This window comes from Triturus cristatus, chromosome 1_1 (genome assembly GCF_964204655.1).
Source record: "Triturus cristatus chromosome 1_1, aTriCri1.1, whole genome shotgun sequence".
Taxonomy (NCBI): Eukaryota; Metazoa; Chordata; class Amphibia; order Caudata; family Salamandridae; genus Triturus; species Triturus cristatus.
The window spans coordinates 879,621,302-879,693,390 of NC_140579.1; positions in this window are offsets into that span (position 1 = coordinate 879,621,302).

The window sequence follows — 72,089 nt, forward strand, 5'->3', positions numbered from 1 at the left end:
TGCATCGCCGTGATCTGTGGGCCTGAGGCCCAACACCACATTGGCGACGAGGCAGGTCTGGCCCGCGTGCCTGCTGCTTGACGCAGCATCATCCCTCAAGAGGAAGGAATGAGCCGGTACGGCAATACCGCCGCCTCCTAGACCCTACAAATCAGAGTTACCGTTTGGGCGGCTTACATACCGCAGTCGCCGACATACTGCCGTCGCAGCAGCCCTGGCACCAGGCAGCCCAACTGTGAGTAGTCGGTGAGAGGAACAGGGAGGAAGCGCCACTGGCGCCGTGCCGGAGGCAGCCGAGCGCAGCACAGCACACAGCCCCGAGGCTGCCCCGCCCGCCAGTCCGGCACAAGAAAACAAAAGGAAGTGTCCCAGTGCCCCTCGAGGTGAGGCAGAGACCCCCTGCTCAGGCTCACCACAGCCGCGACTCTCCCTAAGAAATCCACCAGCAGCCGCCTCTATGCGTGTGCCCCCGCTCCAACACTAGTCAGAGTCGGACAAACGATACCGGCGCGAGCGAGGAGGCTACGGTCTCCACGAAGCGGGCAAAGCGCAAATAACTCGTGCCAGCACCAGCACTGAGCAGCCCACAAACCACCCCGATACTGCCTGGCGGGTCACCCCCATCGCGGTGAAGGGGAAATGAAAGTTCGCAGCAGAACACCGAGGCCGGCATTGAGCGCGCGATCACACTTTTGAAAGTGCAGCACTACGGGGATACTGGCTATTTGACCTGCCCAGCTCCTGAATTCTGGCGGTGACCATGGAGCCACACCGCACTGCCCACACGCTCAACTGACTCACCCTCATGGCAAAGGTCGCTCCTTGCATCCGGAGCGAGATGATCAAATGAGGACAGCGCGCCAGTCTACACCCACCTCTACACTCTCACAGGTGCAGTGATCCAGCGCAGCACGGTGCCGCAGCTTTGCAGGAGACGGGAAGCACTCTGGCTCGCGGCCCCCCCACTGCAGGCCGTCATAGCAGCACGCACGAAGTGGCTGCAGCGCCCCTACTGGCTGCCCATAATATCACAGCACAACAGCAAAATGCCCAGAAGAAATGAAAGGTTTTCTTCCAGCCGCTCTGGCAAGACCAGCTCCGGCCCCCACGCTCAGTCATGCGAGAGCTAGCCAGAGCACCTGCAGCGCCACCTGGCTGCCAGGGACAACAGCGCATCAGTTTTTGAAGGACACCGGCTAAGCTACCCCCCAATAGAGCACAGCGCCACCTAGTGGCTGAGTCAAGGCGCTGGCACAAGCACTTCCCCCATGAGGCAAGACAGCCCCCAGTACAAACCTGCGGAGAGTGCAGGAACAGCTGACGTGAAGCACTCACGTGCCCAAGAGAAACTGAGACCAAACATTGGGGGCAGCCAACTCTAACCCAGCACAAACTGGAACACCCAAGCACTTTTCAGCTCCCACACTGAAGCTAAAGACAGTCACTCATGGCAAGAGTGAGTCAACCAGAAACGCATGCGTGGAAGAGTGCATCACCCGCTCTAAATGCGGGAGCCAGTCTGGAGGAGCCAAACCAGCAGTGAAGATTCAAAGGTGTGTCGTCGCAAAGGCCGCTAGCCAACGGGCAAGCAACCGGACATACGCGGCAAGCAGGAAAATGCAGAAGGGCCCCACGCAGGACTCATGGAGTGTGGGGGGCTGATCTTCGGTGCAGATGGTGCTTGGGGTTGGGGCTTCTCAATCCCCGGTGCACAACTTCGAGGGTGCCTCAGAAGCTGCGCTTGAAGATACTAGCCACTTTTCCCAGGTAGCCGGTCCCACGTCTCTCGTCGCCTCCACGGATCTCAGCACGGCTGTGGATGTGGATCAGGGTCGGAGAAGTCTGGAAGTCAAGGCTCTGGTCGGGCTCTGCAGTCGGTCCCTCGTAGAACTTTAGCAAAGCAAAGGGTAGTCTCTTGATGGTGCCTGTTTGCACAGGGTAGCCACTCCTTGGCCACAAGGGAGATTCTTCAGTCTTCTTCTTTCGTCGAATGTCGAAGGTCCAGAGTTTCTGTTCAAGTTGCAGGTTCAGGATAATCTAAAGTCTTGAGGCCCAACTCCCACTCTTATACTAATCTGGGGGGCTGGGATACCTGCTAGGTCACGCCTTATGGGTGGGACCTGGGAGGGGGGTGGTTACACCCCCTTCCCTTTGTCCAGTTTCGCGCCAGGACTGGGGCTGGAGTGCCCCAGCACCGGTTTGAACTGGACTATGCATGGGACACCTTGTGTGCCCCAGGCATGTCTCATTCCTTTCAGCCCTCCCTGCCCCAATACACTAAAGTCTGTCTGGGGAGGTGCTAGCACCTCCCCAAGCAGGAAACCTATTGTCCAAGCCTCCCTTGCCAGGATCACTCCCAGCAGCAGGAGGTCAGACTTGTGTCTGTGGCAGCAGCATCCATTTTGTGATGCTGAGGCTTTGGTTAGAGTTAAACAGCAAAGTAGGATTTTAACATGTCTCTCCCTCTAGAAGGGGGGAATAATATCCTCATCACCAGAAATGGTATGGGGGTATTATTCCAAAGTGTTAGACACCTTACACGACATGTTTTGATAAAGCCAAACCATAGTTACCATAACCGTTTAAGATTATAAGGCATTTTAAGAGTATATGGTAGGCTATATCATAGAACAGCTATAAGGACATGGTTACGAAAGCTGCAGACAGGCTCAGCTCAGGCTAGAGCACCATCTCACATGTTACCAAGCACTCCGCCTCCAGGATTGTTAAGGCCTGCCATAGGAGCGGCTGATAGGTACACATGTGTCTATTTTAAGGGTAGATATAGGTATACTATATCTAAGCAAGGGGTGATTACACGACCTTGCCCCAGCTGAGTGATCAGCCAGTTGTGTCTGATTGGAAGGCCAGCCCAGGGGTGGCATAATACATGCTGCAGCCCCTGGGAGGCCTAGGGTACACCTATGCCCTGGGTACCTAGGGTACACTGTACAGGGTCCAATAAGGTGATCCTTACCAATTGGGAATGTACCTAGGGTACATGGAGTCCATTTTAAAGAGAGAGCAGACAGCCTGAGACCCTGAATGGCAGGATCTCAGGCCAACTAAGTCGAAAAACCAGCTAGACACTAGGCAAAAAGTTGGGGGGTAACCATAGTCAGATATCCACCTTCCTACATCTTAATTCTCCTCTCTTCTACCATGTCCAAAAAGGTATTTTCTTCCTTCTTCAGACTACAAGTAAGATTATTCTTAAACACTGCTTCTAATGTCAATTCTCTAGTTTCTAAGAAATATTCAACTAAAGTCTTACCAGGTTTTATCTTATTCAATTCAGGAACTACAGGTACTTGTGAGAAAATGTTATCTACGTCAGAGAAATAGTATTCTAATTTTCCTGTCTTATAAAACAAACTTGCCAGCACACTACATGTTATTTCATATGTCACAGGAAGGTGGTGATATGTAACACCTTCGGACACCGATGCAGGCAACTGCATGCAAACATAACAATCTCTAACATCCATAGTTTTCACATATTCATACAATAATTTTGAAAAAACATTATTAGAAAAGTCTGTTATAGATCTATCCTTATGCAGATCAGTTCTGTCTATCAATCTAGTTACGTGAGTATCATGAATCTTTCCTATATTAGTCTTGTTCTCCGTATGATCCTCTACCGTTTCGAACGTTACTTTAAATGAAATTATTAAAGCCAATTCACTCCACGGAAGCATTAGTAATCCTGAACAACAACAACACACCTTGCACCATCTTCGAAGGAACACACACGTAGATTTTCTACCTTCTGTGTTTGCCATTTCGGAAATTACCAGTGTCTTTTGACTTAGCCTCTTATTTACAACTAACATGGTCTAAACCCAAGGCTCTAAGTGCCTACTTAGTTCTTTTTGGTTATAGGTCTTATCCGGTAATTTAATCTCTCTGTATCTCCTTTTGCCACTTCAGTCTGGCATTTGATCGGCGTTGTTCTCGGTTTCACAATCTTGATTGAGAATTTCCTGAACATCCGTTTCTTCTCCGATATTAGACAAGACAACTTTCAGGATTTCTGACTCTTCTTCCTCTTCAACCACTTCCGGTACAGTCACACCTAGACTTTCTTGGCTGTCTGCTTCCGCTTGTACTTCAGGAAGTGCCACATACGTCCATTCTGGTGACTTATACTTCTGGTTGGGTCTCTTAATTAGTTTTTCTTTCTTCAATTGTGTTGGATCAAGGTCTTCTGACTTTTCTTGACTAGACACCTCATTTACTTGTTCTGCTTTGGCTGATTTCACTCTTGTTAATCGATACCTCAGTCTCTTTATTTTGCTGGACTTTTCAACTTATTTCCCTTCTCACCTCGCTCGGTTTTCGAAGCTCTCTTTCTCAAAACTCGTCCTTCTAGTGCTTCTCCTTCGCTTTCTTCAGATTCGGTCTCAGGGTGACCTTTACCTTCTGTCGAATTTTCTCCTACAACTTCCTGTTTCCTGTCTACAGTTGTCCCTCCTCGTGTTTATTCCATGCAATCTTCCTGCTGACTAACTGTCCCTTCTTCTACCTGGATGTGTGTCTTCCCTACGCCTCCTCGGGGGTCTTCCACAACAATCTTATCCTCACTCTCTGTATCTAATTCCTCACCTTCTACGACCTCAGGTGGAATCTCTCTTGTACTTGCATGTGGAGCTTCTTTATCCATAATTTCTTTGACAGTCTCTTCAATATTTTCTTTTACGTTTTCCCGTACTCTCACCTGTTCAGTATCCGACTCAGAGCTAGTATCAGAAATCTCCAATCGTCTTCTTAATGGCAAATTCTCTGGTTCTGTAACCTGGCTTGGTTCCAACTTTCCTCGGAGTTGGTCTGGTTCTGGTTTCTTCGGATTCTGACTCAGAACTGGTATCTGACTCTTCCAGGTATTCTTCTTCAGGTCTACCTGCAGGACTCGGGATTCGGAGACTATGACTCGCATGAATCCAATTCTTTAGCCTGGCACATTTCACAGCCGTCGTCGTGGTCAAAATCACTTGACGTGGTTTTCCCCAAACGTCGCATCAGACAATTCCTTCTTCTATGCACTTTGATATTCACCCAGTCTCCTGGACTTAAATCATGAGCTGACTTCTTTTCAAGGGTGGTTGCATCCGATCCAACCTGATGAAACACAGAATGAACGGAATCAGCCAACCCCTTGCAATCCCTGTGGGATTCGTCACCATGCCAAAGTACGTTCGCCGAACCGGAACGCAAAAATGTGTTGGCTGTCAGGGTGCAGTGGGATGGAAAAGAAAGCATGACACAGGTCAATGACTGTGTACCATTCTGCAGCATGAGGAATCTGATATAGGATCACTGAAGGGTTTGGTACAATGGGACAACATGGTACAACAATTTTATTAACTTTTCTCAGGTCTTGTACTATCCTGAAAGTTCCGTTAGGCTTTTTCAGACCCATGATTGGTGAATTACATGGACTACTCATTATCTCTTTCAAAATACCTTGTTCAATCATTTTGTCTACGATAGGAGTCACTCCTGCAATTATTTCGGGTGTCAATTTATACTGGGCAATATTTGGGTAACGTATTCCTTCTTTTACAGTTATTTTTACGGGATCTACGTTTCTCATCAATCCCATGTCTTCTCCTGTGAAATCCCATACCTTCAATTCCTGAGGAAATTCTTCTGGGTCAAATACAACAAATGTCTCAGTAACTTCGGGTTCCATATTGGCCATGGTCATTTTATACAGTACATCTTCATCAGGATTTTCAAAAGCTATGCCATCCGGAGTACAGAAAGTTGTGCAATTCATTTTGCACAACAAATCCCTCCCTAACAAATTTACAGGTCTAGTATCGCACACGACAAAGCGGTGCATGTCAGAAAATTTCCCTATTTTAACCTTAACTGGTTCAGTAAGATATGTTTTTATCTGTCTGTTTGAAACTCCAACTACTTGGATTGTCTCATCCGAGAGAGGAAGATTTTTGACATCAGCTGATCTAACAGTTGAACGAGTAGCACTAGTATGTACTAGGAAAGTAATATTTTTATCATTTATCTTTCCGTCCACAAAAGGGACTGTCTGGTCTACTTCTAGAGTTGCGCCAAGTACGCACTCTCCTTCCTCTCTTCGGCACCGTCAACAACTCTCTTCTGACTCACTCTCATCGCGTTGCAGCCAATCCTGCGAAACAGCACTAGCGCGCAGTAGCTTAGTTACCTGTTCCTCGGTGTAGAATCCTGTCTCATTACTGTATCTCTGAGGGTTTACGCTCTGTGGAAAAGGTGGCTTTGGGACCTGACACTGTTGGGCAATAACCTGCTGCTGTCTCTGGTTGACAACTCACCTCATTCTGCACCTGTGGATTCAATGATGCATTATCGCCATTAGCACTTGGGCGCAATTTACACTCTGGTTTCCAATGTCCTACCTTTCCGCAGTTATGACATGGCCACTTCTTTTTGGCTTCGTCTAAGCTAATCTGTCCCTTTCCTTTCCCAATATTAGTTTTTTTTCTCACATGGCCCATGCCATTTGCTTGTTCAATCAGTTGGGCTTCCTGCCTTTCCGCTACCTTAACCTGAGCCCACATGGCCTTCTCTTTTAACTTGCGTTGCTTTGCTTCAATTTCGTCACTAAAATATTTTGCATGTCTCAGTACTTCATCTATCTTTTTATTTTGCCAATCCACCGTATGCTGTTTAATCATTTCGCTTACCTCAGATCTCAACCCATACACGAACCGATATACAAAATGACTTAAATCCTTTTCACTCAATTTCTCATCACCACTGTATTGCTTAAAAGCCAAAAGCAATCTCTCATAATAGGCATGTACATATTCCTTTACTTCCTGGTGAGTTCTATCAATTTTCACCCAATCAGTTTCTTTCAGAGGTACTTTATTTTTCAAGAAAGTAATTACCTGTTCATACTTCCTCATTGCTTCTGGATCAGGGGCACCTGTTTTAGGATCCCTAGGATATTCTTGAGTGGGCCAACCCACTGTGATTTTACACTACGCCCATAGATCTTCTGGCACAATTATATCGAACAGACCATTCAAATCTATCCATAGTACCCTTGATAATTTGACAAACCTTTCTACCTATCGATACCACTCCACCGGCTTCTCCCGGAGCCTGGGGAAGTCGTTTGTAAATGACAAAATATCCTGTCTAGTCCAAGGAACATGCACATAACCTCCTCCTGGAATCTCCCTCATTGGGCATTCCGTGACTACAACCTCCTTTTCTCATACTGGAAAAGCAGAAAAAGTCTAATCTGTTGCATCGTCTCTTTTCCGAAACCACCTACTTTTCCATCTATCTACATCACCCCATTTCCTTAGCAATGCAATCAGTTCTTTAATTTGAGTTAATCTTCCTGCGGTATTCAAGTTCTCAATATCTTTTTCTGAGAAATCTACTCTATATGGTTTCTGTAATGATTTTATTCTTTCACAATCAATACCCATTTCACTCGCCACTTCTTCCAACTTCTCATGCAAACTTCTTGCTCTCCAAGTTATACTTTTACATAGGAACATTAGCTCTTCATCCTGATATGCTTTTAATTTTTCAGTTGGAATAGTCTCTACTATTAATTCCTCCAAAGTTATTTTTAATTTTGCCACATCTAAAGGTTGAGGTTCTGCATCTTTTAGCTGAAACTCCTTAACCAATCGCTTAGTTCATCAGAAGTGGGACCTACAGGAATTGTTTCATTCTTTGCTCGCTCTATACTTCTTTCTGGGGACTCTGGGGCAGATTCTTTTGTCATCAGCGTTTCATTTGCTGGACTTTGATTAATTGTCAGATTTTTAGGAGTACTGAAGTTCATACCAATTTTCTCCATGGATTCTCTCCTGAATCTATTTTTCCCATCTCAATTTGTTTATTACTATTGTAAGGAATCGTTAAACAATGCTCACTATCTTTCTGTTTATCAAAGACAGGCATCACTGGTCCTATCGTTACAGGAACAGTTACAGCTTCCATATTTTTGGTCATTTCCCTAATTTTCTCAGTTAATTCCAGAGTAGTTCTAGCCAACTCAGCTGAATTCTCATTAACTACCCTAGCAGGTTGTGTAATTTCAGATTCTCTAACTGGGTTATTTTTCCCTATATCGGTGGCATTTGCTCAAAAGTTTTATTTTGCGACGTTTCTTTTACTGACACACTCGGCGTCAGTAACGTGGAGTTTGGTTGATACGGGGGAGGATTCTTATAAAACATGTCCTCGAGCACATCATCCTCCGACTCATTCACACCATACTTGTAACCTTCTGATCCTGTATGGTTTCTCTTCTCTGTACACTTTCTACCACTAGTTTCTTCAGCGTTTCTCAAAGGGAACATCCCATCGGCCATGTTTGCACTCCGCCATCTCCTCATCCTGTCATCATGACTTTCCTGTCCACATGGTCTACCAAACATGTAATTATACCTTCCGCCACTCCGCTGTTGTTCTCTTTCATACATCTCATCTTCCCATTCCGTTAAAGCTTCCAACTGAGTAGGTCTAGGTGAGGAACTTCGATTTTCGATCACGAACGAATCGACCCGCCATTTTGTGGCTCGCCGCCATTTTGTGTTGCCATCACTCAGGCAGCACGGCGAACAAAGTCTATTCTGCTTTTTCTGTAGCCTGGTGTCGAAATACGCCTTCTGCCTCTATTTACAAAGCTGGTGTTAGAAGTAGCCGAGTAAACTAATCCCTGTCTGGCTTCCCTAATTCCCGTCTCAACTATCTGTTGGCTCACACTATTATTTCTTGATCTTATCTTATCGACTGGTCTCCTGCTAGCATTCTCTCGTTTCACGACTGTCCTCCAACACACACAAACGTATCTCGCCACCTGCAAGTTAGTTATGAGTCTGTTAATAAATTAGATTGAGGGTGGGGTGACAAACATAGGTGGAGGAGAGGTCTCTTCGAGTCATCTGACACTTTTGTTTTCCAACTCTTCCCATTGGTTTCATACTGTTTTCTAACTTTCCTTATTGGCTATTTCTTGTATGTTCTGGGAGGGCTTTGGGTCAATATGTCTGAACCTTGTATAGTATTTAACGCTGTGCGCCACAGAGTGAAGTGGCAGTCTCCTGAGAACCTACTTTGTGTACTTCTAGGATAACTGTACTAGCTGCAGCTAAATAAATCTGATCTTCTAACGCCGACAGAGTGTCCCGTGTCTCTGTGTAGCTAAGCAGGAGAACTCCGGAGACTTTGGGCGTACCCTGCGCCGCCAGGCCCAAAAGGTTCTGGTTCTTCAACTGGCGCCCAACGTGAGGCGGCTTCAGTGGTACCGGTTCTGCTCGAAGGTCGTAAGGAAGCCCGCAAGAAAATTCCGGAGGGTTCGCGAGCCACACTAAGCGACCCCTGTATGTCGAAAGTGGTCCGAAGGTCTTTTGCAGCGCGGTTACTCCTTCCTGACGGCTACTAACGACCGCTGCCCTGACTGCCGCCCTGCTTTGGCCCTTTCGTTTGATGATGTATGGTAAGGCGAGACGATAGACGGGCCTCTGTTGGTGGAAGAAGACGTCCTTAGTTAAGTATTTTCGTGGGTCGCGCCCGCAAGTTTGGTTCTTTGATTGATTTCTTTGGGTTCTTAGATTTATCCATTGCAATAGATAAAGCCGAGGGTAAGTGCATTTGTGCTGCATAAACTGAGTTTTACTCCCTTGAAGTTTGTGAACAGTCCGGAGACATCTCGAGATGCCTGGTCTGACTAAGTTTGGAAGAATTTGTTGTCTTGGTTGTAATAGGGATTCCCGACTTGAGGACTCTTGTCCGATTCCTTCGGTTGGAACTCCCACATATGAGCTCTATTCAAAACATGGTATCGGCCCCATTGCCTTTAACGAGACATGGACCCGATACACAAAGAAAGATGGTGTTCTAAAATGGCCAGAAAATTGTAGCTTTGATCCTGATGTGCTAGATAATTTGGAAGCAGTTTTATTCAAAAGAAAAGCCCGGCCGGCAATGTTTGACTCTTTCCGCCTTTGGCGTAAGGAAGCCAAACAGAAAGAAATTAAACAAGCAAAACGAGACAGGAAAGCACAGGGTATGACAATTATACAGGCTGCCCAACAGTTCAAAGACGATGAAATTGACAAAGCAACTGAAATTTCAGAAAGACCGCATCGTATGGTGATAGATAAATGCTATCCGGTGTTGCCTGTTTCTCCTTCTGATAATAAGTAAGATATAGAAGAAGATCCCCTAATGTCCCACTTATTAAGGTTGCCTCCGCCCTATGCGCAAAGTGCCAATGTACCTCAGAATTTACAGCCTGTGCAGCCGCCAGCGGTACTTCCGTCTGTTCCGGCTCTTCTGCATTTGCCTCCTCCAGTATTACCGCCCTTGCCGGTTTTACCGTTAGTCTCAACTTCTTTGCCCTCATCTCCTAATCTTAGAACTCCTTTGCCTTCTGCTCCTCCTGCAGTTATCGATTCTTCTCCTGTCAGTTACCCTAATACTCTATCTCCAATTCTTATGTCTAATTCTCCGTCTGTGCAGAAGCGTCTCACAGACACTGTCACTAGTATTCTATCTCCTTTCTTCGAAGCTTTAAATGTGTCTCCGGCTTTTGTTCGAAGACAATCTCGTAGTCAGTTCCCAGATTTTGAGGAACGAGAGAGGTTAGACTCTCTTGCACGAAAATGGATCAAGAAGGGTCCACAATACAGTGTGCTTGATATTATGCCTACCTTTTTGCAATGGAATGCGCCTACGCAAAGATATGTTTTTAATGTAATGTGCGACACTCTCATTAAAGAATGGGAAGATGTGAGTTTGAGTCCGATCCCACAGGATCTGTTAAATGTTCAGCCTGATTTTGAAAAAGGACTTATTGTGGGTTATAAGGTTGAGGAAGCTGTAAGGACGCTTATCTCTTATAGATCCTTATTGTTTTCTCAGATTTTCCTTGATTCCAATCCGTCGGTTAAACTGACATTGAAAAATTATCCTATGAGAGAGGTTCCTCCAGTATGGAAGGAAGAGGTTGCGGCAGTAGGTGCTAATGCAGCCATTCCAGCTCATTTTCAGCGTATATGGGTACATGTCCCTTGGAAGAGATCTGAAGTTTTGGCCCTTAAGCAGACTCTACCGGATCCTCGTAAAAACCCTGCGGGTTATTATAAAGAATTATCACAGACAGTTGATGCTTGCATCATGAACTTAGCTGATATTGACATGTTAATGGGAAATGTAGTCCCACAGACAATATAGGCTAAGATTCGTAGAGAGGATCACGCGCAGGAACTAGGTGCTACTTGGGATGTTATAACTAATACAGATAGAGACCAAGTGGGTGGCGAAAAGCCTGACGCTCTGATCTCGGAACTCCCTGGTAGAATCATTACGTTAATGAAAACTATGATGCCTGCATTGAGAGTTAATTGGGATAAACTAGCAGCATGCAAACAAAAGAAAGATGAAAGTGTCTCTGATTTCTTTACTCGTTTCGAGGAGACATTTATCGATCACAGTGGTCAATATATGGCTACAGAAGGTGGACAGCGATTATTTGTGGACAAATTTGTATTCAATTTGCTTCCTGAGCTGTCACACAAATTAAAAGATTCAGAAAGTTCATGGGCTGTTTCTTCTTCTGCCCAGATATTGGCTACTGCACAATATTACGAAAACAGAGATAAGGAAGAAAAAGAAAAGCAAGAGAAAAAGACGAAAGATTTAAAAACGAAGGTTCTCTTGCAACAAGCCTATCAGCCTCAAATTCAGCAGCCCCCGCAGTTTCAGAGGTTGTATCAAAAACCTGAGCCATACATTCCGCGACCTTTGTTAGGTCCTAATCAATGTGCCTATTGTAGAGAGGAAGGTCATTTTAAGAATAGTTGTCCGGTTTTATTGCAGCGAAACGGAGCATTATCTGCTCCACGAGGTCGTGCTGGCCTCCAGTCAGCAAACAGAGGTAGAGGTCGGGGTGTGTTGACTCAAGAACAGCGTGCCCTTCCTTCTCTCAATTCCATGAACTATTTTGATCAGCAAAATGTGAGGTCTGCACAGTATTACAATGAAGACCATTATGTTGAAGGCGAGAATGAAAGTCTTCATGCTAATTAGGACAGCCATGGACAAAGTAAGGGAGTTGTGCCAATCCCAGTAGATCAAAATGGACCTTATGTTAACGTCACTACAATGGGTGTTTCAGAGCCATTTCTTCTGGATACTGGAGCAATGAGAAGTTCTATCATTCATTCTAAACTCCCTGGGGCACCTTTGTCTGGCTTAACGAATGTTTCCGTAGGATTTTCTGGCGCCCCTGTTCGCAATCCAGTTTCTTGCCCTATGCCCATTTCAGTTGGTCCTTATGATTTAGAAGCTCCACTTCTGTTAACGAATGGTTGCGGTGAGAATCTGTTGGGTCTAGACCTATTGAAAAGAATGCATGCTACAATATATTGTTCTCCTTCTGGCGTACATCTTACTTTAGGACAGAAATTGGTCTCCCCAATGTATTTGTCCAAAAATCTGTTTCCACCTGAATTACTTTCTCTTCCAACAGCACTTTGGGCCACGGGTCCGAACGATGTGGGCTGTCTTGAGATTCCGCCTTATGTTGTCACTCTCAAGCCCAATGTTGAATTACCGCGCATCCCACAATATAGAATTTCTGCTGAAGGTGAGAAAGCGCTTTTGGGAATCATTCATGACTTGATTCAGAAGGGTGTGGTTGAAGAAACAAGAGGTAACACATGCAATAGTCCTATTCTTCCTGTTCTCAAACGCACTGATCCTTCTCAGCCTCCTGTGTATTGTTTCGTAATTGATCTGCGAGAAGTAAACAAAATTGTTGTCCCACAATTTCCTGTTGTCCCAGATATCACTGCTTTGTTGACAATGATACCTTCCACAGCAACTTGGTTCTCTGTTATTGATCTAAAGAATGCCTTCTTTAGTATTCCCATTGCAGTAGAGAGTAGGGACATTTTTGGTTTCTCTCTTGGAGGCCGAAGCTTCCGGTTTAAGCGCGCACCCCAAGGCTATTGTGAAAGTCCCTCTATTTACAGCCAAGCTTTAAAATGTCATCTTGATACTTTTCATTTGCCGTCTGGTGCTGCTCTTATCCAGTATATGGATGACTTGTTAGTCGCCGCTGATTCGGAAGATATCTGCAAAGATGTCACTGTTGCATTGTTACGCCACTTGTTTAAACTGAATCACAAGGTTTCACCTTCCAAACTACAATATGTTTGTCGAGAGGTTACCTATTTGGGTCATCTCCTATCAAAGGAGGGACGACGATTGACACCAGAACGAATTCAGGCGATTACGCGAATATCTGTACCATCCACACAAAGGGAAGTACGTGCCTTTCTGGGTATTACTTCTTATTGTAGACAGTGGATCCCTAACTTCTCTCTAATAGCCAAACCTTTGTTGGCACTCACTTTAAAAGATACGCTTCAGCCCCTTCCTTGGACTGATGAGTGCCAAAAGAGTTTCACTGACTTATGTACTGCTCTGTGTTCTGCTCCTGTACTAGGTACTCCAGATTACACTAAGCCTTTTATGCTCTATGTTCATGAGAGAGAAGGTTGTGCATTGTCAGTCTTGACAGAGCAATTTGGAGACAAACAGCGGCCATGTGCCTATTTTTCGGCTATGTTAGATCCTGTAGCTAAAGCATTGCCCAGTTGTCTCAAAGCGACAGCAGCAGCAGCAATTTCTATTCGACAGTCTGCTGGAGTGGTGTTGGATAACACTCTCATTGTCATGGTGTCACATGCAGTGGATACCTTACTAAACAGAACGAAAACGCAGCATCTTACGAGTGCTCGTTTAACTGGTTACGAGCTGACACTTTTGGCTAGTCACGTACACATCAAACGATGTAATACCCTGAATCCAGCTACTCTGTTGCCCCTTCCAAATGAGGAAAGTGTTGAGGATCAGCATGATTGTTTCTTCCGTACTGAGGAAGAGACAAAAGGAAGAATTGACCTGAAAGACACACCGCTAGAGAATCCGGATGGAACTCTATGGGTAGACGGTTCTTGATTTAAAATGCTTAATGGAGATACAGTTTCAGCCTATGCTGTAACTACTTTACATACGATTGTGGAAACTGCACACATTAGACATAATTCAGCGCAAGCAGCAGAATTGATAGCATTAACAAGAGCTTGTGTATTATCGAAAGGGAAAAGAGTGAACGTATACACTGACAGCCAATACGCTTTTGGTGTAGCGTTCAACTTTGGGCGTCTCTGGAAGGAAAGGGGTTTCCTCACTTCACATGGCACCAAAATACAACATGGTCAGTTAGTGACTGATCTCCTCGAATCACTTGCCTTACCCACCCAAATAGCGATTGTGAAATGTAGTGCACACAAAAAGATTACGGATGATGTTGGTCGAGGAAATGCATTCGCAGACGAAATAGCGAAAAAGACAGCAAGAGATTCAACAAGTCGAATGTATGTGGCAGGTCCTGCGAATTGGGTCAGAGAGAGAGGAATGTTTGAGAATACAGTGGAAAGTGTAAAAACGATTCATTCAGAAAGAGGCTTCAGAGAGGGAGATAAGCAAGTGGAAAGAAAGTACGGGAATGTTAGATGAGATGGGTTGTTGGGTGGAATTATCTGAACATCAACATTGGCTGTTACCAGATGCCTATGTTCTCCCAGTGGTTACTATGGCACATGGTCCAGCCCACTTAAGTGCAAAAGGCATTTGTAAACTTCTGGCTCCAGTGTGGCAGAATGAGGGTATCCCAAAATGTGCAGACAATGTAGTAAAGCACTGTCTTGTTTGTTTAATGTACAACCCGGGAAAGGGGACCCCAACTCCAGCGGGTCACTTTGCTCCTCCGACATATCCATTTGAGGTGTTGCAAATCGATTACATTCATATAGAGCGATGCAACAACCTCAAATATGTTCTGGTGGTAGTATGCTCCTTTTCAAGATGGATAGAAGCATACCCTTTAAAGGATAACACAGCCCTATCCACAGCAAAAATCCTTCTAAAAGAATTCTTCCCCAGGTTTGGTTTGCCGCGCATTGTCTGGAGTGATAATGGGAGCGAATTTGTTGGCCAAGTCATGCAAAAAGTTTGTGCAGGTCTTGTTATCAAGCAAAAGTTCCACGCGGCAAATCATCCACAATCAGCGGGTTTCGTAGAATGTTACAACGGAACCTTGAAGTTAAAGTTAGCAAAGGTTCAAGCAAGTACAGGACTCAATTGGCCCGATGCTTTGCCGTTAGCTCTGCTATCCACCAGAACTGCAGTACACTCTCATTTGGGACTTAGCCCATACGAAGTGGTGTTTGGGCGTCCGGCTAACGTATGGGGAATCCCTCGCCCTAAGAAATACTCAGACTTGCCATATCCAATGTGGATTGACTATCTGCATGATCTTACGACTAAATTGCGTGTTCTCCATCAACAGGTTCAGAGTGCTCTGCTGGAGGCTTCCACAGACCCAGGTCACTCCATCCGACCAGGTGACTGGGTATGTGTGAAGAATTTCCAGAAGACCAGCAATTTGGAACCCAGATGGCGGGAGCCTCGAATGGTCCTTCTCACCACGAGGACAGCAGTTAAAGTCGAAGGAAGGAAAAATTGGATTCACGGTGTGCATTGTAAGAAAGTGCCTTTGCCTTTGCCATACGATCAATGGGTACGCAGAGGTGTTGGTGACTGTGAAAGTGAAAGAGTTCCACGATTCGTACCCTTCAGCGATGCACACCTAAATGGGACACTGTCTGAGAAAGAGGACGATGACATTTTACAGGAAGCAATTCCATCACATCGTCGCTTGGATACGACTAAACCACTAACATTGTTCCAAGACCAGAGTGTTCCGGGAAAGGAACGATATAATTTAAGACCTAGAGCAAAGAACACTTAAGACTCTTCTCTCTTGTGTAGTATTCTGTCCCGGTTGCAGGGTCACGGTAGGAGTCTAAGTCACGACCTGAGTAGTGGCAATAGGCCTGCAGGATCTTCAGTGTCATAGGACGGTAGACCATCGTGACTTAGCGATTGAGGAAGATTGCCGTGAGCATCCATTAGAAAGATGGAAACTACACTAGGTAATAGAGAGGTAAAAGATGAAATGAAGAAAGCATCCTGTAAAATTATGTACAGTCGTTTCAGCATAACTTTATGTGTTATTATATCATTGTGTATTGTTTTGGCGTTTATTAGTTGGATAATTTATGCTTTGCAGCCAAAAGATGCCTCCCCTTCTTCTTTGTCTTCTTCTACTAACTCTCCACATCTCTTTCATACTCTTCCTCCACATGAACTCGTCAGGAGAACCGAATATTATAACAATTCCTTTATCCAGCTATTACATCAGCACCAATTAGTGGTTAATACAACTGATTGTTGGGTGTGTGGTCTTATGTCACATACCACAGAGAAAGGAATGCCATATCTAGTTCTTCCTTTTTCTTATGAGGGTTCTGCTTGGGCTTACTTTGTCATTTTCTCCAATGCTTATCAAAGCAAATTCAGACGATCTGTTAGTTCACATGTTAATTATCCGGATTTTAGTCATAGTTCTTTGATTAAGGGTATGGTAGCTATGACTAAAATCATGAAAAATAGTAAAATCTCCATTGACGAAAGAAAAGCGTACATTAACTGGAACATTACCCAATATATGTCTAGTCTTAGTGACAAAGTTAAGAAAGGAAAATCCTCATGGATGTGGACTATACCACATCAGGGCAACTTCTGCTTACAAATAAACGATCGCTCTTCTGACACCATACAAAAGGATAACTGCTCCCACACATACGTTTATTCCTCTCAGAACTTGCCTCCTCTAGTGCCATCTCAAGGCACCTATTTCATCTGCTATAATAGAGCTTATACTTGGTTACCAACGGGTTTCTCTGGTACTTGTTATATAGCCTTTCTCCTTCCCCCTACTTACACCGCTTCCGCAAATCATCACCGAACCCGATACGGCAGAGGAATGATTGATTCAAAGGACACAGCAGGACAAGAGGGAGGAGATTTCCTTAAAGGTTTTCTTCCCTTCTGGGGTCCCATGGCTAACAGCAGAAATATAAGGCAACTAGTCCGTGTCGTAGAGACTACAATAGACATCACTGTAGGAGCCTTAAGTAACATCACGGCAGAACTATAGGCGGATCGTCTTATGACATTACAAAATCGAGTTGCCTTAGACTTTGTTCTTGCCGATCGTGGTGGAGTGTGCAAATTGATCGGGTCAAGTTGCTGTATTTTCATACCTAATGACGCTCCGACAGTATACCAAGCTATCTCCAAGTTGCACATAATCTCTGAGTCTATTCATCAGGACGAAGGAGATTGGTCTTTTACGGAATGGTTTTGGGGACTACTGTCTAAATGGGGTTGGAAAGCATTGACGTTTCTTGGTATAATCTTGACCATTATTTTCTCCTGTTGCCTTTGTATGCACTGTGGTCCCGCTATCTGTGATCTTTGTGCTACTATGTGCATCCCAAAACCCAAACCACAAGTAACAGAAAACATAAGAATGATGTTACAGCAACAGCTCGATGACCTCATGGCTATTGACGTGAACTCAGATTAGCATGAGTCTATCTTGCCTGAGTTCTGGCAAAAGGAGGGTCTGAGGAACTTCGATTTTCGATCACGAACGAATCGACCTGCCATTTTGTGGCTCGCTGCCATTTTGTGTTGCCATCACTCAGGCAGCACGGCAAACAAAGTCTATGCTTTTTCTGTAGCCTGGTGTCGAAATACGCCTTCTGTCTCTATTTACAAAGCTGGTGTTATAACTAGCCGAGAACACTAATCCCTGTCTGGCTTCCCTAATTCCCGTCTCAATTATCTGTTGGCTCACACTATTCTTTCTTGATCTTATCTTATCGACTGGCCTTCACTGTCTCCTGCTAGCATTCTCTCGTTTCACGACTGTCCTCCAACACACACAAACGTATCTCGCCACCTGCAAGTTAGTTATGAGTCTGTTAATAAATTAGATTGAGGGTGGGGTGACAAACATAGGTGGAGGAGAGGTCTCTTCGAGTCATCTGACACTTTTGTTTTCCAACTCTTCCATTGGTTTCATACTGTTTTATAACTTTCCTTATTGGCTATTTCTTGTATGTTCTGGGAGGGCTTTGGGTCAATATGTCTGAACCTTGTATAGTATTTAACGCTGTGCGCCACAGAGTGAAGTGGCAGTCTCCTGAGAACCTACTTTGTGTACTTCTAGGATAACTGTACTAGCTGCAGCTAAATAAATCTGATCTTCTAACGCCGACAGAGTGTCCCGTGTCTCTGTGTAGCTAAGCAGGAGAACTCCGGAGACTTTGGGCGTACCCTGCGCCGCCAGGCCCAAAAGGTTCTGGTTCTTCATAGGTCTCGGTTCTAATCTCATCATCCTTTCTCTTAAGTTTCTTAATACAGCCAAACTAAAAGAACCACTTTCTGGAAATGCTAAAACTCCATCTTCTTTGGTATACCTTGCCCAATTATCTAGCCAAATGCATGTATGGTACCCATATTTCGCCACCATAAAGGATGCGGGCGATTTCGGTGGGGGAAGTAGCTGTCCTTCCCTAGTCACAATTTTTCTTATCCTTTTTAAATAGGTTCTTGATTTTCCCAAACCATGACTTTCTCTTTCTCTGGTGGATCGTAATACATCCTTTTCCTTATCCTGTATCGCTAGATTTCTTGCATCACTCCTCTACGACTATTCTGTTTACTGTCCAATCGTAGCGCGACTCACACTAACGCACCAATCAGGAGCGTCTACGTCACCCTGGCAATTCTCCACTCCTGGCGCGGCGTGCACCAACGCACCAATCCGTGAAAACCTCGTCTCTTAATGGCTGGCCAATCCCAGCGCGGTCTTTCTGACGTCAGCTTTTCTCACTACTCCTGCTTCTACTGCCCCCTCCTTTACAAAAGTTATCGGCAACCCTTTCTTACGTTTTCTGTTAATCAAAATCTGTTAGTAATGACATAAAAACACCACCATTGCCTGTTCCGCTAAACCAAAGAGATAGTTTTGTCCAATTACACAAGAATCATGTATTTCTCGAGAGCAGCGCTTACCTCTGCCCTTCCACAGAATTATTCAGTTTCGCTGATAAAGTAGCACTTCCCTCTACCTTACCCTTCTAACAAGCAAAAAGGCTAACCGTTTCTCTGGGGATAAAACACATGTGGAGACTACACTGCTCCTGAGAATTAAGGCCAGAGTTTCACGAGAGAACCTGTTGCTATTGCACTCACGCACTTTCACACAGAAATGTCCCCAACAATAACACACGATGTTATCAAATCGAACCCAGACAATGCGTCGTGCGACTCCAATCGCCACACGTTTTCCCTGTGTACCTACAGGGCAACAAGACAATACACCGTGCGACTTCACTTGCCACACGTTCATCCCATGTACCTACAGGGCATCCGGCTTCCTACATCCCTTCCTACATCATCTTCAAAAACAACATAGAACGCGACGCGACTCAACATAGAATGTTAGTACATAAATCAATAATCAATCAGCAATAATCAATACTCCAAACAACAATCAATAATCACCAAACCAATGCAATAAAACCATAAATCTGCTACCAGAAAAACAGCTCCAGCGGAAAGGGCACATTTTCATATCCTCCCTGCGTCACAGACCAGTCATCACGCTTATTCATTCATACACTCATTTATTGGTGGGGCCCATAACACCAACACTCAAGCGTCTCACTCCGAATCTGCACACAGGAGGACAGAAGCGCTGGACATGTGGGGGGGGGGTACCTTATTACCTATAGGGGAAAAATATTTACATTACATCCATTATGTATATCTGCATTGATAGAATCCTAACTTTAACATCAAGGCACTCCACCGCTTGGTCGACGGACCAATTAGTTGGACTGGTTGATGGTGATTTAGAACCAGCTAAAACACATTTAATGCTTCGGAACCTTTAATCAATACCTTATTTAATGAACCACAAACTCATTTTCTGTTAATCAATGTTTAGTTTATCTAATTAATTTGCTTTCATTTGCATAATCAGTATGATAGTCAACACAGAATTCAAATTTGATTATTCGGCACAAATTATCATGACAATTGTATTTACCTAAATCTTGATATTGGTGACCATTTCTCATACCCTGTTAGCCCTGCATAAATCAAATCCTTTCGGGTGTAATCGTCCAATCGGATGCAGGCTAATACCCAAATAAGTCCGGAAAGTTCTTTACCGTTCGGCATGACACAGTCTCAAAGATATCCAAAGAACCAGGCAATCGTGCAAGCAAATCAATCAACGCAAGTTCGGGACACCCTTCTGGAATGCACTCTCTATACCCTCCTCTACAGTTCCCCTTTTATAGTAATTTCTAAAACAATCGGCAACAATTTCTAAAATCTAAACACTCTGATTGGCTAAGCCCCTCAAATTTGCAATACCGGACACGATTCCCAGAGTTTTCTTGGTTCACATGGGCATGGATATGTCGTTCTTTAGATTGTAAAGTTCTCATGCGAAAGGGTCCGAAGTATCAATATGCAGACCTCTAAGGACAGGTTTCCATTGTCTTTCTGTCATTCACACTAGTTGAGTTTTGGCAGTCCTCCACGTTCCTATCCTTGACGAGGAACACTGTGCCCTGATTGGGGGGACGCCTGGAGATCTTCAGAGCCATCCGAGTCTGCGCAGTAGTCATCGCGTTCACACGACGGTGGCCACTTCCGAACTCCATTTTGAATATCATGGCCTAGTAGGCCCGAATGCCAACTTAAGCAAAACAAACATAAAAAGTAATTAATATACTGAAATTAAGATTCTAATGTTTAAACCCACACTAACCCTTTTATATATTAGTATTTTCCTAGCTTATAGCAACATTTAAAGCAATAATACTCACCATTCTGCCATACCAGGAACGCAATCCATTACAAAGCAACATAAATCATGCAATTTCTATCACAACACATTCTATCGTTAATATGCGTACCACAGTTAGTCATTAAAGTTATTTGGCCATGCAATTAGCATTTAGTCCCATGTGTAATTTGTGTTTATTAAGGTGTAATGTTGATTAGTTATCCCACGGCAAACAATTAATACAGGTTAATATTTAAATTGATTACGTAATTAGTGTTTTCATGCAAAATAGAGAAGGTATACAAAATATTCGTTTTACCTGCTCCACCACATGTATTAATACCAGTACATTTGGTAAGCCTTCATTGGTGGCTCTCTCTGATGTACTTAGACAATTACAAAACGCACAGAGCTACCCCAGCTCTGGATTTAGGAATGAAGGTAATGGGAAGCTTCTGTACTATCTCCTCTATCATTCTAAGCAATATTAAAGTAGAGGCTTCAGTTCTGGCCATAAATCAGAGACTAAAAGCAGTTCCGGTTCAAGACCCTGAATGGCAACTACCAAAAATAATTATGGAAGTTTATACCTCTGTATGTAAAGATGCTCTAGGTACTCAACCCGTTAAGCCACATTTTAAGCCCAACAATGATTCCGAGAGTTGGGTTCAAGAGAAGGCTGCAACGGAAGGGAATTGAAAAAAAAGACAAACTGGATTTCTCGCTTCTTGGGAATCTAGCAGGGGTGGTTAGAACTTAAGAGACAGTGAAAAGATTCAAAAGCCTGAACGGTATCAGGATTCTGATAGCTGCTCTTCACATTCTTTTCTGGACACCTAGGGTAAAATAATCGAAAGGGGGAGCTGATCTCAGTACTGAAGAAAAGAGGAGTACAGTAAGAAAATGAAGGGGGACACGACACGGATGTCAGTGTAAAAAGGGAACAGAAAGGATAGGACTCTAAAGCCCCAGTAAAGAAGAAAAAAAATAACAGGAATTTCTAAAAAAAAAAAAAACATGTTGATTCAGCTGTGAGTCCTGCTGCCCAGCAGGACTTGGGCTAGAGTGCTTCTAGACAGCGCAGCAGAAGTCACTAAGGTACATCAGATGCTTCAGAAGTTTGTGGAAGCGAGTGTTTACAACCTAAAAATACAACAGGACATACCACTTATTATCAAAGCAGTATTCTGGACCCAATTATCGGATGATTATGATATCATAATGGCAGAAGAAGACTGGCCTCCAGCCTTCATTAGGGAAGCAATCCGGGGGAAGGAAATTACAAAGGTAGCCTTCTCTCCAATAGTACCTGAGGATATCAGGGATATTTATACCAGTGAATGGGCCATAAGAAATCTAGCGGAGTAGGATGAAGACTCTAATCCACATGTTATTCTCCTAGCTAGTGAACCAAAAGCACAATACCCTTTAAAAACAGAAGCAAAACATGGTAGTAAAGCAATATTTTACCATTTGCAGTATCAAGGCATAATAGCGCCTTGCCTATCACCCATGAACACACCCCTTTTTCCAGCCTCCAAGCCAGACGATTCCTATAGAATAGTCTTAGACTATAGAAATTTGAATTCTCATACACGAAAATATGCAGTATAAAACTCCCATAGTACAGGTTTAATGACGAACCTGGTGCGAAAAAAATACAAAACGACCCTGCATATTTTTAATGGGGTTTTCAGTCAGAATATAGCACCTGAAAATGAGCGACTGCTTTAATTTTAAACAGAGTGCAATTTTCATTCTGGTGTTTGCCTTTGGGCTATAAGAATAGTCCTGGCTTGTTTCAGCGAGACTAATGAAGCTCTTACAACCAGATCCTGGGGTATTGTCATGTATTGATGATATTTACTAAACTGATGATGATTTGAATCTATACCTTATCAGGGTAGATAGTCATGACTATCTTAACATCTCATGGTTACAAGATTAATTTAAAAAAATCAAAAGAAAATCGATCGCCTACCTTCACAGTGACATTTCTTGGATATGAATTATCCAGCGAAGGCCTAGCTCCAATCTTCCTTCAGAGGTGCGCTACTTTACAGCTTCCCGACACGTTGAAAAAGATTCAATCCCTGTTGGGGTTTCATAACTATGGATGGACTTTTATGCCTCACTATGCAGAGAGAGTGAAGCCTCTATATGACCTGATTTCTGCTCGTTCTCCTCTAAACAGAGGCTGAACGCACATACTAATATCTTGCGTGCTCTAAAAGCTATCATGCTTGAGACAAAATATTTACTAACTAGGGACAACAAAGCCAACCTAGTTATCAGAGTCATACCCAGTCACTATGGTTACACCTACATGAATTACGATAAAAGAAAAGCCGTCCCAATTGCCTACGAGTTTAACTTAAATTTCCTGGCTGAACTACAATTTGCTTCCATTGAAAAAATCCTGACAGCTGTACGAACAGCTATTCTAAAGGAGCGCCCTGAGCGTAGGGAAAACATATCAATATTGTTTCTTCCGTAGGCAGCCACAAAGGGAAGCATTCCTAATGCGTGTGCCCTACATCCAAGATGAGTACACTGGGTCTCTTCTTTAAGTGCAGTGAATGTAAGGTATGATCCCTCTCTTTGTGCACAAGCGTTTCTCCAATATGAACAATATTCTGTTCCAACTCCAGAAACTTGCCCTTTTGAGTCTGTTCAGAGCATCTGTTACACAGATGGTGCTCCCCAACCTGTGGTAGGAACCAAATGTAAGTACTCCACAGCCTGTGTAGCAGCGCAAGGTGTTTGAAAGGATGATGAGTTCATCCCACAACACACCCACACCAAACTCTTAGGTGACAGCATTGAACAACATGCAGAATCACGTGCGCTGCTACTTGCATTAAAGAAGACTGACTCATCAGTTCCCACTCTCGTTGTCTCTGAATCAGCTTTCTGTATGCCAGGTTACAATGTCGATTTGCAACATTGGCAATTGGATTCAAGGATTCAAAGGGAAAGCCTATTAAAAAATAAACAGCTTTGGGGAATGGTAGCTGTCTTACAAAACAAATTTCCACTGGTCCATGTGAGGCACACTTTGGGCAATCAGTGTAGTTGTATTCACGCTCGCTAAAGGGAGGTATGCAGCTGACCAAGCAGCAAAAGCTGCAATTCAGACTGCCCGGGTAGCAGTCTTAACTAGATCTCGAACAAAGACCGACACAGATATTTTAACAGCCATAAATGCAACCGAGCAAGCTGGGAAACCTCCTGCAGGTTTTTCTCAAAGATGCTCCTACACCCTAAATTCATGATAATATTCCAGTAGTGTAGCAAAGTGGCAATATTATGTGGTATGGTTGGGTGGCCTTACCTTGTAATATTAACAATGTACCCAAAAGGGGACCTCCGATTCTCACTAGTAATCCTTCTCTCAGTCCTGGTTCAGTGGCAAAGCTTATTTGGAGGAACATGAGTTAAGCATTTTACAGTAACACCATGGACAATAAGTAATTGAGATTACTCGAAAGAAAGCAGCCACCAATTTATTAAAATAGAGTTTATTTTTATATAAATTCAGATACCAAAATGAAATCAATACAAGTCGTATAATCATTACTTTGCAGAGCTGTTAAACTTTACTATTGAGGTCAATAGGGAAAATCTCAGGTGACACTCGGTCACTTGCGGGGTGAGATCCTTGGAACTCACTTGGAGTTAAAGTCTTGCGGGTCCCCCGACCAAGCTTCGACAGTCAGAATAATTTTACCTTGTCCAGGGAGTCTGGGTGCAAAGATGAATTTGCTGTCCTTGGTGCTGAACGGGAGCCACTGGAGATGTCAAAATCAGTACTTGACAAAATGGTACTTGCAGGTTGAATTCAGAGGAGCCCCTTGGAGGAGCGCCTGGACTAGGATTCACCAGGTAGAACAGCTCTGCCTAGCTCGGTTGTAGAGGTGCGCCTGCCAATCTGTGGTACTGAACGGAACTGCGGTTGCTGGCTTTACCAGGCATCTAACAAAGCCATCTTTGGCATGCAAGAACTCAACAACTGCATCACTGGAGTGGAGGGGAGACCAGTTAGTAGTCAGCCAGACCAACAACAAGCCTTGGTTCCGGCAAAGGTCACAACTTGGTCAGTCTTCCTCTAGAGGTCTGAGGAACGCTGTAGAGGGCTGCAATTCAATGAGGTTCAGGACTACACTTCCCAGAAAGCACCTGGCCAGTTACTTTTGGGCTGGTCCACGGTGGAACCCGGTGGTCAGTCCTTCTTTGGATTGTGGAAGTGCGTTTTGTTCTACAAAAAATCTCTACAAGGGGGTCTGAGGGGGACCAGTTTACCGACTACAATACCTTCGGTCCCCAGAACATATCTACAGATACTAACAGAAGGTCCTAAGTCGAAAAGCAAACAAAACGCCGCATGATGCTGTATGTGCTGCACCTTTCGTCAAAGCATTACTGCATCACTAGGCAGGAAGATTAAGAGTCTATCAGCCCACCCTTAGTGGCAGAGCTTCGTCATGTGAGACCCTAGGGGGTCAGAGTCAGGGCCCCTACTCTCTCGAGCCACCCGGCTCTACTGGGTACCCGTCCCAATGATCCCCAAAGAGGGAAATCTCCTGCCAAAGTGTGCACCAATGTTTCAAAGAATACAAAAAAATGCAGTGCAATAACGTGATAGTGCTTTAAAAATGACTACGTGGTCAAAAAATATGTTTAATGTGAATTGACCAGGTGTCATATCTAAAAAAAACAAATTAGTCAAAAAATTATATGCGACTAATTCCTGACTTGGTCTCTCAAGGTCGACATGTTTCAGCCGATCTGGTTGTTTCACCCGGCTTTCTTCAGGACCTAATAGTGATGGTGTCAAAAGGCTACTGCAGGATCAATTTGGTAAACAATGGTGTATCTTAACCAGTGCAACTCAAAATTCAAAATACTCGTGAAAAATGTTATGTGGCCATTGCCACCCTACCAGACTAGCATAGTTTATGCTTTGCTTAGGTGTTATCACCTCTTCTTCTTTCCCAACGTTCTTTGGGAGAAAAGCCTCACCTCACCCGGCAGATTGCTCGGTGTAGGAGGCACCGCTCTATCCGTCGAGACCTCGAGCTGGACCCTGAGCAGTCTGGGAGGTACCGACATCAAGGCGTAGGCTCCTTAAATAGCCACTCCCATTGGTCGGAGATGGCGCCCCAACGCAGGTGTTGCGAGTTAAGTTTTGCTGAGGGTAGATCATTGGAGCAACGCGCATGTGTGAAGAACTTAACTCGCAACACCTGCGTTGGGGCGCCATCTCCGACCAATGGGAGCGGCTATTTAAGGAGCCTACGCCTTGATGTCGGTACCTCCCAGACTGCTCAGGGTCCAGCTCGAGGTCTCGACGGATAGAGCGGTGCCTCCTACACCGAGCAATCTGCCGGGTGAGGTGAGGCTTTTCTCCCAAAGAACGTTGGGAAAGAAGAAGAGGTGATAACACCTAAGCAAAGCATAAACTATGCTAGTCTGGTAGGGTGGCAATGGCCACATAACATTTTTCACGAGTATTTTGAATTTTGAGTTGCACTGGTTAAGATACACCATTGTTTACCAAATTGATCCTGCAGTAGCCTTTTGACACCATCACTATTAGGTCCTGAAGAAAGCCGGGTGAAACAACCAGATCGGCTGAAACATGTCGACCTTGAGAGACCAAGTCAGGAATTAGTCGCATATAATTTTTTGACTAATTTGTTTTTTTTAGATATGACACCTGGTCAATTCACATTAAACATATTTTTTGACCACGTAGTCATTTTTAAAGCACTATCACGTTATTGCACTGCATTTTTTTTTATTCTTTGAAACATTGGTGCACACTTTGGCAGGAGATTTCCCTCTTTGGGGATCATTGGGACGGGTACCCAGTAGAGCCGGGTGGCTCGAGAGAGTAGGGGCCCTGACTCTGACCCCCTAGGGTCTCACATGACGAAGCTCTGCCACTAAGGGTGGGCTGATGGACTCTTAATCTTCCTGCCTAGTGATGCAGTAATGCTTTGACGAAAGGTGCAGCACATACAGCATCATGCGGCGTTTTGTTTGCTTTTCGACTTAGGACCTTCTGTTAGTATCTGTAGAAGTGCGTTTTGTGCCTGCTGACTACAGGGACTAGTTCTTCTAGCCCAGGGGAGCCGTGGTGAAGTCTTTAGGTTGCAGAGGATTTCGCTTTCCTTTTGGAACTGGTCTCTGGTCCTGGACGAGTCATAGTGTGGTGGGTGCAGGGGGTTGCCAGAGGTGCAGTACTTCGTGCCTTTTTGTGGAGTCCTGCTGTGTGTTGACATGGGTCTGTTCTTTGTCCTTCTTCAGAGCAGATCTGGAGTTCTAGTACCAGGGATGCCCCTTAAATCCTGGATTTAGGGGCTGTGAGGTCAGAAGCCAAAGGGCTACTGATCATGTGGCTAATTCACCCCTGAGGTGACACCATCTGGGGGGGTGTACGTACCAAACTACCCAGAACTCTCTATTCTTAGGACTTTTCAAGATGACACAGGCCATCCTCTGCTGTACAGACCTACTAGCCCACCCTATAGGTGTTGCTAGCCTTTGGGGTTTGTATGTCTCTTGAATACCTAATTTCCCCCCTGCTCGCAAACATGAGTGCTTGTGGACAGAGGGGGCCTTTCTCACCACTGGGAGGAAAGTCACTTACATATCAAAAGCGGCATAGCTGTTGAGACTCACCACTTCTGATGGGTCCTTTACTAGCCATCCTGGGAGGGTGAAGGTGTGACCTCCTTCCTGCCCAGACCTTTTGTCCCTGTCCTCTGGGAGTTATAGCACTACCAAGGAGGTCAGAATTCTGTCTTGGTGGCAACCGGTTTGGAAAGCCTGCCAAAACACAGGGAGACTATGACAACTTGGGGGCAACCTCTAAGGATGCCACCCGGGTACATGCCAGCTCACCCTCAACACGAGAATCATGTCAGGAGCGAAAAAGCACGGTGTTTGATACCAAATACAACTAAATCTGGTGGTACCATCGTGGAGCTGGCTATTAGGGTTTTGTCCGGTAGTCAGTCCACGTTAATCTATGGACCATTGTTCACTTACAATAACCTTGAATGGCAAGGTTACTGTAGAGGTACATAGGTTTGTACATAAATGCCTGCACCATTGATATAATGCACTCTGTCTCCTGGGTTTTAGGATGCCTTCCTTAGGGTGACTTATATATAGTAACGCAGTGCTGACCCTGTCACACATGGTGTGTGCAGGGTCGATCTCGAGAAGGGAAGCTGCTTGTACAGGCGGTGGTAGCAGCCCTGCAGACTTTACTTTTACTCAGATCACTCAGGGTGGCACAAATAGTGCTGCAGCCCTGGTGACCCCTTTAAAGCCCTTGCTTTAGGTACCACTGTTACTATATACTAGGGTCTTACAAGGGGGGTTAAAGTACCTTGTAAATTGGGTGTACCAATTCACATTACCTTATAAGGGAAAGAGCACTGGCACTGGAGCCTGATTAGCAGGCTCCAGTGCACTTTCAGATCAATTACCAGAGCATCTAGAGCAAAGAGCGGGGGGGGGGGGGGGTCATAATCCAAAAAAGGCCCTTTCCTGCATGGCCCACCCAGACCCCGAAAGAAAGGTGATGAGCACTGTCACGAATTGTCGGAATCTGTCAGCATGGGCAATGATCATGATATGTAAGATGAACTGTTTCCCCCTTATGCTTTACCTTCTTTCTATTTTCAGCCACATCGTAAAACTCGAACATACCTGCCTCTTCACAACAGTTACTTCGAGAGCTGCAACCGGTGGGACGAAGCAGAGGTAAATCCCACCCATGAAATCAGTGAAGGAGGAGTCACCAGCGACATAGGAAGCGCATCCGGAACACACCTGAAAGAAGAGAAGCAAACCGGTCCAAAGGACGTCACAGGGAGAAGGAGCTTGCCCTCGATCCCCGAATGTCATTAGATGCTGGAGAGAACCGTCTAAACTCTGCAGACAAGGAAGCCTTGGAACCACAAAAATTGAAAAGCGAAGCCAATGTAACGGAGAAGCCCGGCTCGTCCCGAGGAACGTCTCCCAAGAATCCGATGAGCCACGATAACTCCAGGCACGTTCCAGGAGGAGCGTGGCTATACCAGGTATGGCAGCGCTTTGCGACGCTAGGAAGAAGGTCGGCGCCTTCGACTACGGAGAGACCAAAATTGGGTGGGGGGGGAGAACTGGAGTGCAAGAGGGAGTAAAGTAAATCTCTCTAGTGCAGGAACTTGGTGAAGGGTACTTAGGAAGGTGTCACCAGTTTTTCTCCTTTCACAAACCCTCCTTTAAATAAATAGTGAAGCACAAGGGTATTCCACTGACCCCCTTCTCTCTTTCCTCTGAGGCATCGAGGAAGTGAAGAAGAAGCAGGAGATCCATTTCGTCCCGAAGAGAGGAGAAGTCGCCCAAAAGAAAACTAATTGAGCTCCAAACCGTTTCAGTATGAAATAAAATACTGAGTTTAAAACTGACGCTTGTACACTCGTTGTGTGAACTAATTCCCTACACGCGGTGGAGTGCGAACATTTTGCCATTAGACAAATAATGGAGAACCTGATCCAACAGTTGATAAAAGGGCAACAATAACTCAAATGGGCCCTAGAACGACAGATAACCTCCACCCAGGTGGATAGAGACTTGTTTAAGGATTCTATAACGCAACAAGTGGAGTGCATCCATAAAGTAGTGGAAGATCAAGTCCAAATAACCAGCAGACTACAAAACCCGACACCTAGCACCCTGGGTTTTCCAAACATAGCGCTTCAAAAATATGTCCCGGGCGAGGACCCTAATGCCTTTCTTTTAAACTTTGAAAGAGCCGTGAGCGCTTGTGGTTGGCCCCCAGCGAAATGGTCTTTCTTTTTGGCACCCCTTTTGACAGGAGAAGCCCAAGCTGCGTACCAAGTAGCCAAAGCAGGAGGAAATACTCCTTACACATAAATTAAATCCCTTTTCCTTGACCATCTCGGAATGGACTCAGAGACCTACAGGGTCAAGTTCACAAAAGAACATGGCGCTGCTGGTGATAACCCCAAGACTCTTTTTTTTAAATTGTAAGCCGCGGCCTACAATTGGTTGAGGCCTCAAGAGAACACTAAAGAGGAAATCATGGCACTTATCTACTATGAGCAGTTTGTAGAAGCTTTACCCTTCCCCACCCGGCGCTGGCTCAAACATACACATCTAACAGTTGAGCAGGCTGTCAAAACCGCCATCACATTCGCCCGGGCTCAGCTTCATACCTCTCCCTGGGAGCAAGAGAAGAACCCCCGGACCCATACCCCTGTTGTAAAACCCGAAAAGAAGATTGTCAAAAATATACCGAAATTAACCTGACCGCAAAGCCACAAAACCGAAACCTTCCCAAATCAAGGACCTCAGTGTTTTGATTGTGGGAATTGGGGGCACATTGCCCACATCTGTCTACAAAAGAAGATCCAAGAAGAACCTATGGATGTTAGCTATCTCCCTAAGTCAGTTTTTTATTCTGAAGACATGGGAACATCCTTTTATGTAAGTCTCTGGGTAAAAGAAAGAAAAATCACTGCCCTACTAGACTCTGGGTGTAAGCATTCACTCCCGTTTGGTAGACCGCTCCCAATTCCTTCACGAGACCAAGGTAGCTATCAGGTGCGTTCATGGGCACATAAAGACCTATCCCCTAGCAGAAATCCCAATTAGGGATGGTACTGGGTCCAACTCATTGAGGACGTTATTATTGGTCTTGATAATCCCTGTTTTATCAAGTTTGTAAGAGAAAATCTTAACAACATCTCTTGCAATCTCCTTACCCAAACTCCCTGGGCTTTGGACCGGAGTTTTAGATATGCCCAAACCAGTGATCCTACCCTTCAACATGCATGGGAACAAGGTCGAAACACCCCAACACCTACCCCTGTTTTATAATACAGAATAAACTCCTCTATCGCCTCGCAAACAAAGACAAAATCCCTCAGCTGGTTGTACCCAGAGGTTTCGCGATCAAGTCCTTTTTTTTGCCCACTCTCCCCTTCTCGCAGGACATAGAGGTGCCATGATAACAAGGCAAAACGTTCTAAAAATGTTTCTAATGGCCGTGTAACTTCAATCACATCACTACGTATTGCAGAGAATGTGCGATCTGTCAAAAGAAAAACCTGTATAAGCCACTCGCAGTACCGCTATAACCACTCCCTATCATAGGAAGACCTTTTGAAAGAGTAGGAATGGATCTGATAGGCCCCCTCTCTAGATCAAAAAAAGGGAACACGTATGCTCTTGTTGTTATTGATTACGCAACCAGCTGTCCGGACGCATTTCCCCTATGATCAGTAACTACAGCAGTAGGTTTTCCCCATGAAATTTCAACAGACCAGGGAACTCCTTTTGTTTCCCTTCTTATGAAACAGGTCTGTAAATCCCTAAACCTCTTACACATAAAAACATCTGTTTACCACCCACAGACTGATGGATTATGTGAGAGGTATAACGGAACTCTAATATTGACGCTTAAGAAAATGCTGGCTAGTGAGGGAAAAGAATGGGACCTTCTCCTTCCCCTCGCTCTTTTTGTCATCAGAGGGCAAGTTCAGAGCAGCTTAGGATGTTCTTCCTTTGAACTCTTATTCGGTCGACAACCAAGGACCCTGTTGGAAGTGACAAGGGAAGCATGGGAACAGGAGAAGGACCAAAAAATCCAAAAGTTGCTCGATTATAATCAGGGACTCCGGTCCCGCATAGGTAAGCGACAGGATCTTGCCTACTCCAATTTGGAGAAAGCCCAAAGACAGCAAGCAAAAACATTTTTATTATAACGGAAACAAATGAGGGCACCCACAGATTGACAATTGGGTCATGGTGCTCCTTACCTCTTCCCCAACGAAAATGAGTACAGAATGGAAAGGCCTATTTAAAACTGTTGGGAAAATAGGTCTAACCACCTATCAAGTCCAGATGTTACCCAAAGAGAGTCCAGAAATTCCACATTAACCTCCTAAAGAAGTGGATAGGCCCCCTGCCTAAAGCCATGAATCTTATTCAAACAACTCCCGAGCTCAATCCTTCCACCTTGAGTCAGTTAATTGTTAATAATAACCTAACAATCGAACAAAAAGCTGAACTCCACACAACTCTCTTGCCATTCTCTCATGCCTTTTCTGATCTTCTGGGAGAATCACTGTGGTTACACATGCCATAATCACCCGTCCCGGTGAAATTATGAAACCAGACCCTATCGGATACCTGCGGCCCGAAGAACAGCTATCGAGGAGGAGGTGACTAAAATATTTGAAATGGGTGTCATTAGACCTTCTAAAAGCAACTGGTCCTCTCCAATCGCCAAGGTCCCAAAACCAGACGGATCAATACGTTTTTGTATTGACTTCAGGGCCGTCAATTCCATCTCTAAGTTCGATACATACCCTCTTCCCCGAATAGATGAATTAATAGGGAAACTAGGGGAAGCCCAAAATATTACCACCAAAGGTTATTGGCAGGTGGCCCTTAGGGAGGAGGATCAGGAGAAAATTGCCTTTGCTACACCAAATGGGTTATATGAGTTCACCGTGCTTCCCTTTGGTTTGCTTGGGGCCCCTGCCACATTCCAGAGGCTCATGAACCAAATCCTTCATGAGCATCAGGCATACTCTTCGACCTATCTGGATGACAGTCGTTTTCAGTCCTTCTTGGGAGGATCATCTCACACATTGTGAAAGGGTGCTTCAGGCTTTAGACACATCAGGTTTACACATCAACGCACAAAAATCCTGAAAAGCATTCCAAAAGGTTAAGTACCTGGGATATCTTTTAGGTAATGGTCTTATCAAACCCCAAGAAAAACAAATCAAGGCCATACTACAAACCCCTTTCCCACAAGATAAAAAGGGAATAAGAGCATTCTTGGGCTTACTTGGGTATTATCGCAGGTTTATACCCAATTACTCCGAAATCGCTTCTCCATTACAAGATCTCCTAAAAAAAGGAGTGAAAAACATTGATCTATGTAAACCACCTCCTGAGGCCCAAACGGCGTTTGTAAAACTAAAGAGAATAATCACCGCTAGCCCTGTTTTAGTCAATCCATGATGAATCAAAATTTGGGCATTAGGCATCGTGCTTGTCAGCTGTTTAAAGTATTGTTCAATCTGTGAAGCACGTGTTCTGTCCTGGTCCTCACATTATGAATGATGGACCAGCTAAATGCCTCTATGTATGTATCAAACACTCCCAAAGCAGGTCTTTGTAAATAGCTTGGATGCTCACAATTTTTATATGGTGGAAGGAAAAACTATTGTGCTAACTAAAGATAGGGCAGATACAAAAATAAAATAAGTGGCTGCAATTTTAAAAGTGTTAACAAAAGCTGAGACTCATGTTTAAATAAAGATGCTAACTCAAAACCTGTGTTGCATGACAATACTCTACTAATCGTATTATAGTTAAATAGTCGATAGTAAAGACCTAAGAGTAGGTACTTCATAAAAAATTACATTTAGCATAACTCAGTTTAAGTAGGAGACATCGGAGGCTCCTTGTGATGGTTATACGCATGCTATGGTTGCTTCAGTGCATCCTCCAAAAGCAGACGGCTTGCCACTGGTCCATAGACTTGCCATGGTATTCACAGGCTCTAACCCTGTGTACAGTGTAGATTATCTAGGGTGTTGCTTCCAATGTGCTCTGTTAAATGGAGGCTCTTGTTGGAAAAAGATTGCTCTCTATATTAAAGTGTTATGAAGCATCAATAGACATGGGGAATAAACTGCTTGCTAGCCCTGATCACCCTGTGCTGGGGGCAGGGGCAAAAGGACATAGCCAGGTTGTAGGAAATTGGATCATTATTTGGGGTGGGTGACAAGGAAGAATCACAATCCTTGTCAAAATGAACCCTCAAAGTCACTACATTAACATGAGCTCAACCCCCTGGTAACTATGGCAGAGCAAAGAGGCTTAACTTAGGGCAATATGTGAAGTATTTAAGCAGGACCAAAACAGTAAGAAAGTCACAATGTATAACAATAAAAATCCCAAACCAAATTGGAAAAATAGAGTAACAAATAATAAGCAAAAAGGCACCACAATGACAAAAATTTAAAAAGGAGAACTGAAGATATACATGTTTTAAGTATGAAGTAGCTATAGCTACAAAATGCAGAAAGTGCAAATAATAGTCAGTGGTGACAATAGACATAGACCTAGGTGCAATTTGAGGCTGACCACGATGGAGTATAGGCAGATACACTAACCAGGTTCATCCCAGTCAAAGATTTTACTTCGACATTCTTTTGTTATCAAACGTTTATTAATTTTTAACAGGTCGTGCAAGTGGCAGTACACAGCTTATGCGCCTACAACCTTATAGGCCGGCAGCGAACAGCTTACACACAGCAGAGAGCAATTTCAGAGTCAGGGAAGCCCGGGGGCCCCAGTGATGCCCCGGAGGTAGGTCTATGAGCAGGCAGTCCCTAGCCAGGATCCACTGTAGAGGCCCTATGCCCTGCGCGGGCCCTCCATCTGACGAGTGAGTGTATAACATTACAATATTCGTCAAGCTAAGGCAACCTAGTTGAACTTCACCAAGCTCGCCCTTAAGGGCCAATGTTCCTGTCGTTCTAAAGACCTCACTTGTCACCGTTGCCATGCATTTCCCTGTGAGCGCATCTGTATTCACATGCAGTTTGTCTAGTATATTGTACAATTCGGTCATGACAAGCAGTGCATCTTTACGTATCGCGCCCGTCAAACGGACAGCGTATAGAGATACCCTCCATCATATCCTCCATGATTCCCCATTCATAGCCTGCAGTGAGTATAGCATGGGAGGACTGGCAACCGCTAGGCGCTGTGTGGCATAGGCTCGCTAGCATCCAACAGGGTCGTATTGGGTATTGCATAGGTCAGCAACCAGCATGCAAGTCATGGCACAGTAACAACAGATTAGGAACCACTCCGTCCTCCCCGTGCTGTGTTCGTGCTAAAGCTATTCACCACCGCACCTGCATCAGATAGATAGGAAAGAGGCGGCCAACCAACCAATGGGGGAGGGAGACAGAACAAAGGGGTTAGAAGGAGGGGGTGTGGAGTCTAGGGAGGAAGGCTCAGCATGGGGGGGGGGGGAGTGCAGGCCCCACTAGTACCACAGGACATAGGCCGGAGGTCAAGGCCACCCAGGGGCGGGTTCCCCCCTAACCCGGGGGTGTCTGCAAGAGTCGGAGACCTCAAATTGTTTGCCTGTCTCCATAAATTCCCTGGCTCGGTAGGGTCCACTACATCATCGAAGAGCTTCAGGGCTCGGAGCCGTGGAGGCTGCAGTCTCGTATGCTCTAGTCTCCCCAAATGGTCGATCAAGGGCTTCCAACGCTAATGATATTTGGTATCGCGGAGTTGAAGACGTGCCGTGAGGAACTCCATCGCCACCACATGCCACAGGCGGGTAAACCATACATTGATAGAGGGTGTGTCGGGTTTCTTCCAATAGAGAGCCACCGTTTGTTTCGCTGCACCCAGCATGTGGAAGCTAAGGTGTTGGTCACGGCCCGTCATAGCCCGTAGAGTCGTCGGCCGAAGGCCCAAGAGTACCACCAGCGGGTCCTCCGGGAGAGGATACCCTAAAACCTTTTTTATGTGGCTAAGGACTTCCTTCCAAAAGGTAATCAGGAGAGTGCATGTCCACCAAATGTGGATGAAACCTCCCGTCGCCTGAGTGCAGCGCCGGCAGAGGGGGGATGTCGTAGGGAACATTCTTTGGAGCCTAGCGGGGGTGTAATACCATTGGGTCATCACTTTGTAGGCTGATTCCTGTTGGGGGATGCTACGTAGGATTTTGGGAATGTCGCTCCAGAGCCGAGACCATTGGGAAGGGGTAACACCTGAGCCAGTGACGTTGTGCCATCTCACCTGGTAGGGATGAGGATCCGGCCGCTGTGCGTGTTGGAGCACCTTGTATATGCGGGAAATCAGCCCCTTGTAGGTGCCGAAGGTACGCGCCAACCGCTCGAACGGGGTGTAGGGCCGCGTGGCCGCCTGCGCCAATGAAAAGCCCTGTATCCAATGGCGTAATTGTATATACTGGAATTTGTCCCTCTCTGTGAGCTCAAACTCCAGCTTGCATTGAGCGAAGGTTTTGAGACAGTCCCCAACGAATAGGTCACGGATCGTCCTGCAGCCGGTTTCCGTCCAGTTCGCGAAATAGGGAGGGTGACCCGCCGGCGGGAACTGCGGATTACGAGCTATCGGGGTGTGGGGAGACGGGAAAGTGGTCAGGCCCCGACGAACTGCCACCTTGTCCCAGATTTCAAGGACCGTTTTGGTAGGGACCGCCATGTAGGCACTGCGGTGGCGAGTCTCCCGGGGTAACCAGGCATGGTCCCAGAGTGGACGACAAGTGACTGCCCGATCCATGTGAACCCACACCTTTTCACTCTCCCACGCCCCCCATTCCAATACATAGCGGAGGTGGGACGCCCAGTAGTAATCTAAAAGGTTGGGGCAGGCCAGCCCTCCCCGATCCCGAGGGAGTTTCAGGATCTTGTTGGAAAAGCGGGGTTTCTTCCCCTCCCATATGAATGCGGTGAGGTCACGCTGCAGCCCCTGGATGTGGTGTTCCGGAATAGGAGTCGGCAAGGTTTGGAAGAGGTATAGGATCTTCGGCAAGATAGACATTTTAACCGTGTTCAGTCTGCCAAGCCAGGAGAGGGGCAGGGCCTTCCATGTTCGGAGGTCGGCCAAGACTGAGAGCTTGTATTCCTGCCAATTGGCCTGCGTCCAAGTATCCAGGTCCGGAGTTAGGTTAAGACCCAGGTACCGTACCGACTTGCTCGCCCATTGGTACGGAACAGAGGCCCGGATCGCCGCAAGTTCCCCGTCTGCAATCGTAAGGTTAAGGGCCCAGGACTTCGTGTGATTGATTTTCAGCCCAGAGGCACTTTCATAGGTTTGGAGTAACGAGTGCACCGCTGGCAGCGAGCGCGGGGGGTCAGAGAGAGTGAGGAGGAGGTCGTCCGCAAATAGAGCGATCTTGTTCTCAACCCCCCGAAGAGATATACCACCTATATCTGGCGACTGGCGTATCCTAATGGCCAGAGGTTCCACCACGAGGGCGAACAGCAGGGGCGACAAGGGGCAACCCTGCCGAGTACCTCTGCAAATGGGGAAAGGCTGCGTGAGTTGGCCGTTAACCCGCACTCTGGCCATTGGTGAGATATAGGGGGCCATAATACGCGCCACCATCTTAGGGCCCAATCCCACTTTCCGCAGGACCGCCTGGAGGAAATTCCAGTCCACTCGGTCGAAGGCCTTTTCCGCATCGAGTGATAGTAAGCATGCTGGGATCTTCCAGTGTTTGGCCTTCCCCACAATGTGTGCTATGCGGCGCACATTGTCTGCCCCCTGGCGTTGGAGGATAAACCCCACCTGGTCGGGCTCGATGAGGTTCGGGAGGTGGGCACTAAGCCGTTTAGCCAGGATTTTGGTGTACAATTTCAAGTCTGTGTTTAATAGTGCAATAGGCCGGTAAGAAGAGCAAAGGGTATGATCCTTCCCGGGCTTCGGAATGAGGGCTATTTCAGCCATTGCCATGTCCGACGAGGGCCCCACTGATTCCGCGAACGAGTTGAAGAGGCGCAAGAGATACGGCTGTAATTGCGGCAAAAAGGCCCGATAGAATGACACCGGCAGCCCGTCCGGGCCTGGCGTTTTGCCGAGCGGAAGATCCATTAGGGCTTCTGCCATTTCCGTCCGGGTGATAGAGTCCTCCAGGGTCTCAGATTGACACTCGTTCAGCGGCTCCCATCCACAGGCGTCAACGGTTTCCGATATCAGATCCGTCGCCGGCGGGTCACTAGCATAGAAAGCCGCGTAGTAGTCGCGGAACGTTTGGAGCTTTGCCGTTTCCGCAATGGCCCATGACCCGCCCGTCTTTTGCAGCTTGGCAATATGGGTTCTAGCCGCTCGTGTTCGCAGGCGCCGCGCCAAAACAGCACCCACCTTATCGCCGCCCTCGTAGTACCGCTGCTTGAGTGAAAGCAGGGCGCGCTCGGCCTTGTTGGTCCGGTGCGCGCGGAGCTGTCCGCGTAGGACGGCCAAGCGTCTCTTACGCGACGCCATCGGGCGCTCTTGGTCCAGCTTCTCTAATGTCTTAACTTCACGCTCGATTTTGGTTTCATAGAGCCGGGCTTCACGCGCCCTGGCGGCAGCTATTGCCATAAGGGTACCCCGTATCGTAGCCTTAAAGGCATCCCAGAGGAGAGGGAGGGGAGTCCCCGGTGTGTCGTTATCCGTGAAGTACGCCAGGATGGCCGCCTTGACCTCCTCCCTATCCACCGGGTCACGAAGGACGTGGTCCGGGAATCTCCAGCGGCTCAATCGCGTCGGGCGAGTGGAACACTCCCGTATAAGCAATTCCACGTGGGCGTGGTCTGAGATCGAAATGTTGGAGTGGGACACCGAAATGATATCTTTAAGCAAAGAGTGCGACGCAAAGATTACAGCTACCCTTGAGGGTGAAGCCGGGGGTTTCGCTCTTCAATTTTGCTTTCTTTTAACGATTTGCTATCACGCATTGCTGCTTTGCCTAAGTATTTTAAAATCTGTTGTATAATCACCCTTGAGGCGGAAGCCGGGGGTATTGGTAACTTTTATTTGTTTTTACATTTGCCATATTTGCACATTGCTGTCCGCTTGGTAGAATCCTGCATGATCTTCTTACCTGGCACCAGTCGGGTCCCGGATCTTGACGCTACCCGCTTAGCGGAGCCTGCACGGGGGTGGGAAGCGCGAGTCCTAAGCCGCCATCACCTCCCTCGAGGCACAGGGACACGCCCCTCTCGGATAGCCACGCCCCCCTAGAAGTCTTGAAAACGCCGTCTAGTGCGGCTGACAGCTGTTGATTACAGCTACCCTTGAGGCGGAAGCCGGGGGTTTCGCTCTTCAATTTTGCTTTCTTTTAACGATTTGCTATCACGCATTGCTGCTTTGCCTAAGTATTTTAAAATCTGTTGTATAATCACCCTTGAGGCGGAAGCCGGGGGTATTGGTAACTTTTATTTGTTTTTACATTTGCCATATTTGCACATTGCTGGCCGCTTGGTAGAATCCTGCATGATCTTCTTACCTGGCACCAGTCGGGTCCCGGATCTTGACGCTACCCGCTTAGCGGAGCCTGCACGGGGGTGGGAAGCGCGAGTCCTAAGCCGCCATCACCTCCCTCGAGGCACAGGGACACGCCCCTCTCGGATAGCCACGCCCCCTCCTTGCTATTACTATGTGCACCCCCCGGAAGCGCAGCGGACGAGCGCAGCGGACACGCCCTCAGCACGCCGAAGACACGCCAAAGACTAGCCCGTCTGTGCCCGTCCGGGCCAGTACGGGGCATGGGGCAGAGGACTCTGTTCCTCCCTTCCGTAATAGGCTGGTAAGATCTTCCGCGGAACTGCGAGCGCTGCGCCCTCTCCTTGACCCATGTTGCACCTTGCTTAATTTCCGTATTAACGGGGGTACGGCCTGCAAGAAATGTAAACTCTCTACTACTATCGTACAACCCTTCCCTGATCCAGTTAGAAGGTGTAGAAAACACAAACTATTTCGTGTTGCAGAGGCAAAGGAATACTTGTTGTATACTACAAATTGTCGCTCACTTCCTAAGCACCGGTTGGATATATTCAACCTCCTTATAGAGGTTCACCCTAACGTTCTTTTTCTGACGGAGACATGGCTGCATGAGAGTGCGGGTCCTGATGTGGCGACTGCCCTCCCAGCAAATTATGCGATTACTAGGATTGATCGCCAAAACCAGGTGGGGGGTGGGATTGCTATCATCTTTGATAGGAAACTGAAATGCACATTAGAACATATCAATATCCCAGAGTGCGAAGCAGGACTTTTTAAAATCTCCCTGAATTCGAACTTTACCATGTCAGGTATACTGTTGTATCGTCCACCTGGAAATCCGTCTAAATGGGCGTCCTCCTTAGCGAATCACATTACCCCATATCTTATGGCAGCAAAAACTTTTTCACTTATTGGTGATTTTAATTTACATTTGGAGGACCAGTCTATTGCAGTTTGTGTCAACCTGCTAGACGATTTAAAGGCCCTAAATTTGGCACTAATAAACAAGGGCCCGACCCATAATAAGGGTCATTTACTTGACCCCGTTCTTTCTAATATGACAGAACTCCACTGGCTGAATACTTCACCTACCTGCTGGTCAGATCACTATCTTATTAAATTGAACATTACTTTTCCATCTACTGCTCATTCTCAAATAAATTCTGCGGTCATATTGAGGAAAAATTGGAAGCTACTTGACCTAGTGGAGCTAAACCAGACTCTACACTCTAACCCTCCCAGGAAGGTTCATGATATAAACCGCCTGGCCGAAGACACTGATAAATGGCTCCGCGAGGCCGCTGATCACTGTCTGCCCACCATCGCAAATAAAGTCAATAGACACCGCCCTCCTGCCCCCTGGTTTAACGACCTTTTAAAAAGAGAAAAAGCAAGATGTAAGGTTTTGGAGCGCAAATGGCGTAAAGATTACGACCCTGATGCTAAAAGCACTTATCACAAGGCTAGAAATTTATACCATGCAGCCTGTATTAAAACGCGCGCCTCCTTTGTTTCTTGCTCTATTATGGAGGCTTCTAACAAATCGAAGACTCTGTTTAATCTAGTTAAAGACTTAGCTGGAGCGCATACCTCAGCGCTTCCGCCTCCACTGAACGCGAAACAGTGTCAGGATCTTGGCTGTTTCTTTGTGGATAAAATTGAGAAAATTATTAGAGACGTGTCCGTAAACAATACTGTGCCACCCATTTCTACTGACTGTGACCCTATCTCTCCGGGCGGTAACATCTTAGCATCATGGCCTCCCATCACGGTCGACTCAATGAAATCCATTCTTAAAAATATTAAGTCTGGCTCCCCTAGGGATCCTATCCCGATGAAAATCCTTAAATTACTAGATGACCAGTCTTTGGAGGTCATTGTCAACACGCTTAATACTTCATTGGAGGATTCGTCTGTCCCGGCCCTCTGGAAACATGCCATGGTCACGCCGCTGTTGAAAAAACCCAACGCTGAGCCTGAGTGTCTGGCAAATTATAGACCCATTTCCCTGCTCCCCGCCTTTTCCAAATGTTTGGAGAGACATGTTCATTTGACCTTAGCCTCCTTTGTGGAAAAAAATTATATTTTGCATCCCTCACAATCCGGCTTTCGTGTCGGTTTCTCTACAGAAACCACTCTCCTTGGAGTTACTGAGCACCTCAGAAACCTACTTGATAAGAGTCAGACGGTCGCGCTTGTACTTCTTGACCTAAGCGCGGCTTTTGACACTATATCACATGAAATTCTTATCAAGACATTAAGTAGGAATGGAGTGCATGGTAAGGCACTGGACTGGATTCGGTCCTTTTTGAGCGGCAGGTCTTTTCAAATAAATTCCTCCATAGCCTGCTCTGACTCTTTTGAAATCTCACATGGCGTACCGCAGGGCTCTATCTTGAGCCCGCTGTTTTTTAATATCTATTTGAGACCTTTAGCTGATATTGCTGAAAAATCTGGACTCGCCCTGATGACCTACGCCGACGACTCCCAGATTATTTTCTTCCTCTCAGAGCCCCGTCCTTCTTCTTCTTCTCTTCTTAAGTTGGGGCTGCAAAACATCCTGAACTGGATGACCAGCAATCAACTAAAGTTAAACGGAGACAAGACGGAGGTTCTTCTTCTGGGTAAACGGCATGAGCTGTGGAATTCTTCCCACTGGCCTGACCAGTTGGCCACAATCCCTTCCCCAGTGACCCATGTACGTAACCTGGGTTTTATTCTGGACAGTACTCTTTCTATGAGTAAGCAAGCAAACAAAGTAGTGGGCCTTTGCCTTACCATTATCAAATGGCTGCGGAAAATCTTATGGATGTTACCCCTTTCTACTCAGAAGACGGTTGTCAATGCTCTGATTACTTCTCGGCTTGACTACGGCAACATACTGTATCTTGGTTCTAACAAAGCGGTATTTAACCGACTGCAACTTGTTCAGAACGCCGCAGTCCGTCTACTCTGTAATATCCCGAAACATTCTGGGGTCTCCATTCATCGCGAGAAACTCCACTGGCTTAAGGTGGAAAACAGAATCCGCTTTAAAGCTCTAACTCTGATGTTTAAAATCAAAGCGGGCACAGCTCCAAACTATCTTTCATCTCTAGCCCAGCTCTACCATCCAAAGCGGAGTCTTCGCTCCCAATCACTTTCAAATTTCTGTATTCCAAGATTTAAACTGGCAAGAATGGGTGGCAGATCTTTTGCCTTCCTTGGTCCTTCCCACTGGAACGCCCTCCCCCTCTTCATCCGCAAGGAGGAAAACTATGACAGGTTCCGTAAACATGTTAAAACCTGGCTTTTTGACCAATAATTTCAATCAGCTGTTTTGGTCATAAATATTGTTTTCTTGCTGAATCGCGGCGCCGGGAAACCCTTTTTGGGTAGCTGTTGCGCCTTACAAGTTCTAATAAATAAATAAATAAATAAAAGAGAAGGTCGATGCGAGAGTATGAGCGGTGTACATGGGAGTAGAAGGTGTAGTCCCGCAGTCCCGGAGAGTAGTACCGCCAGGTGTCCACCAAGTTTAAGGAGGTGAGGGAGCTCTTCACCGCCGCAGACATAGCCCCCGTCCCGTGGAAAGCCCCCCCACAGCGATCCATCTCCGCGTCCCACACCAAATTGAAGTCACCTCCAACTATGAGGTCGGTGTCTACTGGCTCAAGGTGTTCCCTAATGATCCCGCGTAGAAAGGCATCCTGACCCTGGTTGGGGGAATAGATATTACACAAAGTGAGTGGGTGATTTCCTCTCCGGATCTCCACCCGCAAGAACCCTAGTGTCTCCCCGGAGGAACCCCGCCCTACAAAGGATGGCTACTCACACTGACTTAGTGTTGGCCGAGGACCAGAATTGGTGGGGGAAGCGGGGGTGCGCCATTCGTACCACATCCGATTTGAGAAGGTGGGTTTCTTGGAGGAAAATGACGTCAGGGCTCTGCAGGAGCAGGTAGCGCCATATTTGGTGTCTCTTATTGGGTGAATTAAGCCCTTTCACATTGAGGGAGACAATCTTCCAAGAAGGCGAGTCAGTCATTGACACAGAACCACTAGCAAGGCATCTCTCATGCTGCCGTTCCCCTCAGTCTTGAGTCCCCCCCACCAAAAGGATACTGAAGGAGAGGGAGAGGAGAGAAGGGGAAAATGGCAAGAAAAACAACCAGAACACTTAATCGGCCAACAGGGCCAGCAAGACCTATTCCAGTCTAGGGAGTAGCCAGGCACAATGGCACAGGCTGTCCCGGAGATGTCACTCTCCCAGAAATAGGAGTGGGGGTTCATCATCGCTTATCTGTAGGTCCATGATGTCGAGGATCCGCTCCGGACCACCGCCGCAGCAGTACAGGTGTCGCGCCAGGTACTAGGCAGTCGTGCGCCCCCAAGGGGGACATCCCGGGCGTCGTGGGAGGTAAGACCAGGGCCGCCACAGGTAGTCCATGCCCACAGCCATCTCAGTGCCCAAGCTGCCACCAGAGAGGAGGTTCCACCAAGAAATCATTCATTTGGAAGCGAGCGCTTGCGATCCAGATGGGGACGGGCCGCCCTCCAGGGATTTTATGTGCTCTATGATGTCTTGCTTGTCCCGGGAGGATCGGCTGCCATCCGGCGAGGAGGGGTGCCTAGGGCGGCGCACCGTGGACCACTGCGGCTTCAGAGGGACGCGGAGGCTAGCAGGTCGACGCGAGGGGCTAGCCGGCGGGGAGTCTGGGATCTGAAGCAGCTGGGCCGCCTCTCGATAGGAACGCAGCACACGACGCTTAGATTCCCACTGGAACATGAGGGCAAAGGGATGGGCCCATTGATATCGAATGTTGAGCTCCCTCAGCTTGTCCGTAATGGGCCGGAAGTCCCGCCGGCGCCGGAGGGTAGTAGGGGCCAGGTCTTGAAACAGCTGGATGGGCTTGCCCCCACAGAGGATTTCAGGTTTGCTTCTAGCCGCTTTGAGAATGGCTTCTTTCTCGACGAAGAAGTGAACCCATGTCAAGATGTCAGGGATGAGTCCTGGCCTTCCAGACGGTCCGGAGACCCTATGCGCACGGTCCAAGGTGGGCGGCGAAGTGTCATCGTCACCTCGGATATCCTGGAGCAGGTCCGCCACGAATGACATGATGTCCGCTCCTTCTGCTCCAGTTGGCACCCCCCGTATGCGTATGTTGTTCCGGCGCCCCCTATTTTCCAAATCTTCTTGCTTGATTTGTAGCTCGACATGTTGTTCTTCGAGAGTGGCGAGCCGCTGCCATAGGCGTTCTTGGTCTTCCGTACGTGCGTCCAAGGTTTTCTCCAAGTCGTCGACCCGGCCACCGAGCTCCCCCACATCTCTCCGCAGCTCCTTGACACAGGCCTGGACCTCTGTGCGAAGTGACCCAATTTCCGTTTTGAGCTCCTGCATGAACGACGCCATGAAGGATTGTGTGACTGGTGCTGCAGAGGCCCCAAGGTCCGACAATGCTGCACTCGTCGATGGCGCATTCGGCTTACTCCACAAGTCCCTGACCGAGGCGTCTTTGGGGGCCGCGGGCGGCTCTTTCCCTGGCTTCGTGCGTGTCATGCTGCAAGAGTGTCAGAGGGCAGCGTCCCAACAGGAAGGAGCAAGGACCCCGGAACCCTTGAACGCACACTCGGCGTAAAGCGCAGGCCACTGGGCTACGCAGTCCAGTAGTGGCAGTGGGGCCCCGTTCCAAAGGGCCCTCCAGATGCTGCGCAGCCGGGAAAGGGAAGCGTCAGGTTCTCAAACCACTGCGTGGTGCATGGCTGTCGGACAGTCAACCTGCCCCCCAAGAGAGGTCCCACCAACTCAGTCGAACGGGGGAGGTGCAGTGGGGGCGCCGTAGCACTCGACGGCTCGCCGCTCCAGTCCCGGTCCACCAGGTGGGGCCCCGATCAGTCCATCAGCCGGGCCCGGGGGGCGCCTTCATGCGGAATCAAGCCTCTCTCCCCGCCCCTGACAGCCCGGGCAGGCCCCAAGCAGATCCAGGCCACAGCGCCCCAGGCAGAGGCGTCCTCCCGCCGTCCTCAGTTAGGCCTCAAGCCGGGCCGTCAGTACGGCGGTGTCGTCGCCTGGTCGAGGGCCCCAGAGCAACCCCCAGGGACGGCGCAGCAGTGCAAGGCTCCGTGATCCACTTTGCCCCGCTCCGGCAGCTCGCTCACGCGTCTCAGCTCTTCCCCGAGCACCGGTAATCGCAGGTCTCCAGGGCGCAGTGCAGCAGGCGCCCCCCGCCGATTCAGCGCCAATTGGGGTGCAGTGAGGTAGGGCACCGGACAATCCCAGCATCCGCACAGGGTAGGGGGCCAGCAGACAGCCAGCGACAGTTCACCAGAGCCCGGCTCACCAGGGGCGATGCTTTCCCCCAGCCGCCGTCCACACCAAGCCGCCTCGTACGCTAACCTCTCCGCCAGGCCGCATCCACGTAACATACAAAATGGCGGCGGGCGCTCCTCAGCCACCGCACCGCGCCCCCAGTCGCACCAGCCAGCCAGGCGTCCCCCTCAGGAAGCCGCCACTCTCCTTCCTCAAATTCGGGTCGCTCCGTTCACCCAACGCCGTCGGCAGCCTCCGCCGGGCCCGCAGCGAGCCCCCAGCGCACCCGGGAGTGTCCCGGCCTACCAGGTCCAGACGCTGGAGATCGCCGCCTCCACTCGGGTCTCGAAGTCGTCACTCCCACAGCTCACGCAGTCCGGGGTCCACTACTGTCGGGGCCCTCCGGCAAGGAGTCTGCAGCAGCCACCAGCGCGACGCCTCCTCCGTTCCGGACTCGCCCAGCTCCGGGCGCGCAGATCGGGTGAAAAGAAAATGGCGGCCTGCCCGGCCGGCACCCGACTCCTCGTCCGTGCGGTGCAAGTCGGCCTCGGTAGCCACCACCGACCGCCTAGGCTGGTGCCCCCAGTGTTCCGCTCTCCCCGGGTTGTGCCCCCGGTCCGAGTGTCGCCGTCACACCGCTGTAAGTGGCAGTTGATAACAGCGGTGGTCCGGAGCGCCCACGACCCGCGTCCTACTCCATTCCTGGCGAGACCACGCCCCCCAAAGATTTTACTTTGACATTCTTTTAAGTCCCAATTCATCACAGGAATGCTTTTATAAAGCCCCCAGGATCTCAGTGGAGGTACTTAGAGACTCACAGGTTATGAGGCAGAGAAAAAACAGAAGGTTCCAGTTCAGGTCTAGTTGCCACTGGTCAGCTGGGTACTTCCAGGAAAAGGACTCTTGCAGCTTATTGTGGGTGCGGGGAGTGCCACGGAGGACACAAGCTCAGGTTCCTCCGATACAGATTTATCCTCCGGTGGACACTCCCGAGTGGTGGTGGATCCCAGCAGTGGCGTAACGAAACTTGAGGGGGCCCCCCTGCAAAGCACATGGAGGGGCCCCCCTCCCCCAGCGGCGCGGCCCACCATCTACCACTTTGCTCTAGCGTACTTTGATTTGAAACCTCCAATATTTAAATTAAATGCCTCTATATTGTCTTTCTCTAAGTTCTAATGAGAAAGTGGGAAACACTCTTAGCATACAAGCGATGCCATTTGTAACAATACTGTCAAAAGCAGATTATTTAACTGAGGCAGCAATCAGAACAATGCCAAGGAGCAAACCTATTGTCTCAGGAACTGCCTATGGCTGAAGAACAAAGAACTATGAAGGGTCTGAAATAGAATTGACAATACCTTGAAACTTTGAAAGGCCAACCCAAACCTGCAATTCCATAAAAACCCGACTGACAATATACATGAGAAGTACACAAGCTATAACTCCTTATCCTGCGAACGTCAAGAGAAATAGACTGGTGAATTATCTGCATGCCACACACTAGCGACTGTCAAGGGTTGTGCATGATAATAACGTGAAATGAGGAAGCTTCAATTTCTACCATCAATGTCTTTATTAGTAAGCACTGCAAAACAGGCAGGCAAACAAGGCTGAGGAAGAAAACTATTTGGATGCTTCAGAACATTGATGCAGATGTTTGTCTGTTTTAATTTATCATTTCTATAGTGTAAACAATGCTAAATACAAGATTTAAGGTACACGTATTACAGACAAGTGCAAGCAACACCATAAATAACACTGCATGTAGAATAAAAACAAACCATATCAGCAAGTACCTAATGACAATTTTACAATTTACAATTTACTAAGAGTATAGACACGTCTGCTAAATTACAGATTCACCATTGCCTCCAAATGGCTCTATCGTCACGTGTGACACCGCCAGCCAGGCCTGGATTTTAAGCCAACAGCGCCTTGCATTCTGGGAGTTGTGCTGTGACCATCTAAGTAAGGGGTTAAACATTCCAGCATGCAAGTGTTCTTGGATAAAAGCTACGAATGGACACGACATGGTGCCAATGTCACTTGGGAGCTATGTTTTATACAAGCACAAGGATATGTTTAATTTCCTCAACACAAGCTGCAGAAGTCTGGCGTCAGATAGCAAACACGTTGTGCTGAGAACCCAGAAACGTGCTGTGTTTAGCCCCTGTGGATGGACCTGAGGTGTCATTCTCTAAGAGACCCAGTGGTAAAAGCCCACAGTTGTCTCTAATGCATGTTAGTGCCAGGCAGTGGTCGAAGTGGGGGAAAAAAAGTAGAGGAACTGTGGGAGGAGAATCCGAGGGCGGGAATAACCAATGGATTGGGTCAGTGGGCGGAGTGAGAGGTGTGGCAGAAAGAGCAAAATATCCCAATTTTTAGTATTCCTTTCCATTTCACTAACCAGTTACAGCTTATTACATTATTTAATTTAACCAATAGATACACATGTTTATTTAAGGTTAAATATGTGTTATTGACATTAAAATACATTCACAAAGTGGGATACATTTCCAATCACAGAATGTCCAAAATATCCTTAAAAGTGGAATCGCAAGCCATTTGTCTCTCTGCCATGGACTTTCTGTCATCAGCACTTCTCCTCCCTTTTTCCACAAGAGCAGTTCAAACATGAATGGCAAAATATCCTGGTTTGCAAATGTTTTTCACATAACTATGGCTTTGCCATATTTGCCACATAATACATCATCTGCTGCATAATCTGACGATTTTAACTAATAAATTGTTTATAGCTCAAACACATCAAAAGTTACTAAAAAATGTGACTTGTGCTGCTGTGAAGTGGAGGGCCCTTTGCAAAGGTTGACTGGTCACCTTTCTCATTGCTGCAGTTGTATGTTCCACTAGTACTAATAAGGAAACATCTTTGCATAGACTGTTAGAATGTGTAAAAATGTAAAAATAATAAAGTATCAGAAAATTTACAGCACCACTAATACCAGTGTAGTGTGTCAGAGCACTTTACATCATACATATTACACAGAGACAATCATTCATATGTGTGTAAATCACTGTGTAGGAAATGTTACATAAGACAAAGGACTACAAGGTGTAGGAGTCACATGACAACCATACTAGTAGGCAGCATAGTTTAATAGTGATTGGTCTGCAGAAACACAAACTCAGAATTAAAAACATAATACCATGGTTGGGGGTTCTCTTTAATAATCAGAATTGATTTCTACCCAAATGAACCTTTTTTTGCAACATTAGGATAATCAAAGACTGAGGAAAAAAACATAACGCTCTTATTTATACCTTGGAGTTTGAATGCAGCTCTTACATGACCGTTAATAGCTCACGGTTCTATGTTAGGATTTTAACTTATTAACTGCAAGTAACAATAGGGTCTCTCTGACAAAAGCAGTAACCCACTGACCTATTTACATTATGTGCACTTTGTGATCTGCATGGCACATGTTCTTAGCAGCATACACATTACACCTCTGCCATTCCTTTTCATGAGTCAAACCTTCCACTAGACAAAACACCATCTCTCTCTACCAAGAACATTAATCACTGGAATTATCAAGACATTTTTATTGTTGCACAAAAATGTTGGAGGCCAGGAAGGAGGCAGCAAGTGCTTTTAAAACCATATTAAACTTACAAACACGATGCCCCCACCTGCAGTTAGCGCCCGGTGCGTTCGCACTGCCCTGGAGCCACCCTGCTCAAGGGTCCTGTGACCTCAGTGACAGAGTCACTGCCACTCTATGGTGTGCTGCTTCGTAGGTCTGTCCCCAAGACTGGAGGCGAACTTCATGGATAGTGGTGGACAGGCCTTCAAGGTTATTCAACACTTGCCACCGCTAGGGTCCACCTGCTGGTGCTAAGACACCAGGGCTTTTAAGATTTTGCGGCGCCTTGTAAGGTCTAGCACGGGAATGTGCTCCCGCAGGAGTGTGGTCTGGGAGCCTGGTCTGGGAGCCTGGTCATTAAGGCTGATCCTGGTTCACCAGTTCCACTTCAGCAGCTCTGACCATAGCGCCACATCCTCTCCCCCACTGAACACCATACTGCCCCACTGAGAGAAACTTGCACTGCACTGATCCGCTGTAAACACCTGGATGTGACTCAATTCTAATTACGCACTTGACAAGAGCAATATACTGCCTAAAAAAAATTAACATCCTAGAAAGAGCAAACACTCATAGGGAATGCAAGATTAAGTAAAGCATGTGAAATGTAACCAGGGGCAACATGGTTACCTTTTTCCTTTTACACTCATTATTCTGAAATTAGTGAGTGCTTTCGCATGAAAAGGTAAGGCCATGATTACAGGGCCCGGAAGGGACCCGTTTCAGTGCCCATTGCTTATATCCTTTCAAAACATAGGCAGTATGGTTTAAAAAGACCACATTCGTAAACAAACATTTTGTTTTCCAATTCACCCATCCAGCAGGTATTTCAGTAACTCCAGGCAAGGTGCACTTTCCCACACAGGGAAAACAATGTTGTTCAAAGAGGGGAGAGAACAAAATTATCACTTCACTGGCAAACATTGTGAAGTGGCGCTAATGTGTTTAGGTGTAAATAAATCAATCTGGCCACCCTGCAACCACTCTGTCTTGCTTTAATTAGTTATTTATTTTTTACATTTGGAGGTTTTATTTCTCTCCACCCCGAGGCTGCACTGGTGTCAGAAAAAGACAACGTTTCCAACAAAAAAGTTTTCTTTTTTGGATCCATTTCACAGGGGAGCAAATAAACGAAAGGAGGAAAGAGAAGGAATTACCTGTTTCCTGAAGTCTTGGTTTTCACTAACTGAGGAGCGAGACAGAAAGAGAGGGAAGACTCGGAGGCTTAGAGGCCGTCACCGGGGCATGCGCTCACAGTTTAATTTATGGGGACTTGGGGAGGCCGTGCGCGCAGGCGCACCATTTTATAAGAGGTTTGCTTGCAGGTGCAGCTGCCCTCTGCTGAGAGTGAGGGGGCCCCTGGAGCGTGGGGGGCCCCCCGCACTGCGGGGGCCTGTGTTACGCCCCTGGATCCCAGGGAATTAGTTCCACATTCATCCTTGTCCGCCACCCCCAGTTCCATTGCCACCCTCTTCTTGTTCCCCAAACAGTTAGTCAGGCCCACTCCCCTAAGAGGGGGGCCGTCTCCTTAGCTCCAGGCACCTCAACCCCTGCCTCAGTTGCCCCCCCGCTGCGCTGAGTGAGGAGGCTATTGACCACCTGAAAAAACATCTGTGGGTCAGACTGCACTCCTGAACACCATCCAGGGACAAGGCACCCATCTGCAGCAGATTGTGACTAACCTGAATGGCATTCACAGTGCCATGTCTGTATTACAGAGATCTTTTCAAGCTCTGACCTCCTTACTCACAGCAGCATCAAGTCCACCCGAACCTTGTGTTCCTCCCCCTGGCCCGTACCCATCCAAATACCCTGTTATCAAATCTGCTCAAAGCACATGCCCACATTGCCACTCACCCACCCATACAGACCTAAGCAGCACACACACAAAAAGAAATTACACGCATCCAAATGCACAGACACCACACCCACTACTGACAACACCACAGCCACATACTCACTCTACTCCCCATTACATCTCCAGGCAGCACAGGAGACAACACACATGCATGCACACACCACACCTCCACCACCACATCCCTACCCAGCACAGATACCTTCACACCCACATGCACCACCACAACCACCATCACATCCATACAGACAACACAGACATCCACACCCACAGTCAACACCACATTAGCAGTCACAAGACACACACCCTGCACTTCCACTGCATCAACATCCACAGACACATCACTCACACTATACACACCTAGAAAACTCATACAGAAACAATCATGCACCCAGCGAACACCTGAGAAAGAAGACATACCCATACTTGCAGAACATACACCTGACACACATGCACCTGCAACAGTCCCAAGCACATCAGGCACTGACACTCCCTCTACCTCTAAGACCCCACTCCTTCCCAAAGCCCTACCCAAGTTCCCATCTGAGGATCCAACCTTTCACCTGTCCCTCTGCCCTCCCAACCCACTTGACACCCTTTCCACAAAGGTTCCAACCGCTGCCACACCCAAACCCACTACTTCCACCTCTAAATCCAGACCCATCTACCCCTTCCAAAGGCCTCCCTTCAAAACATCGGTCCACTCCTTACGACTCCCAAACCCCCTCCAAAACGTCAGTCCACCCCTTCTTCAAAAACTCACCTTTCAAACCCTAGGACACCCCTCCCAAACCCAAATGCCCCCTCCCAAGTAACATCTTTGAGGTGCCTGCCATGCCTAATAGATGCCCCTTTGTGAGGAGGTTCAACGGCAGTGTCATGAAGGGCAGGTTTAGTGGCACTTCAGTGTGCTGTACCACACTATGTGAAAATGGACTGGCCGTTGGCCTTTGGTTTACTGTGTCAAATTGTTTTTGCAAAATAAAGCATTTGCTTTGTTTAGACCATATTAGTCCTGCCATTACTTTTCTAAGTATTTGATGTTATTGGATACTCTGTGATGTGAGACTACAGTTGTGTTTGTTACATCAGCGCAATCCAGTCCCACTAAGGCATTTAAGACAGAAGAAGGCACATAAATAATGATCCTTCCATGTAAACATGTTTAGGACTCTGAGAAGTTGGCCTGGTATATGCTGCCCACTAATTAAAGTGGGCACCTTGCACCAGTCTAAACGACCCTTATTGATGATTAGGTTAAAGACAACCTTTATTGAAAGCTATCCTAGTGGTAGCTATGGAGAGCAGCCTTCAGGCTAAGTCTCGAAGGAATGTAAAGCAGCTTGGTTTACCAGATTATAACCTCCTGAATGACCAAATGAAAGAACCACACAAGGTATATATAAAATATATGTATTTATTACTATACGCTCTCTACTAACCTCTTTATGAGATTAGAGAACAAGGCACACAATATTAAAGCACTAGAACGACAGTAAATAGCACAATACACAGTGGTCTCCAAGGGGAGACCAAACCATATACTAAGAAAGTGGTATAACAACCCCGCTTGACTAGACACAGTGCCTAGAGCACATAGAATCACTGGGACCTCAAGGAACCACCCAAGGTAGTGACACGGGACCCACGGAGGACGGGTGCAGTGTGAGAACACAGGCTCGAGCTCCGTACAACTCTCTAGGAAAGTCACGGTTGGAAATTTAAAGATTAAGGACACTTAGGAGAGGACTTCAAGCAAACCCTTTGGAACATAGAAGGTTCTAAGGCCAGCACCCTTGAGAGTACCGAGGTACTAGTGTTACCTATCCCAGAGGAGCCGGGTGCATAGGGGTCAAGTGGTGTCGGAAACGCTCTTTGATTTCAATGGCGTGATGTGAAGAAGTGCTGCTGCCGGGAAGATGAAGTGTCAGGTGTGATCCAAGCCTGGATCAGAGCTGAGAAGAACCTGAAAGCAGAGGGGACAGAGTCTGGGTCACTTCACAGTGACCAGTGGCACTATAGGCGAATGCCCACCAATGTCGGGTGTTTCAGGTGAGAAGAGGTGAAGCCTGACTCTGCAGCCACGGGAACCAGGAGATGTCGGCGATGACCAAAGTCCGGAGGTGAGCTGTCCCACAAAGGATGTAGAGTGCTGGGGGGTCAGTGTGTGGATTGAACACCAACAAGCCTTGGCAACTGCAACCCACGCAAGCAGAGGAAAGATGCTTCGGTGAGGACCAGCAAGGTCCTGGGGACTCTCCAAGCTATGAAGAGTCAGGGCACGTCTGGAGCAACCAGGGAAGCCCACAGCAAGTCAAAGTTACCTTCACAGGGACAGTTGATGGTCCCCACGAGGGATTCAGGCCTCAGAATTGCTGAGATCAACCTCAGAGACCTCCGGAACCCAACTCCTGTGTTGCAGAAATCTGCGGAGTCCTCTGGAGCTTGGGAGATGCAAACCGGTCAAATGCGTTTTCAGGTGCCTGCTTTGCAGGGGGTAACTCCTATACTCCAAGGGAGAATCTTCAGTAATCCAGCATCGTGCAGATCGTCAAAGTACTTGGTTTCTGTAGCAGAGCTTAGTCCAGGTAAAATCTCAAGTCCTGTAGTCAGTGGTTCCTACTTTATACTCAAGGAAGGGATGGGACAAACTCTGGTGACCCACCTATGGGAGGGTCAGGACAGAAGGGTGGCTACACCCATGTCCTTTGTGCAGGTTCACGCCAGAGCAGGAGCTGATGGCTCCTGCAACCGGTTTGAGCTGGACTATACACAGGGACACCAAATGTGCCCCCAGTGCAGACATCAAAGCACTCAGAGTGCACCCACCCAGCCCCAATACACTAAAGCCTGTCTGGGAGGTGGTCACACCTCCCTGTGACAGGAAACCTATTGTCAAGCCTTCCCCTGCTGTAGTTTCGTCCAGCAGCAGGAGGGCAGACTCGTGTCTGTGGCTGGCAGCATCCATCTTGTGATGCCAGGGTCGAGCAAGCTGGTACCGGGTGTACCGGTGTGGTCATATTGCTCCCTCTAAGAGGGTGAAATCATACCTCCCCTGCCAGTTACTGGTGGGGAGGTTTGATTCCAAGGTGTTTGACTCCAAACATGACATGTTTCCATGCAGCCATTTTAAAGTTAGCATTTACCGCAAGGTTATAATGCACTTAAGTATATATGGTTTGCTGCATCACAAACAACCCCGGAGAATAGGTTCCGAAGGCTGCAGAGGGGCTCTGCTCATGCATGGGCACCCTCTCACATAAAACCCAGCACCCTACCTTCAGGATTGATAAGGCCTGCCATAGGGATGACTGATAGGTTCATATGTGCAGTGATAAGGATAGATATAGTGAACCTATATCTAAGTAAGGGGTGCATGCACCACCTTACACAGGCTGCTGTAGCAGACCTGTTGTGTCATTTTGAATGGTCTCTCAGGGGTGGCATAATTGATGCTGGGAGGCCTCTGGGGTACCTATGCCCTGGGTTCATAGTAAAACCATATACTAGGGAATGATAAGGGTACCCCAGAATCCAATCTGGGGTGTACCTAAAGTACATGCACAACCAATTTAGGGAGAAAGCAGATAAACTGGGGTCCTGATTAGCAGGATCCCAGTCAGACTAGTCAAAAGCCAGCAAAACACCAGGAAAAAAGTGGGGGTAACCATGAAGTCAGATTCCACCTTCCTACAAGGACCAATACTCAATGCAGGGCCGAAGTTCTCCATTTTTCTTAGCGACCAAGAGCAAAGGTGATAACACCGGAGATTAGGAGTGCCTGTTAAAACTGCTAGCCACGAAAGCAGCTTCTTTCTGTTGGTCTACATGCCAATTTAAACTTTTATGAGCAGGCAAGACATTGGCTTCACCTTATGAAACACATCTGCAAAGTCTTAATAGTGAAATAGACGCCTCTTGATCACAGCATTCACTGTTATTGAATCCTACAAACAACACCTGGGTAATCCTCAAAACAGATTTTGAGGCACTACATTGAATGTAATATCACAGTATGCTATTGCCAGTCAATCTTTGTGTTGTGGAGATTCAAACACCGTATTCCCATTGTAACACCAAAACATGGGGTCATCAATGAGATCAAAAGCTATCACCTCAGATTGCTGTCAGGGGCAGAGATTCAGTCTGCAAAATGATTAGTCCTGAGTTAAGTGACTGTCAACCTATCTACAACTCATTCTGACTTTTCTTTTAAGACCAAGGCCCAATTGTCTGGCAAATTTAGAAACAAAGAAAATATTCTTGGCTCCTAAGTCCAACAACACACAAACCTTAACTCCTTACTGTGAGGATAAATGGAAAGCACTATGTATTGCCAAATGTCCTGTGTGGGGACTCTTTGTTCCAATTGGGCAAGAACTAGACAGGGGAGACCAAAAGTGGTGTGTCGCTCAGTTAGGTGGTCTCCTTCATGGGAGAGTGCTCATGTTTTCTAAAGTCTCCAGTTTGAAGTCTGGAGGGGCCGAGGTTTAACTAGACATTTTCTGACAGTACAGTAACAGTTTTTCTTTATTCTCTTGTCCTTTTCCCCACTGAACAGCACCCTTCATATCCACTGAATCTGCATAGGTTCAGAGTCAGACTGCAGCCGCGGCCAGTGCAGGTTAGAGCGGTGGAGCAGCAGGTCCGGGTAGGGGGGATTTTGATGGACGATGACGAGGGAAAATTATTTATTTAATTTTCCGTAGCCATCATCTGTCAAAATCCCCCCCCCCCCCAACCCGGCCCCACCGCTCTTACCTACACGGGCCCCTGCTGATAGACCAATGTCATTTTTATCACCAAAAGCAACTATGACTTTGGTTTCTGTTCTACTTCATTCTCCTTTACACTGTCCTAATCTACAGGCCAATTCATGAACAAATCAGCTAGATTTCCCACTTGACTTGTTGGTAGATTGACTACCTTTACTAGATTGTCTTTGACTTGATCACACAACCCTCAATAAAACAAAGATGGCTTCTTCCTCTCTAGCAAAGTAGACTCACCATTTAACCATTTGATAGGTGACAAATATGTCAACAGGTTCTGTTTACCCTGCTTCAGGCTGAGTAACTACTTATCTAGAGCTTGCATGTATGTATGCTTGAAGAATAACTTTTTCATGGCTTCTTTAAAGGCTGTGAAATGATATAATAAAGGATCATTCTTCTCCACTAAAGGCATGGACAAAATGGCAGTATTCCCTCCCAAATAGGAGAGGACAAGTACAGCCATAACAAAATCATCCAAGAATGCAGCGGGAAGCATAGAATGTGTAAGTTACATTGATTCTTGAATACTGCAAAATTGGAGATATCACCATGGAATCTCTCGAAGTATGTGCTAAGAAATAACTACAGTTAGAGTCAAAGGTTGCGAAGGTGAGGCAACGGCAAGTGAGTGCCATGTGGTGCCTAGGTCCCTGTGATTGTGATTGAAAGAGAAGACCTGAGTTTGGCGATCACAGGCCTAGTTGTAGGTTCTGTGGATGCTGCAAGGTCTAGGGAGCATGGCTTGTTCTGAGCTAGTGTTTCTTACTTTTTCCTATAATAACACTTTACTGTCCTGACAAGATGGTGACAGTTTCGTCCAGAATGTCTGTATCATGATTGCCTAGCGATCAAGCATTGTGTGATCCCTGAGCGAGGCAAAACAGCTTGTGTTGTATCCTTTGGAAACACAAATCCTCTATGGTGAAGTATACAGTTAAAATACGTATCATTTGGATATGAAATATTTGTGTCCCTGTTAGATTTGGGGGTCTCTAGTTGGCAGAGGTAGGTACCTTTGACAGATAGGGGCCCTTGCGTCTAGTAAGGGTAAGGGGGTACACTCCTAAAATAACCCCTGCTCACCGCCTTGGTAGTTTGGCACGAGCAGAAAGGTTTATCTCAGAGGCAGTGTGTAAAGCATTTCTGAACACATACAGTAATCAAGTGACCACACTACAGATGGACACCACACAAGTTTTATATCAAAAATAAGTATTCTTTATATAGACTTATCACAAGACCACAAACGACAAAAATCCACAATACTGTACTTAAAATGGTAGAAATAGCTTAGTTCTCTTTAGATGTTAAAATGCGACACTTTGAGTTCAATGTACCTTAGGATGCGTAACGCTATACAACGAAAGTGTTGCAGGGAAGGTGATGCATCGGTTCCTTACACGCAAGAACGGTGGTGCGTCGGGTCCCTACTGCTGCGTAGGGGATGCGTCGGTTCTTCTCTGCGAGGGGAGGTGATGCGTCGGTTTCTTACTGCGCTTCCGTGGCGATGTGGCATGCAACACTATGATGCGATGAAGATCCAGTGCAATGAAACAAAGATGGCGTCTTTTTCTTGATGCGACACAATGCAGACCGCGACAGGCCCTGCGACACGCTTCTCGTGATACGGCAGCGTCTGTTGCGATGTTGATCCTCCTCTACGGTGATGCGAGACGCTTCGGCAATGATGCGAGCCGCGACAGGCCCTGCGACACACTTCCCGGTGATGCGGCGGCGTCTGATGCGACGTCGATCCTCTTCTCCGGTGATGCAAGGCGCTTTGGCAATGATGCGAGCCGTGATAGGCCCTGCGACACGCTTCCTGGTGATGCGGCGGCGTCTGCTACGACGTTGATCCTCTTCTCCAGTGATGCGAGGCGCTCTCGTGTTGTGAAGCGACAGCAGCAGTTCAGCGACACGCTTCTTGCTCGTGAGTTGCGCTTCCAGCTTCTTGCAACACGCAGTCCCTCAGGAAGCCTCTCAAAACAGCAGGCACTTCCAAAGAACTCTTGGGGAGCTGGTTGGTAAAGTCTGTTGTCCCTGAGACTTCAGCAGGAGGCAAGCTCTTTTCTCAAGCCCTTGGAGATCCTTCACAAGTTGATTAAAAGTATACACAAAGTTCCTTTCTCCTCTCTTTGGCAGTCAGGCAACCACTGCAGGCCAATCCCTCAAGCTTAGGGATAGTCTCTCCTCAGTCTCTCTGGTTCCTCTCCTCAGCAAAGGTTTCTTCTTGTTTCCCAAACTGATCTAAAGTTCTGGGGTTGGGGTCCCCCTTTTTATACTCTGAAGGCAGAGAGGCCTTTGCCTAGTCCAAACTTGTTCTGGTCAGTCCTGGAGCACTCTGTTTACATGACTCCTTCTTTCCTTTCACAGTGCAGGGCAGAGACATCAGAGGCACCACAGGAGGTGGAGCCAGCATTGTGGAGGGAAGGCACAGCCCATTTCAGGTCCCAGGTGCAACCCCTCCCACCCATCTGCATGCAGATCTCTTTATTCAGTCCTGTGCTGACTCACTCTGTCTCTTGGAATCCCCCAGCCCCTGTCACTCAAAGTCAAGACAAGGAATTCACAACCTAGCAGAGGCAGGCTTTGATGGTTAGACAAGAAAATACCTACTTTCTAAAAGTGGTATTTTCAAACACAGAATGTTAAAACCAACTTCACTAAAAGATGTATTTTATCATTTTGAGTTCAGGCATACTAAACTCTAATTTCTACCTAGTTCCCCAAGTCAGTTAGGATTATAAAATGTAATAATCAAACTGCCCATTCTTGCCTATGGGGAATAGGTAGCCTTGCAATAGTGAAAAACGAAAATGGCTGTAATTCACTATTAGGACATGCCACACACATCAGGGCATGTCCTACCTTATACTCCAATGCACCCTGCCCTTGGGCCTACCATAGGGGTGACTAATATGCAGAAAAGGGAAGGTTTAGGGACTGGCAAGTGGGTGCACTTGCCCAGTCAGCATGGCAGTACCAGCTGCACACAGGCTCTGCAATGGCAAGCCTTAGACACACTTTAACAGGCAGCTTCTGTGAGTGGCACAACCAGTGCTGCAAGCCCACTAGCAGCATTTGGATTACCAGCCCTGGGCACTCCTGGTGCACTGTACTAGGGTCTGACAAGTAAACCAAATCAGCCAATCATGGAATCACTAATCCATACATCAATTTACAATAGGGCGCACTTGCACTGTGGCACTGGATAGCAGTGGCACAGTGCCCAAAGCATCGAACACCAGCAAAAACACATGAGGCAACAGCAAATGGAAGGGAGACCCACGCCAAGGTGCCAGGTCTAACAGTCCCTTACACACTGTACTGAAGCAGTAGCATTCTACCCCCAAACCAGATTGAATGCAGGCATTCAAGAAAGAAAGTACACATCAGATTTTAATAGTTTTGGCTTTAACAATAGGGATATCAATCAATCAGTCATGGTATTTATAAAGCGCACTACATACCCGTGAGGGTCTCAGAGGCTGGGGGGGGAACGCTGCTACTGTTCAAAGAGCCAGGTCTTGAGAAGTCTCCTGAAGGTAAGGAGGTCTTCAGTCTGCCGCAGTTGGATGGGGAGGGTGTTCCATGTCTTGGCGGTGAGGTGGGAGAATGATCTGCCGCCGGCGGTCGCTCTTCGGATTCGAGGGACTGTGGCGAGGGCGCAGTCCGTGGAGCGGAGCTGGCAGGTGGGGGTGTAGAGGCAGAGTCGGCTGTTGAGGTACGCTGGTCCGGTGTTGTGGAGTGCCTTGTGTGCGTGGGTGAGGAGCTTGAAGGTTATCCTCTTGTTGATGGGGAGCCAGTGCAGGTCTCTCAGGTGGGGTGTGATGTGGCTGCAGCGGGGGATGTCGAGGATCAGGCAGGCGGAGGCGTTCTGGATGTGTTGGAGCCTTTTCAGGAGTTTGGCCGGGGCTCCTGCGTAGAGTGCGTTGCCGTAGTCCAGTCTACTGCTGACGAGGGCCTGGGTGACCTTTCGTCTCGTTTCGGTGGGATCCACTTGAAGATCCTGCGAAGCATGCGGAAGGTGTTGAAGCAGGAGGAGGAGACGGCGTTGACCTATTTCGTCATGGAGAGGGTGGAGTCGAGGATGACCCCTAGGTTGCGTGCATGGTCGGTGGGTGGGTGTGGGGGATGCTCCTAGTGCAGTCGGCCACCAGGAGTCGTCCCAGGCTGAAGGGGTGGGTCAGAGGAGGAGGATCTCCGTCTTGTCCGAGTTCAGCTTCAGTCGGCTGTTTCTCATCCAGTCGGTGATGGACTGCATTCCTTCGTTGAGGTTGGTTTTGGTGGTGTGGGGGTCTTTGGTGAGGGAGAGGATCAGCTGGGTGTCGTCGGCGTAGGATATGATGTTTAGGTCGTGTCGTCGTGCTACGTGGGCGAGCGGTGCCATGTAGACGTTGAACAGCGTTGGGCTGAGGGATGAGCCTTGGGGGACGGTGACTTCGGAGCGGAAGGGGGGGGAGGCGGACGCTCTGAGTTCTGCCGGAGAGGAAGGAGGTGGTCCAGTCCAAGGCCTTCTCTTGGATTCCGGCGTCGTGGAGGCATGTTCTTAGTGTGTGGTGGCAGACCGTGTCGAAGGCGGCTGACCAGTCCAAGAGAATGAGGGCCACGGTTTCTCCGTTGTCAAGCAGGGTTCTGATGTCATCGGTGGCAGCGATCAGGGTAGTTTCGGTGCTGTGGTTGCTGCGGAACCCGGACTGGGATGGGTCCAGGATGTTGTTTTCTTCTAGGAAGCTGGTCGGTTGTTTGTTGACGGCCTTTTCGATGACCTTCGCTGGGAACGGGAGCAGGGATATGGGTCGGAAGTTCTTAAGGTCCTTGGGGTCCGCCTTGGGTTTCTCGAGTGAGGCGTTGATCTCTGCGCGCTTCCAGCTCTTCGGGAAAGTCGCTGTCTCAAAGGAGATGTTCATGGTTTTCCGGAGGTGGGGTGCGATGGTGCTGCTGGCTTTGTTGAAGATGTGGTGTGGGCAGAGGTCTTCTGGGAATCCGGAGTGGTCGGTGTTCATGAACTTGATGGTGTCGTCGTCGTTGATGTTGGTCCAGGTCAGCAGGCAGTTGGTGGTCGTGGGGGCGGGGGTCTTGGCGGTTGCTGGGGTGGTGACGGCATTGAAGCTGTCGTGTATGTCTGCGATCTTGCGATGGAAGAAGGTGGCCAGCGAGTCGCACAGGTCTTGAGACGGTGGGATGTCGTTGGTGTTGGAGCTGGGGTTGGAGAGTTCCTTCACGATGCTGAAGAGTTCTTTGCTGTTTGCGTTGTTGTCTAGGTGGTCTTTGAAGGAGGTCCTTTTGGCGGATCTGATGAGGTGGTGGTGCCTGCGGGTGGCGTTCTTGTGAGCCGTGTAGCTTTCCGGTGTTTGTTCACGGGTCCAGTTTTTTGTTTTTGTTTTCGGCAGGTTCGCTTGGAGGCCTTCGGTGAACTAGCTGGCTCTCTTGCTGGTGCGGGTGTTGGGGGGTTTCTTGAGCAGGGTGAGGGTGTTGGCGCAGTCGTCGATCCACTGTCTGAGGCTACGCGCTGCGGCGTCGGGGGTCGGTCGGGTCTGCGGGTGGGCTCTGGGCGAGGGCGGTGGTAAGCTGGTCCTCCGTGACCTTGCTCTAGTTGCGGCTAGGCATCTGTTGGGTGTGGGGGGGGGGTGTGGTGGGTTTCTGGAAGGTGAAGTGGATGCAGCGGTGGTCAGTCCAGTGGAGTTCGGTGGTGTGGCTGAAGGAGACGTGGGTGCTTGCTGAGAAGATGGGGTCAAGCGTGTGGCCGGCGGAGTGGGTGGGTGTTGTGACGAGTTGTCTGAGTCAGAGATTGGCGAGGTTGTCAATCAAGGTGGAAGAGTTGGAGTCGGTGTTGTTCTCGAGGTGGAAGTTCAGGTCCCCGAGGAGGATGTAGTCTGTGGAGGTGAGGGCGTGTGTGCTGATTAAGTCGGCGATGGTGTCGCTGAACTGCGGTCGGGGTCTGGGTGGTCTGTGGACGAGGGTGCCTCTGAGGGTGGTGTTGGGGTCGGTGTGGCTCTGGAAATGCAGGTGTTCGGCGGTGCTGAGGGTGTCGTCGGTTTTGATTGATACTTTGAGAGTGTTCCTGTGGATGATGGAGATTCCTCCTCCTACTCCGTTGGTGCGGTCCTTGCGGGTGATCTTATAGCCTTCAGGGATGGCTATGGCGATGTCGGGTGCTGAGGAGGGGTTCAGCCAGGTCTCCGTCAGGAAGGCGACGTCTGGGGCGTTGGTGTCGAGTAGGTCCCAGAGTTCGACTGCGTGTTTGCCAGCGGAGCGGGTGTTGAGTAGGATGCATATGAGTAAGTTGGGTTCTTCGGTGGGCGGGTTGGAGGGTCAGATGCTGGTGAAGCTGCAGTTTCGGCAGGAGAAGGGTCCTTGGGTGCGCCTCGGAGTGGCCAGGAAGCAGGTGCGTGATCGTCTGTCGTTGAGTGCGTGGAGGGTGTTGGAGTCTTAGCGGTGGCGGGCGTCGTGGTGTTCGCAGGGACCAGGGGTCCTGGCGCTGGGCGTGGTCCAGGCGCGGATGGGCGCAGATGGGCAGTGAATGTGCCGTCAGGGGGGCGGGGCCGCAGGGGAAGCAGCAGCAGGAACGGTGCGGGACGACAAAGGGCACAGAGGCAAAAGGCACAAAAACAGAGGGGCAGCGAGGGTGACAAAAGGCACAAAAACGGAGGGGCAGCGAGGGTCACAAAAGGCACACGAATGGAGGGGCAGCGAGGGTCACAAAAGGCACAAAAATGGAGGGGCAGCGAGGGTTACAGAAGGCAAAAAATGTTACTGAAATGCGGGGGCAGCGAGTGGAGCAGAAGGCAAAGCGGGCGCAGGGTTACCGGGGCAGCGAGGGGAACTGAGGGGGGGAAAAAAACGGGCACAGAGCAATTTCAGGCAGCTGGGGAGGACCAACAGCAGTTACGGATACAACAATGTTGGAAAAAGGCAGTACAAGCAATGCAGTGAGACCAACCTACCTACGGCAGCTGGGCAGACACACAGGCAGTGCTGCGCGGAGGGGGAGCGACCTACCATGTAGGGTCAAGGGTCTCTCCAACTGAGTTATTGCTTTAAAGTAGAAGAGTTTAGCTGGAGGTTCAGGTGAACTATCTCAGCTCGGAGTAGAACATTGTTCCCACTGATAACAATTAAACACCATCCTATTAGAATCTGAAAGCAATAGGAACAAATCTGTGTACCTTTTAAAATAAAACATATCTCTAAAATGGTCTGTTTCAAGATATGGTTCACCATCCTGTAGATATGCATGAGCTTGCAGGTCTTAAAAAAGGTTCTTGACACTGGCAATGTCCAATTCACAGCGAAACGTCTTGGCTAGATGACATCGTCAAGGTTTAGAAAGAAGGTGTGTGGCATCTGTATTGATTTTGTTGGCCCCAGGATCTGCGACTGAAGATTTTCTCCGAAGGCAACCTCTTGAAGCAACATTGCTGTAAGGTTGACAGCAGCCACACTCATAGTGACACAATGTTTGTAATGTTTGCTCATGTAGCTATACATCTACTCGTCCAGGCTCAATGAAGTCTTGCAAATAATGCCCATGCACCACTTTAATAAGAAATACCACCAATGTGATCCACGCGGTCAATGAAATATGCATTAGGACTGACCAAGAATAAGTCCAGGGATACACTTCTATTTGTCCTACCAGTTTTGACTCATTGCTATTTCACCCCATATGAATAGAAAATCATAGTGTATGCATCATTTGTCTCTTTGGCCTGTGAGAGAAGTCTCACATTCTAATAGTTGAAAGTCTTACTTTGATGTTTGTTTGGTTCACAGTTGATTAACTTTAAGTTTGAGGACTGGTGTTGGGTGCATCTGATGCAGACTAAATGACATCAGGAAGATCTACATTCTCCTCCCTTCCTCCACAACCAAAGTTCCTATTGGATAACTGTGGAGAATGGGCCACATGATTTTTTAAATTGACCAAAATTTGCCTCATCTTCTTTGAACCAATCAAAAGCAGCAGGATCCCAATTATTGTGCCTCTTCTTTTAAGTAGGCAGGTCCGAAAACCTCTTTCTTAGGAATCTATTCTTCCACAAAGTCTCTAGCATTTTGCCAATCAACCAGCCAGCAGCAAAATCCTCCATAGAAGGGGCTGGATGAGGAGAAACTTGCACTTCAGACTTATGTTCTGAAAATCCTGCAAACAGACCAAGGCATGATCGATCACAAGGATTACCACCTCCTGGGAGTTCAGTTAAGTACATAAAATCAATTAGAGTTACCAGGTACAAATACATTCAGCCATTCTAAGAATCTGATTGCAGTTTCAATAGGTGGGAGACTTAGAGTTGACACTGTACTGATGATCATTTTGAAGGGGAAAATGGGCCATGATCTTAGTGACATGTATGCACCAAACCCATATCAAATAGGCACAACATATCGTTTGAATCTATAGCTACCAATATGTATTTATACCGAGTTACTGTTGAAAATGGGCCAATTTACAGAGTAGCTGACACTCCAGAAACACTAAACCTATGCTCTCATCAACTGTCATGATTAATTTGTCTCAGCTGCCCTCCAGTTCACTGCGGAGCCAGGCCTGGAATTCCAAGATTCTCACGTTTCCCTTCAAGAATTCCCCTCAAGATATTGAGTAAGTAAGTACATTTTATTGTATAAGTTAATTAAAAACTTTACAAAAATCGCTCGACGGCGAGAGATCATCAAATAAAACTGCAATTACATCATTTATGGAGTCCGACAGTAACAAAGAGCTGTGGGGCAGATATTGAAGTTCCTGGGTTTCATGATTTTTTGGGGAATCCACTTGTTCTCATGCAGTTCCACAGAACTGCATGATAGCCAGGGCCGGACTGGCCGTAGCGGGCACTAGGCATTCCCCTGGTGGGCCGCAAGGGTGGGGGCTGGTTTTGGGCCCCTGGGAGGCCGGTTTTGTTACAGGGCCGTTTTTGCAGGACAGCTGCAAAATCGGCCCCTGTAACAAAATCGGCCGAAACCGGCCCTGGCCAACAGCTCGGCCGCACCCCCCAATCCCCAGGGGGCTGGCCGAGCACTTTGCCAGGGCCGGTTTTGGTTCCAGTCCAGCCCTGATGATAGCTGTCCACGATTGGATGGACAGCAACAGCCTTAAGCTGATTGCAGAAAAAACTGAAATTTCTACTTTTTAGACCAAAATTATCACTGTGCCCTCGGCCTGGTCGCCCCCACACCTCCCGCCTGCTCCTTACCTGCTGGGCCTCCTGCTGCCGCCTGAGCCACCACAGGGCCGCCGAGCGCCGCCCCAGCTGCCACATGGCCGCCGAGCGCCGCCCCAGCCGCCACCGAGCCCCCAGGTTCCCGCCGCTTCCCACGAGACCCCGCCCCCCCGCCCGCCGATTGGATCCCGCGCTCCCCGCCTCCCCGCAGACCCTCCCTCCCGGCTCCCCTCTTAAGGGGACCCTCTCCTCTGCCCCAGGTGTGACCACTGTGCCCTCGGCCTGGTCGCCCCCACACCTCCCGCCTGCTCCTTACCTGCTGGGCCTCCTGCTGCCGCCTGAGCCACCACAGGGCCGCCGAGCGCCGCCCCAGCCGCCACAGGGCCGCCGAGCGCCGCCCCAGCCGCCACCGAGCCCCCAGGATCCCGCCGCTTCCCACGAGACCCCGCCCCCCCGCCCGCCGATTGAATCCCGCGCTCCCCGCCTCCCCGCAGACTCTCCCTCCCGGCTCCCCTCTTAAGGGGACCCTCTCCTCTGCCCCAGGTGTGACCACTGTGCCCTCGGCCTGGTCGCCCCCACACCTCCCGCCTGCTCCTTACCTGCTGGGCCTCCTGCTGCCGCCTGAGCCACCACAGGGCCGCCGAGCGCCGCCCCAGCCGCCACAGGGCCGCTGAGCGCCGCCCCAGCCGCCACCGAGCCCCCAGGTTCCCGCCGCTTCCCACGAGACCCCGCCCCCCCGCCCGCCGATTGGATCCCGCGCTCCCCGCCTCCACGCAGACCCTCCCTCCCGGCTCCCCCCTTAAGGGGACCCTCTCCTCTGCCCCAGGTGTGACCACTGTGCCCTCGGCCTGGTCGCCCCCACACCTCCCGCCTGCTCCTTACCTGCTGGGCCTCCTGCTGCCGCCTGAGCCACCACAGGGCCGCCGAGCGCCGCTCCAGCCGCCACAGGGCCGCCGAGCGCCGCCCCAGCCGCCACCGAGCCCCCAGGTTCCCGCTGCTTCCCACGAGACCCCGCCCCCCCGCCTGCCGATTGGATCCCGCGCTCCCCGCCTCCCCGCAGACCCTCCCTCCCGGCTCCCCTCTTAAGGGGACCCTCTCCTCTGCCCCAGGTGTGACCACTGTGCCCTCGGCCTGGTCGCTCCCACACCTCCCGCCTGCTCCTTACCTGCTGGGCCTCCTGCTGCCGCCTGAGCCACCACAGGGCCGCCGAGCGCCGCCCCAGCCGCCACAGGGCCGCCGAGCGCCGCCCCAGCCGCCACCGAGCCCCCAGGTTCCCGCCGCTTCCCACGAGACCCCGCCCCCCCACCCGCCGATTGGATCCCGCGCTCCCCGCCTCCCCGCAGACCCTCCCTCCCGGCTCCCCTCTTATGACGCCCCCAGAGCGACCGCGCAGCGGACGCGCGCAGCGGGAGCACCGATTGAGCGCCGAAGGTGCGCCAAAGGTAAGCCCGTCTGCGCCCGTCCGCGCCTGGACCGCGCCCAGCGCCAGAATCCCTGGCCTCCGCAGAGGCCACCCCACCCGCCGGACTTACGATGCCGCCACCCTCAACGCACTCAACACCGGCCGAACCCCCGGGTGCTACCGAGCCACTCCGAGACGCACCCACGGACCCTTCAGCTGCCTCACCTGCAAGTTCACCTGCATCCGGACCTGCCCCACACCAGCACCCGCCAAGCCGAACACCAGCAGCAACCACCTCAAGTGCATCCTGCTCAACACCCGCTCCGTCCACAGACACGCCGTTCAACTCTGGAACCTCCTCGACACCACAGCTCCTGACGTTGCCTTCCTCACGGAAACCTGGATGAACGACTCCTCAGCGCCCGACATCGCCATCGCCATCCCAGAGGGCTACAAGATCATCCGGAGAGACCGCGACAACCAGACCGGAGGAGGCATCGCCATCATCCACAGGGACACCATCCGTATCTCGACCAACGCCGACAACACCCTGACAACCGCCGAACACCTGCACTTCCAGATCCACACCGACCCCAAGACCACCCTCAGAGGCACCCTGATCTACCGACCCCCGGGACCACGCACTCAATTCAGCGAAGACATCGCCGACTTCATCAGCCCGCACGCCCTCCCCTCTGCCGACTACATCCTCCTCGGGGACATCAACTTCCACCTGGAGAACAACAACGACCGCAACACCACCACCCTGCTTGACAACCTCGCCACCCTCGGACTCAAGCAGCTGGTGACCACCCCCACCCACCTCGCCGGACACACACTCGACGCCGTCTTCTCGTCCAGCAAAGACATCTCCTTCAGCCACGCCACTGGACTCCACTGGACGGACCACAGCTGCATCCACTTCACCTTCAAAAGAACCACGGTCCACCACCACCAGCAACAGGCTGCACGAAGAAGCTGGAACAAGATCACAGCCGAACAACTCACCGCATCCCTGAGCCAGCACCCTCCCGCCAGCTCATCGAACCCCAGCCGAGCCGCCGACAACCTCACGAAATGGATCTCCACCTGCGCGGACGAGCTCGCCCCTCTGAGGACCCCACCCAGCAGACCCGGTAGCAAGAAGGCCCCGTGGTTCACCGACGAACTCAAGAGCTCCAAGAAGAACTGCCGAGCCCTCGAGAAAGCCTGGAGAAGAGACCCAACGCCGGACAACATGACTACCCTCAAGCTCGCCACCCGAACGCACCATCAACTGATCCACGCCACCAAGAAAACAGCATTCAAGGACCGGCTGGACAACAACGCACACAACAGCAAGGAACTCTTCAACATCGTCAGAGAGCTCTCCAACGCCGGAACCAACGACATCACCCCATCGCAAGACCTCTGCAACTCCCTCGCCTCCTACTTCCACAACAAGATCGCTGACATACACAACAGCTTCAGAACACAACCAACTCTCCCCACGACCAAACCAACGCCCCCCACCACCACCCTCAACGCCTGGACACCGATCAACCTCGAAGACACCATCAGCACGATGAACTCCATCCACTCCGGATCCCCAACCGACCCCTGCCCTCACCACATCTTCAACAAGGCCGACGCTGTCATCGCACCCCACCTGCGGGACATCATCAACACCTCCCTCGACACCGCCACCTTCCCTGAGAGCTGGAAGCACGCCGAACTCAGCGCTCTACTAAAGAAACCAACGGCGGACCCCACCTGAACTCAAGAACTACCGCCCCATCTCGCTCCTCCCGTTTCCAGCCAAAGTCATCGAGAAGACCATCAACAAGCAACTGGCAGCCTTCCTCGAGACGACTGGGTCCCTCGACCCTTCCCAGTCAGGCTTCCGGGCCAACCACAGCACCGAGACCGCCCTCATCGCTGCCACCGACGACATCCGAACCCTGCTGGACAACGGAGAAACAGCGGCCCTCATCCTCCTGGACCTCTCCGCGGCATTCGACACTGTCTGCCACCGCACCCTAGTGCAGCGCCTCAGCAACGTCGGGATCGAGGAGAAGGCACTGGAATGGATCATCACCTTCCTCACCGGAAGGACACAGAGAGTCCGCCTGCCCCCGTTCAGATCAGAAGCCACGGAAGTCATCTGCGGCGTCCCTCAGGGCTCCTCGCTCAGCCCCACCCTCTTCAATGTCTACATGAGCCCCCTTGCGGCCATCGCACGCCAACACAACCTGAACATCATCTCCTACGCCGATGACACCCAGCTGATCCTCTCCCTGACCAACGACCCCGCCACCGCCAGAGCCAACCTACACGAAGGGATGAAAAACGTGGCCGAGTGGATGATGACCAGCCGCCTGAAACTGAACACAGACAAGACGGAAGTCCTCATCCTGGGCTCCTCACCCTCCGCCTGGGACGACTCCTGGTGGCCCCCCGCCCTGGGCAACGCACCCAAACCGACAGACCACGCACGCAACCTGGGCTTCATCCTGGACTCCTCCCTCTCCATGACCAGACAAGTCAACGCCGTCTCCTCGTCCTGTTTCAACATCCTGCGCATGCTACGTAGGATCTTCCGGTGGATCCCCACCGAGACCAGGAAAACGGTCACCCAGGCCCTCGTCACCAGTCGACTGGACTACGGCAACGCCCTCTACGCCGGTACAACCGCCAAGCTCCAGAAGAGACTCCAGCGGATCCAGAACGCCTCGGCGAGACTCATCCTCGACGTCCCCAGACGAACTCACATCTCCAGACACCTGAGAGACCTGCACTGGCTCCCGATCAACAAAAGAATCACCTTCCGGCTCCTCACCCACGCCCACAAAGCCCTACACAACCAAGGCCCGACCTACCTCAACAGCCGCCTCAACTTCTACGTTCCCAAACGCCACCTCCACTCGACCAGTCACGCCCTCGCAGCCGTCCCCCGCATCCACAGAACGACAACAGGAGGAAGATCCTTCTCCCACCTGGCCGCCAAGACTTGGAACGCCCTCCCCACCGACCTACGCCTGACCCAAGACCACCTCTCCTTCAGGAAGAAGCTCAAGACCTGGTTGTTCGAGCAGTAGCAGACCCCCCCACCCCCCCCCTAGCGCCTTGAGACCCTCCGGGTGAGTAGTGCGCTTTATAAATGCCTATGATTGATTGATTGATTGCAGAAAAAACTGAAATTTCTACTTTTTAGACCAAAATTATCCTTTTGGGTTCTGTCAGTCTGGCCAACAATTATGGGGCCAATCCCCGACCAGTGGAAAAGGCTAGAAACCCGAGAGTGGTCATTGATACTAAACTTGATTTTACGGATCATGTAAATAGACATACTTCTTCCACATTTAACACCCTTAAAAAAAATAAGTTCTGCCTTTCATACCAGCTAATCTGCAAAAGACATTAGTTACCTCGCTAATCGTATCCAAATTAGATTATTGCAACAGTCTGCTTTTGACTACCCATAAGTATAACATAAATAAACTTCAGGACATGCAAAACGCTGCGGCTAGACTTTTGTTTAAAATTGCCAAATTCTTTTCAGTATCACAAGATTAGAAAAAGCTGCACTGGCTTCCTGTTAAACAAAGAATCACTTTTCAGATGCTGTGTTTAATCTATAAGGCAGTCCATAATCTTGGTCCTGACTTTCTGAATCATTCGCTTGTACCGCCTTCTTTTGAGCCCCTGTGTGGGTATATAAGGCCCCTGTTCTCTGTACTCCTTAGAATGCCTCCTACAGTGACTTTAGATTACTGTATGACACAATTTCCCTCTTCTGAGGTTAATAAAAAAGATGTCTTTTATATTACAGCTTCTGTGCCAATCTTTGCTGTTGGTTTAAAAAGGACCAGGTGTATCAGTGAAACCCCTGAGAAGGTTTTGATTTCTTCAGTGGTACGGCAACAGGCATGATCCAGCATACACTGTGGAGCGGCACCTTATGGGCCAACACTCGTTAGATACCCTCCTCTATTCAGCCCCATTGTGGGGCTCATTTCCGTCGGCTACACGGGTGGTATTCCAGATATGGCGACAGGCGTTGCGACGGATGGGGTGGTGGAACACTTACCCGGGAAACTCCTCTCTTGAATAATGGGCGCTTACCACAGCTGGCGGCTCTACAAGGATTCCGGGGGTGGGATAATATACGTATCTCAGTCCTAGGGGATGTGATGAGGGGGCTGACGCTCAAATCTTTTCAGGCCCTTCAGAAGGAATTCCTCATGCCACAGTCCCAGTTCTATTGTTATCTTCAATTTTGACACGCCTTGTCTCCCAGCTTGGAGGGCGTGGAGTCCCATTCAGAATTCAGTCCGCTTGCTCAAAAGTGTTTATGGGGGACCTCAGGGACCATAAAATCTCCCAGATATATCAGTCCCTAGTCACTCACTGCTCTCCCTCGCTTCAAAAACTCCAGGGGGACTGGGAGGGAGATGTGGGCCCTTTGGAGGAGCAAGACTGGACGGAGGCTCTGGCTGCTCCACGAGGGGAGGCCATAGCCATTCAACTCTGTAGGAAGGTGGATATCTGACTATGGTTACCCCCAACTTTTTGCCTAGTGTCTAGATGGTTTTTCGACTTAGTTGGCCTGAGATCCTGCCATTCAGGGTCTCAGGCTGTCTGCTCTCTCTTTAAAATGGACTCCATGTACCCTAGGTACATTCCCAATTGGTAAGGATCACCTTATTGGACCCTGTACAGTGTACCCTAGGTACCCAGGGCATAGGTGTACCCTAGGCCTCCCAGGGGCTGCAGCATGTATTATGCCACCCCTGGGCTGGCCTTCCAATCAGACACAACTGGCTGATCACTCAGCTGGGGCAAGGTCGTGTAATCACCCCTTGCTTAGATATAGTATACCTATATCTACCCTTAAAATAGACACATGTGTACCTATCAGCCACTCCTATGGCAGGCCTTAACAATCCTGGAGGCGGAGTGCTTGGTAACATGTGAGATGGTGCTCTAGCCTGAGCTGAGCCTGTCTGCAGCTTTCGTAACCATGTCCTTATAGCTGTTCTATGATATAGCCTACCATATACTCTTAAAATGCCTTATAATCTTAAACGGTTATGGTAACTATGGTTTGGCTTTATCAAAACATGTCGTGTAAGGTGTCTAACACTTTGGAATAATACCCCCATACCATTTCTGGTGATGAGGATATTATTCCCCCCTTCTAGAGGGAGAGACATGTTAAAATCCTACTTTGCTGTTTAACTCTAACCAAAGCCTCAGCATCACAAAATGGATGCTGCTGCCACAGACACAAGTCTGACCTCCTGCTGCTGGGAGTGATCCTGGCAAGGGAGGCTTGGACAATAGGTTTCCTGCTTGGGGAGGTGCTAGCACCTCCCCAGACAGACTTTAGTGTATTGGGGCAGGGAGGGCTGAAAGGAATGAGACATGCCTGGGGCACACTAGGTGTCCCGTGCATAGTCCAGTTCAAACCGGTGCTGGGGCACTCCAGCCCCAGTCCTGGCGCGAAACTGGACAAAGGGAAGGGGGTGTAACCACCCCCCTCCCAGGTCCCACCCATAAGGCGTGACCTAGCAGGTATCCCAGCCCCCCAGATTAGTATAAGAGTGGGAGTTGGGCCTCAAGACTTTAGATTATCCTGAACCTGCAACTTGAACAGAAACTCTGGACCTTCGACATTCGACGAAAGAAGAAGACTGAAGAATCTCCCTTGTGGCCAAGGAGTGGCTACCCTGTGCAAACAGGCACCATCAAGAGACTACCCTTTGCTTTGCTAAAGTTCTACGAGGGACCGACTGCAGAGCCCGACCAGAGCCTTGACTTCCAGACTTCTCCGACCCTGATCCACATCCACAGCCGTGCTGAGATCCGTGGAGGCGACGAGAGACGTGGGACCGGCTACCTGGGAAAAGTGGCTAGTATCTTCACCGGGGATTGAGAAGCCCCAACCCCAAGCACCCTCTGCACCGAAGATCAGCCCCCCACACTCCACGAGTCCTGCGTGGGGCCCTTCTGCATTTTCCTGCTTGCCGCGTCTGTCCGGTTGCTTGCCCGCTGGCTAGTGGCCTTTGAGACGACGCACCCTGAAATCTTCAGCGCTGGTT